A 72,089-nucleotide genomic window follows, 5' to 3' on the forward strand; every position below is an offset into this window, starting at 1 on the left:
GACAACCATGTAAACCTTTTCATAATTAGTCATATTGTAAAAGAAGAAACAGACTAAATGAAAAAGAAACCCACAAAAAAGTCATAAACAGTATATTTTAATCTATATCCAAACTCCATCAGTTTTTTTTCCTGGATATGAATAGCATTTTCCATCAATATTTTTTGGAATTGTTTTGGATCATTATATTGCTAGGAATAGCTAAGTAATTCAAAATTGATCATTGTACAATATTGCTATTACTAAGTACAATATTCTCCTTTTTGTGCTTACTTCACTTTGTGAAATGCATGTAAATCTTTACAGATTTCATTTTTTTCTGGTCAACCTGTTTATTGTTTATTAAAATGCAATAGCATTCTTTTTTTTTAGATTTTTTTTTTGCAAGGCAATGGGGTTAAGTGGCTTTGCCCAAGGCCACACAGCTAGGTAATTATTAAGTGTCTAAGGCTAGATTTGAACTCAGGTATTCCTAACTCCAGGGCTGGTGCACCACCTAGCTGCCCCAATAAAATAGCGTTCTAGTACCACTGTTTACCACTACTTATTCAGTCATTCTCTAATTGATGGGCTTGCCCTCAATTTCCAATTCTTTGTCACCAAAAAAAAAAAAAAGAAATGATATAAATATTTTTGTTCAAACATTTTTTCCTTTTTTGATCTCTTTGAAATACAGCCCTCCTAGTGGTGCTGTTGCTATATCAAATCTCAATTTAATTGTCCTTTGGGCATAGTTCCAAACTACTCTACAAAATGGATAGCTCAGTTTATCATTTCACAACCAGAATATTTGTCTAAATTTTCCCACATCCCCTCAAACATCTATCATTTCCTTTTTTCTTTTGATAGGTGAGAGATAATATCAGCTATTTTAATTTGCATTTCTGTAATCCACACTGATTTAAAATATCTTTCCATATGACAATAGATAGTTTAGATCCCTTTATCTGAAAACTTCTTGTTCATATCTTTTGAACATTTATTAATTGGGGACTGACATATTCTTATGAATTTTATTCAACGCTCTATATATTTGAGAAATGAGATCTCAGCAGAAACACTTGCTCTAAAAATTGCTTCTCAGATTTCCTTTTTCCTTCTAATCTTAGTAGAATTGGTTTTGTTTTTGGCTTTAGAAATCCTATGAAACCTATTCTCAGAATCATTTTGTTGTCTACGATCATCGTTAAAGAAAATGTTATTTCCATTAGAAGATAGTTAAATTGAAGATCCATTTTTCCCATGTAAGTTACACATCACCCTGAAAATCTGTCCATAGACCCTTTATGGGTCTGTAGATCCCAGGCTTATATCTAAATATATCTGCCTGTCTTTGAAATCCTTCCACAGTCTTACTTTCCCAAATTATTAATTTTTATTTCTCTTCTACTCCCTAACATGAAATCTTTTACAAAAAGACCATCTTGTTGTTAAGGACAAATGCTATTGCATTTTAACAAACAATAAACAGGTTGACCAGAAAAAAATGAAATCTGTAAAGATTTACATGCATTTCACAAAGTGAAGTAAGCACAAAAAAGGAGAATATTGTACTTAGTAATAGCAATATTGTACAATGATCAATTTTGAATTACTTAGCTATTCCTAGCAATATAATGATCCAAAACAATTCCAAAAAATCTTGATGGAAAATGCTATTCATTGTTAAGGACACATTTTATACTCACAAATACTTCCATGCCTTTGCCCAAGCTTTTCCCCTTTTTTATTTATTTATCCACATTCTTCTCATTTTGCAAAGCCAATTTCAAATCCTCAGGTTCTTAAAAAATAAGAACAAAAGTCTTACTCTAGTTCAGTTACTCTAGTTTAAACTGATGATATAAACTTGATGCAATTGTAATTCACTTCATCACCTCTATCTAAGTTCAAAACCTAGGGTTGAGTAGAAACTAAGTGCTGAATTCAAATCTTTCTTTTAAAGGAAAATTACTTTTTAGCTTCTTTTCTCTTACCAGTACAAAGACTAAGATCTTTTAAAGTCAATTTAGATCTAAACATTCAAATACTGAACACGGTAGCAGATACAGGCAAGGAGAAACATTGTTAAATAAAATACATTGCACTGACATGAATTGTATTGGAGTTCTATTCGTGTGCTTTATAATATTTTCATCATTCTATTAAGTAATTCTAAGTAAAGATGCAAAGATTGATGTTTTCAAATGTTTTTGAGGGCTATCAATGATCATTGTTTTAATAATTTAAATCAATCTTATTTTTAAATTCATGATTTAGTTTCATGAAAGCTGATTTTAATACAGTATTTCTGTTCCTCACTGGTTTATTCTTTTTAGCCAAAGAAGTCATGTTCTTGTGGTATTTCCAAACGTCCACTTCCTTTCCCAACACAAACTAAAAAGCAATAAAAGAGTGGATATAGACATTACACACTAAGTTGACAAATGACAGCTAAATTGGCAGACTGAAAGATGAACTGTATCCAGTTGGCAGTGATGAATTAATTTAGCTACAGAGATGGCAGGGACCACTATTTCTGGATTATTGCAATTTTTGGTGTTGGGTAGACATGCTGAGGTGAATCAGACATGCCAAAATTTTCCACAATTCTATTTTTTGTGGTGTTGAAAGTTTGGTGGAACTTTTTTTACACTTTGTAGTTCAGTTTGAGTCTGACTATATTTTAAGGGTCATTATTTTGCAAATATACATATATATATATATATATATATATATATATATATATATATATATGTATATATCCCATTCTTCAAAAAAGGAACATTCCAGAAAAGAATTCCACTTCAGGCTTAAAGGCTAAGTGATGAAACTATGGTCACTATTAAGCTTAAACTATCTATTTACTAAATAATTTGTATTAATTTCCTTAAATATTTTCAAGTTATATGCAAATTTTAAAAATTTAAATGAGTTCCAACACTCTCTCTCATTCTTCATTCTTGAGAAATAAAGGACTTTGATTTCATTTATACATGGTAGATCATATAAATTATATTATATAAGTAGGTAGATATTAGATGAATTGAACAACTATAAATCAATAGAGATAGATAAAATTTTGAAAATATACTTTAGAGTTCACTAATTTTCTCACTGGGGGCAGATAATATTTTTCATCATTTGAAATTGTCTATCATTATCTTAATCAGATTAGCTGAATGTCTTACAGTTGATCATTTTTAGAATGTTGCTATTACTATGTACAATTTTGATTTAGTTCTTTTTACTTCTCTTTGCATGAGTTCACACAATTTTTCTTAGGTTCTTCTGAAACCACCCTGATTGTCTTAACTTATAGTATATTTGTATTTCATCATGATCACATGATACAGCTTGTTAGCCATTCCCCAATTTATGGGCATCCCCCTCAATTTCCAGGTCTTTAATCTCATTTAAAAAAAAAACAAACCCTGCTACAATTATTTTGTACATATGGGCCCTTTTTCTTTATCTTTTTCTTCTTATTTCTTTGAGATAAAGAATTAATTGATTACTGCACTGTCAAAGGGAATGTACAGTTTTATATAGCCTTGTGAATGTATTTCCAATTTATCCTCCAGAATGGTTGCATGAGCAATTAGCAATTATTATTGCATTAGTGTCTCATTTCTTCAACATTCTCTCCAACATTTGTCACTTCCTTTTCTGTCAAGTTAATCAATCTGATAGATATGAAGTGATATGTCAGAGATGTTTTAATTTTAATTTCTCTAAACAGTTGTGGTTTAGAACATTTTTTTCATATGACTATGGATAGCTTTGACCTCTTCTTCTGAAAACTGCTTTTCATGGCCTCTAAATAACTGGATAATGGCTCATATTTTTTTAATAAGTTTGACTCAATTCCTTATGCAGAAATGGTACCTTTATCAGAAGAAAGTTGATGCAATTTCTCCTTTGTTCCTGTTTTTCTTCCAGTTTTGGCTACATTAATTTTATTTGCAGAGTTTTTTTATTTTCATATGACCAACATTATCTGTTTCCCATAGTATTCATTATCTCTTATTTTTTCATAAATTATTCTTTTTACTTATATATCTGATATGTACATTTTCCATGCTCCTCTATTTTACTTATGACCTCTTTATATATCATAAATAATTGATAAGTCTAAATAAAAATGTCTAAATGACTTTTCAATTTTGATCTTTTATGTTGTGATAGATTGGTCTATATCCAACTTATGCCAGATTAATTTTAAGTTTTCCCAGAAATTTTTGTCGTATGTTGAGTTCTTACTCCCAAAACTTGTCTCTTTGGGTTCACCAAATACTAGATAACTATGAACATTTACTACTACTTTTGTGAATCCAATCTATTCCAATAATACTATCTATTTCTAAGCCTGTACCAGATTGCTTTGATGATTTCTACTTTGTAATATAGTTTGAAATAAGCAAAAACTAGTCCATATTTCTTCACCTTTTTTATGACTGACCTTCATATTCTTGATCTTTTGTTCTTCAAGAACACTTTTGTAACTATTTTTTTTCTAACTATAAAATAATTCTTAGTAATTTCATTGGTATGGCACTGAATAAGTAAATTAAATTGGGTAGAATTGTCATTTTCATAATATTGGCTCAGCATGCCCATGAGCTATTAAGATTGCTCCAATTTAGGTCTGTATCTATGTGAAAGATGTTTTATAATTATGGTTATATAATCCCTAGATTTATCATTGCAGGTAGACTGTCAAGTGTTTAATGTTTTCTGTAGTTATTTTAAATGGAATTTCTTTTTCTATCTCTTCCTGATCATTTTTGTTGGTAGTGTATGGAAATGCCTATGATTTTCAAGGGTTTATTTTATATCTTTCAACTGCTAAAACTATTAATTGCTTCAATATTTATTTTGTTCTTTGATTATCTAGTATTCTCTGAATATGTCATCATATCAACTGCAGAGTGAGTTTTGTATTCACATTGCTCATTTTTGTTTTTCCAATTCTTTTTCTTATTGCTATAGCCATCACTTCTAATGTAATCTTGACTAAAGTGGTGATAAAGGACAGTCCTGTTGCACTTCTGATATTTCTAGGAAGGCTTAAAGTCTATCTTGATTGCAGACAAGGCTTGATCTTGGTTTCAGGTAGACACTTTTTCATTTATTGATTACTAATCTTTCTAGTGCTTTTAATTGGTATGAACATCATATTTTTGTCAAAGGCCTTTCTTGAATTTATTGATTTTTTCTATTTTTAGTGATTTTCCATTTTTTTCTGATAATCTTTCTAATATTGAATCATTAATGCATTTCTAGCATAATTCCCATCTAGCCATAGTGTATGATCTTTTCAATAAACTGCTGTAATCTCCTTGCTAATATTTTATTTAAAATTTTTGCACCAGTACTCATCAAAAAAAATTGGTTTATAGCATTTTTACTCTGATTTTGCTCTACCTAGTTTTGACATCAAAATCATATTCATCTCATAAAAGTATTATTAGGAAATTTTTCAAGTAGTTAACATAGTATTAGAATTAATTATTTCTTAAATGATTGTTAGAATTCACAATCAATTGTCTTAAGGAAATCTTTGAGATGACTTGTTCAATTCCCCCCCCCCCCCACCCCGCCAAGTAATGGTTATTTAAGTGTTCTGATTTCTCTTCTGTTAACCTGGACAGTTTATATTTTTGTAAGTACTCATCCATTTCACTTATCACTTTTACTAATATATATAATTGACAAAATAACTCCGAATAATAGCTTTAATTTAATTTTCATTCATGGTACATTCACCCTTTTCATTTCTGAGGCTAGGAGATTCATTTTCCTATTTATTTTTTCAAATTGTTCAATAGTTTATTTAAAATTTTTTTTAAAACCAATTCTCTAGTTTTAGTTATTAGTCCAATGATTTTCTTATTTTTAATTTTATTTATATCTCATTTCATTTTTAAGATTTCCATTTTATGTTTAATTGGAGATTTAAAAATTGTTTTATATATATATGTATATATATGTGTGTGTATGTATATGCATATTTTATTTCAGTAAGCTCTTATGAAGTGCATGTATTATTTCTACTTTTCTACATTTGTCTGTGAGATATTTGTTGAAACACATCAGGACTCCAATATAATAAAGTCTGCTGGCCACATGCGCCACACAGTGCAATTTTATATGGCTGTCTGTGGGTTTCAATTTTCTCTAGTGAAAAAATAAAATAATAATTTTAACAGAATGAGCATTAGACTTTTTAATTACATCAATAATAAATAATATCTTTGATGCTGTTTTCAGCATTATTACAGATGGAACATATCACACGGAATTTTCAACCAATCTGTGGTATGCATTCCATCTATAGGATGCAGGCTAACCAGCATGCACCTTCCTTTAACTGTTGTGTTGTCACTTTGTTGTTTTGTGTTTGCTTTCAAGTATCATGTCTTTGCCTTTCATATTGATGGCTTGTGTTCCCCCACTTTCTAAGAAAAGTACCATGACTTTTCAGAGCATTTGCTAAACTTAACTAAGGTAAGACTACAAATTAACTATTCTATTTTTAATTCTGGACTTTGAATAATTGTTTTAATGCAGCTCTAAGATAAGCTAAGGTTGGACATCCCTGTAATACATGAATACTTTTTTTTTAAGGTGTCATATTCACCTGAGGAAAAAAAAAAGTACTCCTTTCTATTCCCATTTAATTTTCTCCAGAGATCTATCATATCTACTTTTCTGAAATTTAGTTACCTTTTCTTTTTCTTTCTTTTTTATATTATAACTGGCTTTATCTACCTCTGAGAGTGGAAAGTAAAGGTCCCCCACTAGTAGAATTTTACTTCATTTTCCTCCTGTAATTAAATTAACTTTTTTGTGAGAGTTTGGATACCATGCCATTAGGTGCAAACATGTTTAATCTGATAATACTTCATTGATATTACTTGATTACAATGATATTACTTCATAGTCTCTAGGTTTTTTTTAATCAAGAAGCATTTTCCCTCCTTATCATTTTTTAATTAGGCCTATTTTTGCTTTTCCTTTAACTGATTTCATCATTGCTACTGCTGCCTTTTTTTCTTCAGCTGAAGCATAATAGATTCTGCTGCAGCTATTTATTTTACTCTTTTCTTTGTTGTTTTTTGCAAGGCAATGGGATTAAGTGACTTGCCCAAGGCCATACAGCTAGGTAATTATTAAGTATCTGAGGTCAAATTTGACCTCAGGTCCCAGAACAATACTCTATCCACTACACCACCTAGCTGCCCCAATTTCTCTCTATTTCATGTTTCTTGTAAACAATACATTTCTAGATTCTGATTTCTAATTCATTCTGCTATCTATTTTTATTTTATGGGTGAATTTTTCCTCCTCCTCCTCCTTTCCTTCTCCCTCTAACAGAAACATAGAACACTTAAAGCAAATATTTATATTGAATATATTAGATTATTTTAATATTTATATTTCTGTACCAGTAAGTCACATTAATTATTCTTTCTTATTTGGGAAAATTTTGAGAGTTCCTGAGGATTGGAGAAAATGTTTACTCTCCCAGATTCCTGGTCACATGATCTATACAGACATATACAGACATTTATACATACAAATATATGTGTATACACACACATATATATGTGTGCATATATCTGTATATATATATATATATATATATATATATATATATATATATAATCTTATGTGTATAGTTCTTTGCATTTCTCCTTTATGCTTGGTACATAGCTATTGTTTAATGAATGCTTTTTGACTTGGATCCTAAAGCAAAAATATTTCAAAAGAAGTTGATACTCCAACAGAAATCAGATCATTGAAGAATATCTAGATATCATTGGTGAATCCATAAAATACATATAAAATTTTTCTGATTCCCTTGTCTAGAAAAAGACAGTAATGGAGAATATGCTAATAATGAGAATTATACTTAAAAGTATATCATATTTACTTTTATTTTTAGAGTGTCAGGTATTAACCATTGACCAGAACACTCTTGCACAGCAGCCAAGAGCTGAATGTAATCACAGAAGGACGTTAGGTGGAATATTGAAACTATGGGAAGTGTTCATCCCTCTGTACTTCTGTCTTGGCATCCTATTATAGGGAGGATATTTAGAAGATGGAATATATCCAAAGGAAATTAACTAGACTGGTTGGTTTCCTGAGAACAAGATTTGGTTGGAGTAAATGGGGATCTGTAGACTAGACAAGAGAAATTAGAGTGACATGATAACTGAATCCAGATATTTGAAGTGTTCCCTTGTGGAAAATGCATCTATTATCTGCTGAAAATCAGAAGGAAGGATTTCCTAACTCTTATTTTTTTTTCTCAAATGAATTTCCATTTATCTCTATTAAATTTCACCTCAAAAACAATTAGTTAGCAGAAGTTTCAGGAAAGCAGATTTCATCTGCTTTGAAATAATTCCCTCATAATTAAGCTATCCAAAAATGAAATGAGTTAGTTCAGGAGGTAATAATTTTGCCTTTTTATGGATCTGATTCCTTTCCGCTCAGCAAAGGCAGGAGAAATCCTTCAAGGGAGGACTGTTATGATCTGGTCAGAGATTTGTAAAGGGGCTTTCTGGTTAGTAATAGCGTGAATATAATGGACCCTGAAATATGGTACAATTCTGTCTGATCTCTTCTCAATACTCTGCAGATTGTTGACACTGAAAAGAATGATGGGCTTAGAGTCAAGAATACCTGAGTTTAGATTTGACTTCTGACACTTTTTAGACATTTGACCCTGGGGAAATCACTTAGCTTCTATTTGCCTCATTTTCTTCATCTATTAAATGGAGATGACAATAGCACCTGTATCACAAGGGGTTGCTGTGAGGATCAAATGACTTAATATTTGTGAATGTTCTTAGCAAAGTTTCTGGCACATAGTAAGCTCTACCTAAATGTTAGCTAATCTTACTAATGGAGTAATGCTACTATGTGTAATGATATACAAAAGTGCTTATCTACAAATAGGGAAGAATTGTTTTTTCACTCTTTAAAAATAGTGAAGATTCTAGTCATGATCCATGTGCTTTGCAGTATTTCTGAGATCTTTTAGGATTAAAGTGCCCTCATATGAATCAAAACAAGGAAAACTTCTCAGTGAGCAGATCAGGTAGTTCTAAGATTTTGACCCTTAGTCCCCATGAGGATGTTTTCTGAGTTGTCAAAGCCTGAATGATTAAGTTATAAAGTAGTCTGAGTTGAGGAAATCTATTGGAATTTGGGGATGAAAAGCTGGAAGGAGAGCAGTCTTTGTGATGTTATAAATAAAAACAAAAAACTCTACTCTCTAGTGTCCAGATAATTGCAATTCAATTTATTTCATTATTTATTATTACCTCTTTGAGTACCTACCTTATGCAAAGCACAATACTTAGTGTCTTGTACCATTTAAGCCCCAGGGTGTATAAATTCAGCTTGATTTTGTTTGTCAAGAGTCTGGCTTAGGTTACTGTTTAGTTCATTTACAACTATCAATTTAGACTGTGCCTATTTTAAAGAAATTTTTACATATAAGCCACAGAAAATAATTCCTCAAAGCTAAGTAATATTACAGATTAGAAATCAGCTGTTAGTCAATGGCTTTTAACCACATTCCATTGAAAGAATTTACTATAGCCTTACAGTATTCAATTTCAGGGTTTTCCAAGAGTATTAGTAACCTAAATAAAATCTATTTTAATATATAAAATAAAATATTATTAAGTAAATTGAGCATGAGTTATCATTATAACTCTAAGCAAATATTAAGGTTTAATGTTAGTTGAAAGGATGCCAGGAGAAAGTTTAATCGTGTCTTCTGAGACTCTGATTCTTAGATTTAAGCAAATTAATTTGAATAAAATTAAATTACAATGGGTGAAACAGGGAAAGAGAGTAATTATGGGTACAATTGCTAAATAATAGAAAAGAAAACAAAAACGGGGAACAGTGAAATATGTTTCTGAAATGCATTGGAGAAAACAGAAGGAAAACTAGAAGGAATCAGAGATAAGCAGGACAATTTTGAAAACAACAAAGAATATATTACGTACTCTAAAGGAACATAGCCTTCCTCTTCCATCCAATCTTCATTTTGAGTTAAATAGAAAAGTTAAAATAATTTCATTAAATAGATGTTTTCCATGTTTTAGAATGTTTGAAACCAAACAATGCTTTTGGTATACTTTATTATTATTTTTATGGTCTGGGGGAAAGAAGCAGGAGGTAAGAAAGAAAAAGAGAAAAATGGGTAGCCATATTGGTTGATTCTTGCCCTATGTTATTGAAGAAGACCATAATGACATGATCATGATTGAGACAAATTGCAGTGTATCCTACCATGGCTGATCAGACCAATACGAGCTCAGAATGCTCTACCACAGGTTGGGCACAAATAGTCCATGTGAACATCAGGTTTGGGTACTCTAAACTTATGGATGTCATGTTTCCTTTGATCTGCTTCAATTCTGCCTTCCTCAAAGATCAAAGCACCCTCAAACTGATGAAGGCAAGCCATGCCATGCTGGGTGATCCTGTGCCAGTGTCCCCCATGCTGTAAAATAAATTCTAAAGTTCCTCAGTGAGACCTTCAGGGCATTTCTTCTGACCTCCTTGAGAGTGCTTGCCCTCTGTGAGTTCTCCATAAAATAGTTTGTTTGGTTTTTGGCAGGCATACGTCTGGCATTCTAGCAATGTGTCTAGCCCATCGTAGTTTCACACTCTGTATAATGTTGGAATGCTAGACAGTTTAGCTTGAGAAAGAACTTCCGTGTCTGGTACCTTCTCCTGCCAGGTGATCTTTTGAATCTTCCTAAGACAATTTAAATGGAAGCTATACAGTTTCCTGACATGGCACTGGTGACTGTCCAGTTTTCACAGGCATATAGCCATTAGGTCAGCACAATGTCTTTGTAGACCTTCAGTTTGGTATTCAGTCTAATATCTTCAGAGGCTACATTGAGTGCACAATCATCTGCAACCAGAAGTCCATACACCAACCCTCCCTCCAATTTGGTCTTGGTTTGTTGCTTTTTCTAGTTAAAGAATTTGCTATCAGTGTGGTAAGTGACCTTGAGGTCATTTTCATTCTCATTGAATGCATTTGATAACATGGCTAAAAACACTAAAAAGTATGGGAACAAGGACACATCCTTGTTTTACTCCACTGATGACTGGGAAATCTCAAGAACATTGCCCAGTATCCAGAAACTGGGCATGCATGGCATCATGAAACTGATGTACAATATTGATGAACTTCTCTAGCAACCAAATTTTGACATAATTTTCTGTAAACTCTCATGACTGATGGTATTAAAGGATTTGGTCAGATCTACAAATGTTGTATAGAGACCTCTTTTCTCTTCCTGGCATTTTTCCTGGAATTGTTAGGCAGCCAAACCATATTGACTATTCTTGACCCTTTCTGAAGCCACATTGGCTCTCAGGGAGGTGACCAACTTCCAGGTGAAGGAACAACCTATTGAGAAGGGCTCTGGCAAGAATCTTACCAGCAATGACTAAAAGAGAAATACTCCTGTGATTATCACAGGCCAATCTATTCCCCTTACCTTTATAGAAATGGGTGATGGAGAGATCTGTGAATTCTTAGGGGATAACCTCTTCATGCCATATATCTTTGGAAAATTTCAATCAATTTTTTAATGATTAATGGAACCCCCACCTTGTAGATCTTACCTGGAATAGAATCAGCACCAAGTGTTTTGCCACTTGAAAGGAACTTAATGATTTTCAAAGCTTCTTCTTCAGTTGGAACTGCAGCTAGGGACTGATTGACTTGAACTTGAGGTATGTGGTCAATGGTTTCTGCATTGATTGATGTTGGTCTGTTGATGTTGGACTGTTAAGAACACTATGGAAATGTTCAACACATCTCTCTAGCGTCATGTCCCTCTTCTTAATCAATGGGGATCCATCAGCACTGAATAGTTGAGATGCACAATAGGTTTTTGATCCATAGTCTTCAAGGCATTTTAAAAGAAAAAAGACAGTAATCTGTCTGCATAAAATTGAATTTCATCTGCCTCCTTGCTGAGCCAAGAGTTCTTCATCTCTCTAAGCTTCACTTGGACTTTACTTTTGATGGAATTAAATTCTACCTCCTTAGAAAGGAATGGACTATCCTTCTGGATAACCCTGTGGAGTTCTTGTTTTTCATTTAGCAGCTTCTGTATTTACCCATCATTTTCATCAAACCAGTCTTGGTGTTCTGACCCATATGGGAAAATGCAGTGTAGGTATGTTCAAGAAAGACTACTGCCTCTGGTATGAGAGCTGCTGAGCCCTCTTCAGGGCTGCTTTTCACCTTTGATGTCTACTTGAGTGACCTGTAGCATGTACAGTGGCCACAGCCCAGTAAACCATTTTTGGTAGGTGGGCTAAACTGGGTTGAGGGTGACCAAGGGAGTTTCAAACTCATCAGTAAATAGTAGAAGGTGTCTACCCCAAGCATGTGCAATATTTCACTGATGGAATAGGCAGAGAATAATAATTCGTTCCAACAGCCAAGAGCCAGCTAAGGCAGGTGCTGTTGGAGTGCTTAGAGCTTGCTTAGACATTGATAATGTCAAGGTCATCCACTGCATCTAAAACCATCATCAGCTGTCTTGACTCTGTTTTACTATACCAGATCATGATGATTTTGGAAGAGAGAGTGAGGTGGTTGATTTCGTGCAACTCTATGTCACTTTAATCCAATTTATCGGGGCGGCTAGGTGGCACAGTGGATAAAACCCTGGCCCTGGAGTCAGGAGTACCTGAGTTCAAATCCAGTCTCAGACATTTAATAATTACCTAGCTGTGTGGCCTTGGGCAAGCGACTTAACCCCAATTGCCTTGAAAAAACCTAAAAAAAAATTTAAAAAATTAAAAAAATCCAATTTATGCACACAACAAAAGACATTACTCATAACCATTCCTCAAAGTCCTGTGGTAACAGGCAAGGGATGAAGCAGCAGGTGCACATACATTGGAAGATGTAGTCACCAACTTGCAGACAGGTGGCCAAGAGTCATAGGGTCATTTCTTCACTTAAAGCAGCAGTGGAATTTGTCAGTTCTCTGAGTAACTGAGCAGCTCTTTTAAGAGTCACTCTACTCACCTCCTGATGTGAGGAAAGGTCTAGGAAAAGGTGCCCTAAAAATTGTCTGCTTACCCAATCCTGGCCTGATTAGTTCGGCAAGCAGGGAATCCCTGCATTATTTTACTGGTGTGGGTAGGTTCTCAAGACAAATAAATGGAAAACCTTTCATACCTTGATAAATTGAAAGTCTCCAGGAGCTGATGTGGTCAGTTTTTCTTCACATAATGATTCATTTCATACAATGATAAAGCATCAGAATAAGACTTCTGTGGGGAAAATGATCATAAAAGACATTTAAAAGCATGATTTTAGTCTCTTTTCTATGATATTACATTTTCATTCCAATACAAGTATATTAACAATTTTCCCAAACTCTAGTATAGGAACAATTGCAGAGATAACTTAAATGATAAAAAGTGTAGTTTATATGCTAGCAGAAGTTAATCACTACAAATCCTATATACAGAAAGAAATCACAGATTAGGTGAAATCATAAATAGAAACAAATCTCTTTATCAATCAATAAGCACATATTACATTTTTAACATATAAACAAATTAATTAATGGATGAATGCATAAACATCTATTAAGTGCATATTCTGGGGAAAGCCATGAATATAAAGATACTTTAATAAACAGTAGGGATAGGGATACAGAACAAGATGAAACAACCCCTGCTCTCAGAGAGCTTATCGCTACTAGATGAACCCATAACGATCTAAGTACATGTAGATCTAAAAGGAGTGAATGGAATAAGTATCTCTATGGTGTCTACTGTATGCCATGCAAATATTACTTTAAGGAGGGAAGGAAAGGAGAAAGGGAATAAGTATTAATATGGGACCTACTTTATTCTAAGCACTCTGCTAACCACTTTTTTAAAATAGCATCTTATTTGATATAAGAATATGCAGATTTTTTTAAAAAATGAACACAAAGTAGTTTTGTTAGGAGAAAAACTAACCAGCAACTAAGGATTACTTGATGTAGAAAGTATAGTGAGCTGAGTTTTGAAGAAATCTTGGTTTTAAAGAGGAGGAATTGATAAAAATGTGTATTATAGGCATGTGGGACAGCTAGCACCAAGGTGTGGAAATATCAATTGTAAAGAACAGTGAACAGGCTGACCAGTGACTGGATCATAGAATGTGATGATGAGAGGAACATGTAAAGAAAAAAGGTAAAGTAGACAGATGTATCTTGGTAGGTTGGTGATAAAGACCTTTAAATGTCAAACAGTTTATATCAGCTATTGGTAACCACTGGAGTTATTGAATGGGGAAGGGGTGACATGAATGGCAGCTATGTCGAAGATAAGTTGAAGTGTGGAAAGACTTGAGAGATCAAATCAGAAGCTGGTTCAATTGTCTATGAATCATTGCATGATAATGAACTGAACTGAGGTAAGCAGAGAGAAATAGAAATACAGATGTTATAGAGATAGTTAAAAGAGAGGAGATATACAGAGATATAAATTAAAAGATTTACAAGAGTATTTTCACCTGGAGAAAATGTTCATCTGTTAACTTTGTTTGTTTATTGGTGGACAATACGATATCAATATAGATGGCAAAGGAAGTAGACTTCATAAGAAGGGTGCCTTGGCAAAGATACTAGGAAAGGGATTTCTCTGGGGTAGTTGTAACTGAAAGAGAGAATGCCAAATTATGTCATTGAATTGCTAATCATGTGGGGGAGATAATGCATCTATCTAAGAAGGAAGCCTCACCCCCCCCCATCCCTAGATGTTAGCTCAACTTGCATGTGTTAATTATAACTCTATTTCTTTTGTTTTATATATGAAAAGATCACTGAGTTTGGAAGTGATGAATTATTATTTTTTATAGTTCTTCCTACTGACCTTTACATAATTAAATCAATATCCTCTTTCAGGAAAAAAAAAGTGTTACAGTGTTTCCTTCGATATATAACCATGATTGCATAGTCATCATTCACACAGACTTTCTGTATTCCAAGGTAAAAAGTGACATAAGATTTCAAAGTTAGACACAGTAAAGTTTATATAGTTAGGAGAGAAAAGAACCTTACCCTTTAATCACTTTATACTCTCTGGTTTGAATATCTCTAATTTTTTCTATACCGTTCAGATCCCATAAGACCAACTTTTCATTGCACAGAAGTGAACAAGGGCTGAAATTGCATGGTTTTGTATTACCAACCTGGGCCAGATTTAATGTCACAAATCAATTATTATGCTTTCAGCAATGGCAATGATGGATGGCATTTAGAGGGTTGGGAGGAGAGGTGGTTTGCATTTTTGAACATAGTTTATCTTCCCTTATGCTAGTTTTAGAGAACAAAATGTCAGTGATTTCCCTGGTTAGAGAATAATTTAATATCTGTTCCAAGCTCTGAAAGTTTTATTCTAGTCATTCTTTTATCTTTTCGTGCTAGATTTGCTAAGATCTTCTCTGAACAGTTATTTGATGGTTTAATATTAATTATAGCTCCATAAATATTGCTAAAGATTCATAATTCATCAAAGTGGGTAATCCTTCACTAGTATAGATTACAATCTACCTATACATTGATTTCTCGTGTGATTCATATCCATCACTTTATTTTATTAATATTTTGTTTTAAAACTATGATGATTTTATATCTTAGTAAGAATTCAGATACTTCTCTTTTCTACTTTCATCCCTTGAACCTTTCCTGTTAACAAAGAGAAGCAATTAAAACACAGTGATTATGTCTGACAGCATATACAACAGTAAATATTCATATTTCCATACCTATTTTTATCCGATGAACTAAAATAGGATTTCTCTTCCTTTTGCCTGACATTCTTCCTCCTATAATGGGAAAAGCAAAACAAAACAATAGCTAACAGATTTGCATACCTGAGCATAACATATCTTTACATCAGCCTTGCTCAAAATAATATATATATGTTTATACTTCATTATACATTCATTATACATATACAGTCCATTCACCTCTCTTTTATAAGGAAGGGAGATATTCTTTAATTTTGGTGTTTTGAAATCATGGGTGCATCGTGTTCCACAGAATTTTTGAGTCTTTTAAAGTGCTTTATTGTAGAAATCATTCACCTGGTTCTGTTCATTTTCATGCTGCATATGTTCATGCAAGTCTTTAACTTTTAAAACTTTCTCTTTGATTATCGTTTGAAGTACAATAATATTCCATTAGGTTCTTCTACCTTAATTTATCTAGCTATTCTTCAGCTGATGGGAACCCCTAATTCTCAGCTACTACATAAAAAGAGATGCTACAAAAGTGTTTTTTGTACATAGGGGGGTCTTTCAATCTTTCTATGATCTCTTTATCACTTCATCAAAGGATATGTACAGTTTAATGACTTTGGGACAATAATTTCAAACAGTCCAAGGCTCCTCCAGCAGTCCAATATTTTTGCCTATTTTGCCATTCTCCCTGCAGTATCTGTTATTTTCTTTTGACATTTGAAATCTTAAAATCATCTTTACATACCCTGTAAACAAAAAAAGTAGCTAGTGTTTGAATACTTGATTTTAAGAAAAAGTTTTCCTTCATAAATGTCTATATATCCCTATGTTAATGAAAATGCTTTTTGCAGAGTATATGTTGAGATATACTAATAATTTTATGCTTAAAATGAATGTCTTATTTTAAGAGTATTGTGCTCACTTCTGCATAAATCACTTATTTCACCATTACTGCTAATCAAGTAATCTCTCCAGGTTTCTGTTTCCTTGTTTATTAATTAAGACTAAAAATGGTTCTGAAGTCCCTTCTGCTTATAAAATATTCATCCAAAAATGACTATTCTACAATTGTCCATTAAAACAAGTTATGATTTGCTTAGTCTGAGGTTTCTTCTTGTTTCATTCATTGAATGAGAAGGAAATATAAAGCATTTGTGGAAAAGAAAATCATGGAAATTTGTATCTCATTTATGAGATGTATCTCATCTATGCCATGGGAAAAAAAATTGAACTTCAAGTCAAAAGATCTGAATTTGAATATTAGTTCTGCTTCCTATCCTTGTAGTATGAGACAAGTCAATCAGTCTCTATGCATATGTAAAGATTTAATGATAATTTACCTTTTATCATCTGGGGAAGTAACCCTTCTTGAAAAAGTGCCAACAATTCATACTAACTGCCAACCAATTGCCACATATCAGTCTTGTAGAAGCAACAATTTATCCTGAAAGAAAGAAAAAAGCCTGTGTTTTCTGGGCACATCAAATCACTGCTACATCCTGACCACCATCTGTGTTTAGATTCTGATGGAGACAGTCTAGGAACCTGAACCCAAGAAGCTTAAATATATAAATGCTTCCATTTCAGTGATCTTAGACACCATCCTTAATGAATACACAGCCTGGCAACCATGTGTTATAGGCACAGTTATTAAATACACAGAAAATAAAGTTCTTGCAAAAAAAGTTCTTGATAGAATGAAATGATTCAAATTAGAAGTGGATGTTTTTATCAGTCAAAATGCCATAAAGATTAAAGACTACCATCTTCTTTGCCACTCTTACCTAAGGACTATGGAAACTTTTCATCTGACTTGCAATGGAAACCAACTAAAAATGTTGTTCCCCTCATTGTAATGTGAGTTCTTGGAGAGCTATGATTGTCTTATTTTTGTAGTTATATCCCTAATGCTTAGCATAATGCTCGACATACAGGAAGCACTTAATAAATGTTTTATTTACCCACTAGTTGATTTACACAAAATTATGTCTGGAAGATGTTTGACCTTATCTAATCCTTACAACTCTTTGAGGTAAGTAGTTCAAGTACCTAATTTGAGGGGTTATTGTGGATAAAGTAATTAATAATTTGCAAAATGCTATATAACTATGAGCAATTATTATTAATCTACCTAATGTTTATATTTCTTTATAAATGAAGATACTAGAGCTTAGAGACAATAACTGAAGGTCATACAACCTGGAGGAGCCAGAATTCAACCCAAGTTTTCTAATCAGCAAACAGCATTGTTCTAATTGCACTACAGCTCTTTACCAAAACATAATTATGTTCCCTCTCACTTAATCCAGACAATAATATTGTGAGGTGGGTGAAACAAGTTGCTTATATATTTTTACCAATGAGGAAGTTTAAGCTCAGATCATTAATGGACTTACCACCATTCACACAATTTTGTAATTTGTGAAGAAAGCACTAAGACTATTGGTAAGATTCAGTCAATTTGCCCCTGTTTGGCTGAACCAATACCTAACTTTCTGTTGAGTTGGCTGAACTGGTTGTTAAAATTACACTTGTAATCATGGTTTTCTCTAACATGGTTCCTGGGCATCTTCCCAATGTGGAAATCACAAATTCACATTCCTCATTCTTTTTTAATTTTTTAAATTTTTTAAATTTTTTAAATTTTTTCTTTTTTTTAATTTAATATTTATTCTCATTTTGTACAACTAATGTTATTTTTACATTAGTAAAATATTCTTGTTTAAGAGTAAATGAGATACCCCCTCCCCCCCATAAATATAAGACTTGCTTCAGCAATAAAGTAAAGGGGAGAGAAAAAATTAAAATTAAAAAAAATAATAGTAATAATTGTAGGTATGCCCAGGTGGCGCAATGATCGGAGCACCAGCCCTGGAACCACAAGCACCCGAGCCCACATCCGGCCCCATAGACCCAACAATCACCCAGCTGTGTGACATGCAAGCCACCCGATCCCCACTGCCCTGCAGAGACGAAAAAAAAAAGACCCAAAATAAAATAAAATAGTAATAATAGTAGGGGTGGCTGGGTGGTGGACAGAGCATTGGCCCTTGAGCCAGGAGCACCTGGGTCCCAATCCGGTCTCAGACACCCAAGGATCACCCTGCTAAGCGGCCCCAGGCAGGTCACCCAGCCCCATTTGCCCTATACCCCCCCAAAAATAATAATATTAAAAAATGTGCTTCAGTCTTTGTTCTAACACCAATAACTCCGTTGTGTGTGGATCACATTCTTTATGATTAGTCCATGCCAAAAGTTACTTCCATATTTTTCCACAGCTCCCTCCTTTGGTATTTCTCCACTACCATGTACTATATTTTCTCTCTCCTTTCACTCTGACTCTGCTGTAGGGTAGCTGAGTGGTGCAGAAGACAGATCCCTGGCCCTGGGGCCAAGAAGCCCTGAGTCCCCATACCACCCTTTATGCCCAGAATCCACCTGACCCTGTGGTCCTGGACAGGCCATCCAATCCCAGCCCCTTGCAATAAGTAAAAAAGAAAATGTGTTATATCTGAACACTCTACCCCCATAGTCCATCTTCTCCTCCATCACTCACATCCCCCCCTTCCCCCTGTCACCCCCTCTTCTTACTCCGAATGCCTATACCCCACTGAGTATATATGCTGTTTCCTCTCCTAGCCACCTCTGATAAGAGCGAAGTTTCCCTCATTCCCCCTTGCCTTCCCCCTTCTATATCATTGCAATAGCTCATTATAATAAAGAAAATTCTTATTATATGAAATATCTTGGCCTATTCCCCCTCTCCTTTTTCTTTCTACCATTACATTTCCCTTTTTTTTTCTATTAACTCCATTTTTACACCATATTTTATCTTCGAATTCAGCTTTCTCCTGTGCTTCAACTATAAAAGCTCCCTCTACCTGCTCTGCTCTATTAGCTGAGAAGGTTCATATGAGTATTATCAGTGTCATTTTTCTATACAGGAATACCTGCAGTTCATCATCATTGAGTCCCTCATATTTTCCCCTTCTCCTCCAATCTCTATGCTTCACCTGAGTCCTGTATCTGAAGATCAAACCTTCTGTTCAGCTCTGGCCATTCCAAAAGGAACATTTGAAATTTCCCTGGTTCATTGAGAGTCTATCTTTTTCCCTGGAAGAGGACATTCAGCCTTGCTGGGTATTTCATTCTTGGCTGGATTCTAAGCTCTTTTGCCTTCCGGTATATTGTATTCCAAGCCCTACGAGCTTCCAATGTAGTTGCTGCTAAGTCCTGTGTGATCCTGACTGCAGCTCCTCAATATTTGAACTGTGTCCTTCTGGCTGCTTGTAATATTTTCTCTTTGACTTGGGAGTTCTGGAACTTGGCTATAATATTCCTAGGGGTTGTTTTTTGGGTATCTCTTTCTCTGGGGGATCGGTGGATTCTCTCCATTTCTATTTTGCCCTCTGCTCCTAGAATATCAGGGCAAATTTCCTGTAGTAATTCTTTGAAAATGATGTCAAGGCTCTTTTCCTGACTTTCAGGTATTCCAATACTCTTTAAATTATCTTTCCTAAGTCTGTTTTCCATATCAGTTGTTTTTTCAATGAGATATTTCACATTTTCTTCTAATTTTTCATTTTTTTGGTTTTGAAGTATTGATTCCTGATTTCTGGCAAATTTATCAATCTCCCTGAATTCTATTCTTTGTCTGAAGGATTTGTTCTCCTCAGAGATTTTTCTTATCTCTTTTTCCATTTGGCCCATTCTGCTTTTTAAAGCATTCTTCTCCTCCATAACTTTTTGAACTGTTTTATCCATTTGACCTAAGCTGGTTTTTAGCATGCTATTTTCTTCAGCATTTTTTTTTTGATTCCCTTGACTAGGCTCTTGACTTCATTTTCATGTTTTTTCCTGCATCTCTCTCATTTATTTTCCCAGTTTTTCTTCTAACTCCCTCATTTGATTTTCAAAGTCTTTTTTGAGCTCTGTCATAGCCTGAGCCCAATTTCTGTTTTTCTCGGAGTCTTTAGATGCAGGAGCTTGTGCTTCCTCATCTTCAGACTGAGTGTTTTGATCCTTCTTGGGCTCATTTGCAAAATATTTCTCAATTGTGTTCCTCTTTTTTCTCTCTGCTTTCTCATTTTTCCCAGCCTGTGCCTGTTTTGGGGTGCTTCCTGAGCTTTTGGGACACTCCCATAAGGGTCTCAGTGCGTGAGGCCCTGTCCTCCCTCCTGGTCTGTGAATGACCATAAGCACCCCCCTCTGCCATGGGGCTGAGGTGGGGGGGCCCTGCTGCTCTTCGGGGGGGGGTCCTAGACTGTAATCAGGATTTGAATGTGGTCAGAGCCCCAGAGTCTTGTTCCAGGGGCAGAGCTTGGCAGTCTCTCTCTCTCTTCACTCCCCTCCCTCAGATCAATGGGCTCATGCCCTGGGGGCTCCTGCTTATGGGCTCCACCTGCTTCTGTTCCTGGATCAGGGCTGCAGAAAGACCACATTGCTTGCTGTGTGCCCTGAGAGCTGGGCTCCACGTGCTCGCTCTGGCAGAGGTCCCCCACTGTTCCCCCACTTTGTGTCTGGTGCTCCCCGGGATGCAGCTCAGGAGACTCCCCCACTGCTGTGAGCTGCGGCTCCTACCGCCCTGGGGCTGCCTCCGGGAGGCTGAGGTTCTTTCGCTCTGGTGGGCCACCCCTCCGGTGGGCCGCCCCTCCGACCCCGGGGAGCAGAGCCTTTCTGTTCTTTTCCAGGTTACCTTGAGTAGGAGAACTGCCTCACTGGGTCCCTCTGTGGGTTCTGTCTCTGGAAAGTTTAGTTAGAGTCCTTGGCTTATGAATTTTATCACAGAGCCCCTAAGACTGGATCCTTTATTGTCAACATCTTGGCTCCGCTCCCCCATTCTTTTTTTAATGTTTATCTGCACAACAGCATTCTCTAAGCACCCATAGTAATGTTCCTTCCATCCATAGGTGAAAAAAAATTGAAAGAACTATGCTTATAATATTTATTTATTTCTTAAAACTCATTATGGTTTTGATGAAATACTACGTTTTAATTCCCTCATTTTTGTTACTTCAATTAACAAACATATAACATAATGGGGAAAAGTGCCAGACAACCATGGGGCAACAAGCTGTCATTTGTTTCCACTTTGTGCTATGCCCAAGATTCCCCTGAGATATTATGAGCTCATAGTAACAGTTTTAGTTTCCCTGGACAATGAACCCAAAAGGAAGCTGGGACACAATGAACCAATAGTAATATAGATTTCAAAAGTTATTGTATCATCCATTTTGGGAGTCATGGAAGTAGAAGAAATAAGAGCAAGAATAGGTAAAATGAATTTTGGTTTTACATATGTTCCAACATTTTCTGCTGTGGTCACTGGTTGCTTTTGTTCCATAAGGATACATTTACTTACTGTGAATAGGAAGTATAATCTAGTTTTGTGTGCCTCTTTTGTTGTTCTTATTTGAATAATAAATACATGAAATATTAAACTACCCTTTGGTATATCTTTTAGTATACTTAAAATGGTCATTCGGACAGAGAACTGGTTGTTAATTTAATTGAATCACACCACTGACTAAAACCAAAGACTTTCTGACTCTAGGTGAGACTCAAATGAGATAAAGTGAAAGCATGTATAAATAATGAAAAGTAATATCTAAATGTGAGACAATATTATTATCTAAGGGGCAGGAGATGGTATAAAAAGGAGAGTCTCTCAGAATTACATTTGGATCATGTATTCTAGGTGAGGAAAAGTGTTCTACCATGGGGACCATGTCCTAAGAATTGTCTTTAATTTGTTGGAAGCCCAAGGAAAATATCTTAAAGAAGAAAGTTTTTAGTAGAAAGAATGTTTTGGAAGAAAAACTCTTCCAGAAGATTAGGGTTTTGTCAGAAGGTAGGTCTTAAATGGCAGGCAGATGAAGCAGTGGATAGAGCACTGGCCTTGGATTCAGGAGGACGGGAGTTCGAATCTGACCTCAGACACTTGACTCTTACTAGCTGTGTAACCTTGGGTAAGTCACGTAAATCTGATCGTCTCATATTCAGGGTCATCTACAGTCATCCTTATTCATATTTGGCCACTGGACACAGATGGTTCTGGAGGAGAAAGTGAGGTTGTTGACTTAGCACAGCACACCCCCCCCCCCATTCAAATATAGTTCACTTGCTTACCATGGCATCACCTCTCTGATGTCATGGTCTTCTTTGAAAATGAAGGACAAAACATATGTCTTAAGTTTCTCAGCTTATCTTATTTTTATCCATATCTTTACTTAGAATTTGGTGTAAAAGAATAGTCCTAACAATTTTATCCAGTTAAGGAACATTCTTTTCTCTTTTCTTTACTTCTGCATTTCTTTTTTCTTTCAGTACCTGCTAGCAAATTAGCAGGTTCTCAGGAAGAGCAATGTAAAAGGTCTATTTCCAACTTTATGTTATCCAGTGAAAATATTCCATTGTCATTTTGCAAAGAAAATATGAAACCCTAAACATCATATACTGTTTCTAAAGAAAATCATTGTATACTGGCCTTGAAGGAATTATTTTCTTTTCCATAATTACAACCATATGATGACTTTATGATCACTTTTCTTTTTCTGTTTGTGCTGTACTCTGCTCTTGATGCCTTCTGTGCCAAATATTTAAGGCAGCTGTAATGATTATCAGTAATGAGAAACTATCTTCAAATCATTTTATAATCTGGGAAATAATCAATGTTTATGGGCAACAGCAAACCTTCTATTTACAGCTTCTTTCGATTCATCAGATCATCAGATCCTACTAGACTGTGTGTCTATGCCTTGTCTCAACTTTATAGTTGTCTCAGACTTCAGTATTTAGGCATTTAATTTATGTTTTTAGAATGAATGACTTTATTATATATTTCTCCACTGAAACAGTGAATCTCCTATTCCCTTCTTACTTGGTTCATTTAGTACTTTTTATCTCTTCCTTATTCTCATGCTTCATCATGATAAAAGTGATCCTCTATTTTCAAAAGCTGTCCAATAGAATGATAACTATCCCTTATCCCTACTAAGCTATCTTTTGAATGGGGGCCTAATGACCAAGGACCAGTCTATCCTAGGTCACAGAGGTTTAACACCAGACATCTTGGCACCAAATGTTTTAATTTGCCTTTTGGCCATAGTCACTAGGAGAGAGGAGCAGCTAGTTGGTTCAGTGGATAGAGTATCAAGGAAAATAAGGAAGATTTATTTTCCTAAGTTCAAATCAAACACTATTTAACAAGTGAATAACAATAGCAAGAAACTTACAGAGGAGTTGTCATTTTTTTCATGGCAAATCTAAGCCCAGGTTAGAGAAAACATGAATCCCAAGGATGAAATGATGTACTTATATCTTGCCTGCTTTGTTTTTCTTCACCTTCAGAAAACTCTTTTCTCAACCAACACCAATTTACTGAATAAAATGAACATGATTAATATTATCAATGAAATACTGGTTGATTGGTGATCAATTTTGACTGGCCATGAGATCAAGGACCTCGGCATCTAAATTTTGCATCTTCTGTAATGCCCTAGGACAGTGTTTTACACACAGTAGGTGTTTAATAAATATTTTTAACTTAAATTTGCATTATCATACAATAAACTGACACTGTGTTAGCTACGTGTTATTAAATTAAATAACAAAATGATTAATGAGATAATTGTAATGTATGTAGCATAGTGCCTGACACATAGTTTGTACATAATAAATGCTTATTTTCTTTCTTCCTAAAGAAAACAAGACCCATGCCAAACCGTTCAAAACCATTCTCTTTTCTTTCTCTGGTTTATAAGCAACAAGGTAACTAGTTGCCCCACTGAGTCTTGGATAGACTATTAACGGCTGTTATCATTAGGTCGGTCCTTTCTTTTTTGGGTGATGGTGTTCATCAGACAGCCAAATCCCTATGGAAAAGGATGGTATTTATTTAATTACTTCGTTTTGATGTAGTGACAAGAAACTTAAGTTGGAGAGATTTTGAAATGGCAATCTCCAGAACAGCTGCTGAATAGTTGAAGTTCTTAAAAGTGGTGACATGAAGTTTTGTGATCATTATTGGGAGATGAGGTCAGTAGTTTAAATAGTATTCATACTACCGATGGTTTCCAAAGAAAGATGAGAGAAGTGCTGATGAAAGGTTTTAAGTGCCAATCGTCTCTTACAGTTACCAGGTGCCACTTGAAAGACTGGATCACATGACAGAAGAATAACAGCACTAATGTATTTTAAGTGAACTGAAAATCTTAAACTCAGATCTCTTTGTATTAGTCTATTTTCCATTAATGCTACACCAGACCACCCCCTACCCCTTCTCAACTAAAGTGCAATATAATTCAGAAAGTAAATTGATTGTGAACCATCATTTCACAGGTATGACCTGAAGTAGAAAGGATCCTTGACTCACTCTCTGAATTTATCATTAAATACCATCTCTTTCACATAAAAAAATATGTGACTTGGGAACTTATACTCTCAGTCTCAGTTTTGGCATTTGTAAAATGATGTTAGGCTAGATGATCCCCCGGTCAGTTTTAAGTCACCATTGATTTTTTTTTACTATTTCTGTTGATTTTGACCTGAAAAATCAAGAAAACAGAAATCTTCAAACAACCAGAACCATAGAGAAATTTTAAAGGCTGTACATAAGCTCACTTTTTTTTAAAGCAGGGAAACAACATTTTTCTATAAGTCACAGAAGTAATATCAATACTAAACATTCATGCAATAAACAACATAGAAACCAAACTCTTAAAGGAAAGGTAAATATGAGGAACAGACAGTAAGATTTTACCACTGGGGGAGAGGGGGTCCTACACTATGACCAAGTAGAATTTATACCAGGAATGCAGAGCTGGTTCAACATTAGGAAAACTAATAACTTAGCTGACAAACAATTGAAAATGATTATATGATTTAGACATAAAAGTCTATATAATAACTAAAATATTTTGACTTTCAGATTTATGTGTAATAGAAAAATTTTGCCAAAATAAATAATAGACTTATGGAATATAAACTGAATTATTTTGATTACAGTTAAATAGCTTTTGTACAAACAAAACCAATGCAATTAAAATTAAAAGGGAGGTAGGGAACTCAGAAAAATAGTATACAGTAAGTTTCTCTGATAACCTTTAAATGCATGCAGTTTTCAGAAGAATAATCAGAGAAATTTATAGTCAAAGGAAAATGCCCTAAATCATTATTAAATACAAATTAAACAACTCTGAAGTGCTACCTTATACCTATCACATTGGCTAATATGAAAGAAAAGGAAAATGACAGTCGTTGGAGGGGATGTTGAAAAATTGGAACACTAATGAACACTTGGTGGAATTGTGAACTGGTTCAACAATTCTGGAGGACAATTTGGAACTATGTCCAAAGAGCTATAAAATTATATGTACCCTAGGGGCGGCTAGGTGACGCAGTGGAGTCAGGAGTACCTGGGTTCAAATCTGGTCTCAGACACTTAATAATTACCTAGCCGTGTGACCTTGGGCAAGCCCCTTAACCCCATTTGCCTTGCAAAAACCTAAAAAAAATTATATGTACCCTTCAATCTAGCAAAACTACTACTAGGTCTGTATTTTGAAGACAGAAAAAAGGAAAAGGTCCTATGAGTGCAAAAATATTTATAATTAACCACAAGGCCTTGCAAAAACAAAAAACAACAAAAGCATCAAATGACCATCGATAACAGATTTTCAATATAATATGAAATACATATATATTTGATAAACATAAATATATATTAATATATATGAAATATATATCATATCTTAATTTAACTAAGGTTTAATAACTTTAGAAGTATAAATATTATAAGCTTAGAAAAAGATCATATGATCTGTCCTCTCTATTTGAGGTCCAGTGCTAAACTGAGTAGGTCTGGTCTCAATTTGTTAAGCAATTGACATCCAGTGCTTTATAAATCAATGTGCTCAAGAAATCATTTAAAAGAGTGATGATCAACCTTAAATGGACTTGCTCATACCAACAGGGCAACAATCAGGCACAATTTTGGGATATGTGCGATGGAGAAAGCCATCTGTATCCTGATGAAGAATTGTGGAGTTTGAACATAGACCAAAGACTTTCTATGTACCTTTAATTTAATTTTTTAAAATTGTATTATTATGTAATTCTGCTGTATCTCATAATGTATGTTTCTTCCTTAAGGATATGATTTCTTTCTCATCACATTCAACTTAAATCAATGTATACTATGGGAATGCTGTAAAAGCTAACAAACTGCCTTCTGTGGTAGATAGAGGGGAGGGAAGCAAGATTGGGGCAAAATTGTAAAACTGAAAATTAATAAAAACCTTTCTAAAATTAAAAAAAATGAAAGTTTAATTATTAAATTAACTTTATGCTAATTTTAAATGATATATTTTAAAAATCAGGAACAATGTCATTATATATTGTTTTGTGACATTTCTAGATGACTAATTTCTCAGACTGCTGAATTGATATATGAGATCCTTTTTCTTGAACACCTTGGTCGCCTGATCTATCTTTATCACACTTTTTCTTGGGTAATCACATAAAAAGTGGCTTGGGTGCATCAAAACCTCATTATTTATATGATCTTAAGGCAAGGATTATAAATGCAGTTCATCAGGTATTGAGCAGTGGTTGATGAAAGTTCTTACAAAGTTGAAAAGCAAGATGGTGACTTTTTAAAAACTATATAAATGTTTTATGATCTTAAATAATTAGTCTTTTAAATGTCACTTTATGTTTATTGCCTCCATATTTCTGAAGTTATATTTCAAGTTAATATTTCAAATTTCAAATTTCACTAAGATTTTTAGGATCATACTTATGCCTCTACCCCCTCACATATCACAACATTTCTGAAATAAACCAGCACCACTAAAACTCTCTATTTATTAGATATTGAGTTATTGCAAACCATAATATCATCATCTGCATCAGCACATTGTATAGAAGACACAAATCCAATAGATTAGGACTTCAAGAGTGTTCCTATAAGGTACGGTTATTACATCAAGAACTGAGACCAGAAATTGGGAAAGGATGGTATTAAGCTGAAGAGGTCTTCTGGGGAGATGGAGAGCCATGTGGCAGAAGTATTTATGGCAGAACTCAGGTAGGAGCAGTGCCCTACAATGCCAGCTTGCCAGTTGTTGGGAATAAGCTGAATAAAATGCAAGATAATTTCTTGCTTTACTGAGTTGCCTACTTGCTGGGTATAATATAAAAGGAAATAAAGCATGACTAAATCTTTCCTGTTCCATTTAGCCACATGAAGGGCTGTTTCTCTTTCCTCTAGTCTTTCTTGGAATGGTGTCCCTGGGTTTTCCCCAAACATTTTCTCAGGGAAACCTTTATCTCCTGATTATGTGCATATGGAGAATGTTTGAAGGTTTTGCTATTATTGTGCTTTTCTTGAAAATTCTTATCAAATGATTTGTTTAAAATTAAGGTTCAAGTCTATTTATCTGTTTATTTGTTTAAGTCTCATTATCTGCTACAAACAGAGTTCACATAATTTTTCTAGTTCCAAGTTGATTTGGAATGGGGGCTTGAACTAATTGAGGTATACTTATTTCTAAAGTATTCCAAATTGAATCCAGTAATCCATGAGAACTCCAGGGTGGAGAGGAAAGTAGGTTATGTAATGTTCCCTTAAATTTGATTTATTAATACCCAGAAGCATTACTCATTTTCAAAAGCACGATTAATTTATGGCTTTCAGGGAAACCACAGCAAAAAAAAAAAAAAAAGATTTGATTAGTGATTGGGATAACCCTCAGCAAGATTGAGAGGGAGGCGATATTTGCTTCTGTGTTTCTTCTCTGCCTCCTCTTTAACACTGTATCTTCCCTCAGAGAACAGATATTTCCTTAGATACCCAAACCTCTATTCAGGTCTTCCTTTCTGGCAACCTTCTTTGCCCTGTACCAATTTTTCGGTTCACCTTCTGCACTTGAAAATTCCACTGATCTCTATCTCTATCTATATGTCACTTAAAAAAAAAAGATCTATTAAACCAAATTACACAAGGGCATTATTATTGAAAATCTTAGTGTATGACCCTTTCACAGGATTGTAATTTAACAGGAAATGATTATTTAAGCCAGAAAATTAAATCTCTAAAACAGATCTATCAAGGCCCAGAGACAAGCTGAAGGAGGACATCATTTTTACTATTGTTGGACCTTCTAGATAGTTCATATTACTGTCCTACTGTGAGACTGTCTTGGTGAGCAACAAAGACAGCAGAGAGCTTATGAATCAAGACAGATACATAGTTTAGTACCACAAATATCAAAAATGGTGGGGAAAATCACATATAATATCAATGTTTTGAAGTCCTATACAAAAACACTATGAAACCTCTATCATCTTTAGCAAGGATTAAAAAGATAATCAAAATGTACAGGACTGATGGCATCAATATCATCTAGAAGATGACAAGTTCCATAAGGAGAAGTTCCATGGATTATCCAAACTTTGCAGCTTTCCTAGTGCTGAGCATAAATGTGTCTTCTCAGTAAGTGCTTAATAAATCTTTTTTGGAACTTGAATTTGTGACATATATAGATATATTTATATATGTACATGAACACACATAGCAATATACAAGATATTGATATATAATTGCATGCAATATAAATATGCTAAACATACACGTGTGTCACATACATCTATAAATATATGTGTTTATGTACATGTATAATATATGACATAGACTAGAAAATATAAAGAATTAAACATACAACATTAAAGTAGGCTACCACTATGTGAGCATATATAGATATGCAAACTTGCTAGGTAATAGTAAAAGCTTATATTTATTTAAAAACTGTGTAGTACCTTAATATACTGCACTAATAGCTTGTAATGATCCTCTCATTTGATCCTCATGGTAATCCTGGGAAGTAAAAGCTATCATTTCCACTTTACAGATGAGAAAACAGGCAAGTAGAGGTTAAGTGACTTGGCTAGAGTCATAGAACTAGAAAGTGTCTAAGCCTGACTCTGAATTCTAGGTCTTCTGATTTCAGACCTGTAACTATAGCACCAAGATGCCCCTAAATTTGTTGTGAAACTGAGTAAATTAAAAAATAATTATCAGTGATCAATTCCATGTGTGTATATGATTAAGCCAAATGAGAGTGGTCTTTGGAATATATTAAAATTTTTAAATCATCTTGACCACAGTTCAACCAGATTGTCGGCCAATGCAAATAAGTAATGATAATGTCATGAAGAGCATTATTTTTAATAATTCCTTCTTTCAACCTTGATCGAGCTATGTAACCCTGAGGAAATTCTTTTGTCTCTGACTTTTGATTCCTTCTATGTAGAAAAGAGATTATTACAAATGTGCTGCCTACTGCATATGACTGTTGGGAAGAAAACATGTTGTTAAAGGGACTCACATGCTAACCACATTAGATTTTTTAATTTCCAATTTTCTAATAAATAGCTGAACTGGTCACTCTCCAAAACCTTTTAGGAAATCTAGATATTTAGATAGTGCAATAGAACACTAGATCTGGAGTCAGGAAGAACTGAGTTCAAATTCAGGTTCAGACACTATAATAGCTTTGTTTCCACAATTATAAAATGGAGATAATAATAACATGTTATCAGTTGAGATATTATTTGTAAAGCACTTAATATAATGTCTGACATGCAGTAGGTGTTATATAAATGCTAGCTATTATCAATATTATAGAGACTACTATGCACAATAATAAGCTCTCCAGGAATACAGAAATAAAAATATTTAAAATCTCTATCCATAAGGAACATGTATTCTATCAGGTATACAAATAAAAATATTCAAAATGAATTTAATCAGTTTTGCTATCATGCATGTTTCAAAAACATGAATTTGTACCACTGTGATTGAAATGTTAGAGAATATATTGAGTATAATACAGAATTTTCAGTCATCCTTCAATCAAACAATGATTATTTTTCTTTTGTTCATGGGAACAAAAGATACTATCTTCTTCCCAGAATTTCAATTATAGCCTATAATCAACCAATCAATAAGCAATTGTCACATTTCTAAGTCTCATGGAAGGTTGTTAAGGAGGATGGGTAGGTACCAAAGAAATATGACACTTGGTTTCACTTTCAAAGGACTTGCAATCTAATTAGGGAGGAAATATTAATGCATAGAAATTAAAGAAAAATATAAAACAATATGAATATGTGTTAAATTTTATGATAGGAACTGTTTGCATAAACTTTTTGGAGGGCAGGAGCCACATTGATTTTCATTTTTGTATTCCCATTGTCTAGCATAGTGCCTACAATAACATGACTGCTTACTGTTGGTGACTTGAATTGAAGAATGAGATAAATGTCTTAAAAATGGTGTGGTGGAACTGGAAAAAGTGGTAATTGAGATGGTCCTTGAAAGAAGGATGGAATTTAGATGGAAACAGACAAAGGTATAACCACTGGATTGTCAACCAACTGGTCTGAATATTTTAGAAGTTACTAGATAGATAATGAAGTAGGTTTGTTGAAGACTGAAAGATAGATTACTGCTCTCCTTTCAAATATCTGATTTGACCAATGGAGGAAGAAAGCAGAGACATTGTTTCAGAAACTCTCCAGTTGTTCCTTGTATCATATTCTTCATGAACTGTTTTCTATTGCCATGTGGCCAATTTCAACATTAAATGATCAGGCAGAAATAAAATAGACATGATAATTCCATCACGAGAAGATCAGATGATACCCTAAGTTATAATGAGAGTAGTTGTTATTCCTGAGTTCTCTATTTGTGAACAATCAAATGATCACAGGTAAGAGCAGAATTTAAAATAAGTAATACATAGGAATAGCTATAAAATGATATCTTATGAATATTATTTAACTCTGAATTGTTTTAACAATTTAGTCAAAATTCCTGGAAAGTGAACAACAGAAATGACATCAGCATTGACTTAATTTAATGGAAACATTAAATCAATTAAATAAAATTGCTTCCACAAAGGGATAAAAAATCCCAGAAATACCTTTAATCAATATATATTTACCTTAATTCATAAATGAAGAAGAGCTGTAAAAGACAATACCACTAAGATAGAACATAAATTCATCTAAAAAAAATCTTTAAAAAGGATGATGTATAATTAAGAATGGAATAATTTCACAAAGTAGAGTTATCAGTATACAGTACAACCAGACTAAAAAAAATTGATAAAATATCCAACTGATTACATTCAAGGATGAAAATGAAATAAAAATATCACAAACAAAAGAAAAATGGAAAAGACTTGTAAACATATTATATTTTTTTACTAAAAATAATAGAAATATCACAATGAACACTAACAATATAGGATCCATGACAATTTCAGGAAAAGTTGAAATAGCACTAAGGAAAAGAAAGATGGAAAAACAACTGGATTGTATCAAGCACACACACACACATATAGTATATATTATAGTATATATATATGTATGTATATATATATGTGTGTGTGTGTGTGTGTGTGTGTGTGTGTGTTTGTATGTATGTATGTATGTATGTGTATATGATATGTGCCAGAAGCAATAAAATTGGGAAGGTACTGAGGGACTGATTTGCAAGGAATCTTGAAGGGGAAGATATCAAGGGTTTAGAAATTTTTTATTAATCTTATTAGTTTCCCCCAAAATAACAAGTTGACCAAAACCACATAATTAACAATAGATTTCTATATTAACTCTCCTATGATGAATCCAAATTGGCATCATCTATACATGAATTGAGGGCTTTTCTGATATGTGTATTGTTAGAGAAAAAACAGGCTTTCATAAAATTTTTTCAACGATGGGCTACATTTCTGTGATCTCACATTTATCAGAAGATTTAGAAAATACAAGATATATGTGCATCTATTGTATGTTTATTACTATTCTTCCACTATCATTTATACAGTATCCCAAAGTCAGTGCCGTTTTAAATTTATAGTTAAAATGTCTAAGTACTTTAAGATTGACAATGCACTTTATAAATTATATCTTATTTGATTAGGAAAAACGTAATTTGACTTAGTAGAATAAACCATTATCAGGAATTTTTACCCATCTATCAAGATCTTTCTAGATTCCTCAAAAGACATAACAACAGAAATAATCTTATTCAATGAATTGTTGAGAACACATATCACACACAACAGAAGACACATAAAGTAGAGGGATACATTCCCTATAAAGTATTTACTATTGTGATGGAGGAGATTCTAGGTTAAGGAGTCCCAGGAGATGATGAGTTCCTCCAGATTTTGCTATTTACAGAAGACATTAATTAGGTCACATGATATTGCAGAACCTTCTGGAAGAGACATGTAATCACTGATAGTAGTCTGCCCTATCTACCCACATAGGAACAAAGAATGTGTATTGCCCAGATTTCAAAGTACATCTGAATGAACACCCTGTAGATGATATATAATAAAGTATATACAAGCATATATACACATATACAGACATACTTAGCAGTTCTTTTCGTAGTAACCAAAACTGGAAGCAAAGAGGGTGTTCTTTTATTGTGGAATTTCTAAGCAAATTTTGGTATGTGAATGTAATGGAATAATATCTATATCTGGTACGGTCAAAAAATAGGTGATGAGTTGGAAAAATAAGAGATTGTTTTGAGAAAGTTGAGAAACAGTTTTATTGATCACAAACATCCTAATATGGGTGGCTAGGTGGCACAGTGGATGGAGCACCAGTCCTGGAGTCAAGAGAACTTGAGTTTAAATCCAGCCTCAGACACTTAATAATTACCAAGCTGTGTGACCTTGGGCAAATCACTTACTCCATTGCCTTTAAAAAAATAAAAAAAGATGAAACAAATCATAATAACAAAGCGCCATTTGTTAAAAACAAGCATTTTATCATTATTGTTTTGTCACAAGACCCAGGAGACCATTGCTTATGAAGAACTAGCAATGAAAATCACCCAGTGGGTGATGGAAAGATGCATATTGAAGAACTCTGAAGAGGAATAGGAGTAAAGGGTTTACATTATCAAAACTCATATGACCTCTCACATGGAGAGAATGAATGATGATATTGCACTGAAATAGTTATATCAAAAGAAAGTTAGGAAGGTCTCTATTATATTGGGTGGAACCCCTTTGATGAACTTTGGCAGGGAAATGAATGAGAGTATCTCATGAGCTACTGAATGAAAAGCTTATATAAAGGACTATTTAGAAATCATGTTTAATTGGTGGGGCAGCTAGGTGGCACAGTGGATAGAGTACCAGCCCTGGAGTCATGAGTACCTGAGTTCAAATCCAGCCTCAGACACTTAATAATTACCTAGTTGTGTGGCCTTGAGCAAGCCACTTACCCCCAATGCCTAGCAAAAACTAAAAAAAATCCTGTTTAATAGGCATATCAGGGACAGAATTTGGATGCCTTTGATGGGGGCCATAGAAGTTTTTTTAAGTAGTTTATGACCCTTGAAAGGGATGTAAAGAAGATGAGGCTGGTTATGATACATAGAGGGAAGACTTTGTAGTAAAAAAAAATCAGTTGAAAGAATATGGTAAGAAATGAGATTTTGAGTACCTGTACAGTGATGAAATTAGAAAGTAGGAAATTTATTGGAAATACATTTAGAAAGAAATATCAATCGTACATGGTGGCTTATTGATTCCCCAAATGAACTTGAATCTTTTTCATTAGTCCATAATATATATACCATATGAATATGCATTTGACAAAAATGGCAAATATACTAAGTTCAACCACAAATCTAATTCATTTAAGGGACAATTTGTGTCTCTACACTTCTGAGTTGTTATTCTTTTTTCTCATACTAATAGCAACTCATACAAAATTTATATTCTACAAAGCTATCTCATAATAATCCTGTGAGGTACATGATCTCTATATCATACTCATTTTATAGAGAAGAGAGCTGAGAATCAAAGATTCAACAGCTTGTCCAAGGTCATTCAACTAGTACAGCTTTGATATTGGAGCTGATCACAGGAATCTTGACTGAAAATTTATTTCTCACTTCATTATGACATATTATCTTTAATTCTTTTCACTGTCTGATGTCTTCAAATTATATTCAATTCTATTTTAAAAATTCAAGCAATATAAATATGCCTAGAAATTTACCAAACTGATTTTTTGCACCTGATATACTGCTATTAGAGCTATATGCCAAAGAAATCAAAGAGAAAAAAGAAAAAAGGTACATATAAAGATTTGCATACATGCATACATATTTATAGCAGTTATTTTTATTGTATATATAATCATATATTTATAGTAGTTATTTTCATCTTAACCAAACCAGGAAACAAAGAGAGTGTACTCTGATTGGACAATTGCTAAATACATTGTTCTATTTGAATAATAAGAGAATATTATTGGGCCTTAAGAATTGCTGAAGTAGACAGTTTAAAGGGAAACTGAAAAGATCTTTAGGAGCTACTACAGAGTAAAATGATAAGACTTAGAATACTGTATCCAATGATAACTATATTGGAGAGAAAAATAACTTTTTTGAAAGACATGACAATTATGCTCATTAAATGCAAGGCTACAGACTCAAAGGGTTGAAAATGAAACAGATCTCATGCTGATAAAGAAGTTATGAACCTAAAATGAAGTGACATATTTTTGAAATTGTTGATGTGGAAATTTATTTTCCCTGTGTATGTATTTAAGTATTAACACACACACACACACACACACACACACACACACACACATAAAATATTTGTTCATGGAGGTAGGAGGTGGAATTGTAGTGGAAAGGACAGTTTAATAAAATCTTTTAATTTGAAAAAATAATAAACTTTTTAAAAAGAATTCAGCTTTGAGTTGTTATCTTAATTTTCCATTTGTTTTTTTTTAATGTGTGTGAATTTACAGATAGGTAATTCTACCACAAGGAAGTCAGATGATAGACCTCAAGGTATATAGAGGATTATCTGGGATTAGAAACTCGGATCCTTGTGGCAATCTAATTCTCTTTTGTCTCTAACCCTAAAATTACTTAACCTCCAAGAAACTGGGACAACCACAGAAGTTAATAATTAATTAATTTTTCTTTCTGCCTGCAAGAAGCTGAATTTAAGAATAATCATTATTTTCAGGGACCAAAAACTAGTGATCAAAGCAAAGAAAAAAGTGGATAAAAAGTCCATTGCTTTAGCAAGATAATTTGAAGATGTTAACATTAGAAAGCTAGATTTCTATACACAGAACACTAGAAACTTGCTTTTGCCTCTCAGTTATCTTTCTTCTCGATATTATTCCCTACCATGAAGTTGATTACTGGACTTGAATAATAATGATAGTAATAGTATAATAATTGTACAAACTATCTTCTCTTAATATATATATATATATATATATATAAAACATAAAGAAATCAATTTTTTATAAAAGACAATATCATTTTGTTAATTATTCCTGATTGAATTAAATTTCACATAATAAAAATGGAATTTGTATAGCCAAAATATTTTTAAAATAAGCAAGACTAATTTTCTATAGTTATAAGTCCCTATTTTGCATTGTTGCTTTCTAAATAAACTGAAATTCTTTTAAAAATTAAAACATGTCAAGCTTCATCTGTGTTAGCCAATGTGAATTGCTCTTGAGATGGATACAATGTAACATCATTATAAATATGTTAGTCTTGGAGTTAGAAATCAGTTGTATTCTCTTCAATAAGTTCTTTAAATTCTCTGAGATTTGATTTCTTCAACTCTAAAAGTCATGGAATATTTATCTCACAAGGTTGTTTCAGTGAAGCCTTTTCTTAAACTTAAAGTTCTATAATGTGATATAGCAAGGATTTTTCTTCATTTTCTGCTATGTATAAGGTACAGGTTATAGGTCAAAATAATATTTTCTTTAGAATAAATAAATAAGGGTCAGAGGCATGCTGGCAAAGAAGAATCAGGAAGTGACCCGAGCTCTCCCCAATTTCTCTCAGAAATAATGTGAAATCAAGGCTCTAAATGGATTCTAGAGTGACAGAATCTACAAAACGATGAAGTGAAACAATTTTCCCAACTTTAGATAACTTACAAGGACTTCAAAAAGGTCTGTCTCACTTAAGGAAAAAAAAGGGGTGCAGCCTAGCACTGTCTGGGCAAGCCATAGTAAGGTTCTTAGTCACAGCACAAATCAACAATCAAGGTCCCATATTCTTTACTCAGCAGGCTAGTATCACAGTAGGCCAGTCATGTGCTACCATGTGCTTCATCCCAGAAGGCAAACTGCAAATCCCAGAACCCCTGACATAACAGGCACAACTAGACCAAGCCACCCAAAAGAAGTGGGCAAGATGCCAGCACCAAAGGCACTGGCACAGAAAATCAGTAAAAAATGCTCCTAGTTCTCTAACATAATACACTTGGAACAGTTACTCTTGTGTCCCAAGAGAAGCACTCAACTTCAAAAGTCATGAAATAGGCTATAAAATGAGTTAAAAATAGAAAAGAGCCCTGATCATCGAAAGTCATTTTGGTGATAGGAAAGATAAAAACGCAAACTCAGGAGAGAAAAATTGCCTAAATACAGAGCTACAAAGGAAAAGATGAATTGGTCTCAAGCCCAAAAAACTTTCTTGGGAGAGTCCAAAAAGTAAATTAAAAATACTCTTATTTTAGTAAAAGTATGAAAATAAAGTACAAAGTACTAGTATTTAGTAAAAATGCTAAAAATACACCCCGGGCCGGCTAGGGGGCATTGGGGGCAGCTAGGTGGCACAGTGGATAGAGCACCAGCCCTGGAGTCATGAGTACCTGAGTTCAAATCCAGCCTCAGACACTTAATAATTACCTAGCTGTGTAGCCTTGGGGAAGCCGCTTAACCCCATTTCCTTGCAAAAACTAAAATCAATAAATAAACAAACAAACAAATAAATAAATAAAATTTTAAAAAATACTCTCAAATAAGAGAAGTGGAATAGGAAAAGAAAAGAGAATTATGCAAGAGAGTCAACAGCTTGGGAACAAGAGGACAAAAATTGACTGAAGAAAACATTTTTTAAAAAAATACAGTTGGTCAAGTGGAGAAAAATATCTCTTTTAAAAAGTAGAACTGGCTAAGTGAAAATGAGGTACAAAAACTAAAGAAGAAAATAATTGCTTAAAATTAGCATTGACAAGTGAAAGCTAATGATACCATTAATCATCAAGAATCAATCATTTTAGGGGTGGCTAGGTGGCATAGTGGATAAAGCACCGGCCTTGGAGTCAGGAGTACCTGGGTTCAAATCTGGTCTCAGACAATAATTACCTAGCTATGTGGCCTTGGGAAAGCCACTTAACCCCATTTGCCTTGCAAAAAAAAAAAAAAAAACCTAGAAAAAAGAATCAATCATTTTTCATTCAAAGGAATTAAAAAATAAGGAAAAAGTGAATTTTTCATTGAAAAAAAAGAAACTGACCTGGAAAAGAGAGATTATTTAAGATTTCCTGAACTTGGGGGGTAGCGAGGTAGCACAGTCGATAGAGCATTAGCCCTGTAGGCAGGAAGACCTGAGTTCAAATTTGTCCTCATAGACATAATACTTACCTAGGTATGTGACCTTAGGCAAATCACTTAACCCCATTTCCTTGTCAAAAAAAGCATTGAACTACCTGAAAAATATCAAGAAAAAAAGGGGGGGGGGGGTCACTGGCAGCATCTTTAAATAAATTATCAAGGAAGACTGACCTGATATCCTAGAACCAGAGTATAAAATTGTCATTGAAAAATCTCCCAATCACCTCCTGACAGAGTTCCTAAAATTAAAACTCCAAGAAACATTATATCCCAAATCCAAAATTATCAAGGAGAAAAACTACAGTCAGAAGAAACAATTCAGATATCAAGGAGCCACTGTTAAGTTTATGAAGGACTTTCAATTGGGAAATGGCTTAACAAATTGTGATATATTGTTCTATCAGAAACCAGGAGGGATGGGAATTTAGGGAAACAGGGAAGGATTTGCATGAACTGATGCTGAGTGAGATAAGCAGAACCAGCAAAACATTGCATACCCTAATAGCAACATGGAGGTGACGATTAACTATGATGGACTTGCTCATTCCATCACAACCATCAGGGACAATTTTGGGCTATCTGCAATGGGGAATACTATCTGTATCCAGAGAAAGAAATGTGGAGTTTGAACAAAGACCAAAGACTATTACCTTCAATTTCAGGAGGAAAAAAAAACTGTTATCTCATTATGTAATTTTGATATTTCTTATACTTTATTTTTCTTCCTTAAGGATATGGTTTCTCTTTCCTCACATTCAACTTAGATCAATGTATACCATGGAAACAATGTGAAAACTAACAGACTATCTTCTGTGGAGGATGGGGGAAGGGAAGCAAGAATAGGGGAAAAATTATAAAACTCAATAAGTTAAAATAAATTGTAAAGGACTTGCTTCTACTTTAAAGAATCAAAGGGCTTGGGATGATATTTGGGAAGGCAATGGACTACAACAAGCAACCAATAATATTGAACATAAACTATTTTTTTTTTAGTTTTTCCAAGGCAAATGGGGTTAAGTGGCTTGCCCAAGGCCACACATCTAGATAATTATTATGTGTCTAAGGCCGGATTTGAACTCAGGTACTCCTGACTCCAGGGCCGGTGCTCTAGCCACTGCACCACCTAGCCGCCCCAACATAAACTTTTTTTAAAGAAAGATTTTATTTATTTTAAAGTTTACAATGTTTCTTCTAATCTTGCTTCCCTCCCCCCACGGCCCCCACAGAAGGCAGCCTGATAGTCTATACAAAGGGGGACTTCCAAACTTTTCTGAACCATTACTGACCAGTTTTGAACAGAAAATTTGATTTTCAAATACAAGACTAAAGAGAAGCATGATGAGGTTAAAAAGGAAAGAAAAAACATTCTTTGATAAGGTTAAATTGCTTGCATCCCTGCATAGGAAGGTGATACTTGTAATTTCTGAGAGTTGTATTTCTATAAGTGCAGATAGAAAAAATATACATGAGAGACAATGTGGAATAGAAGCTTACATTGATCTTATGATCTAAAAAAAAATTAAGAGATGAACAAAAGGTTAAAATAGGAAAAGAAAAAGAGATGGAAGCAGTAAAGTAAATTATATCACCTGAAGAGGCTCAAACAATTATAGTAGAGAGAATGAAAAGACAGAATGAACATTGTTTTAACCTTAATTTCATAAGGTTTAATTCAAGAGGTAATAATGGATACATTCACTTGGGTGCAGAAATTTATCTTACTCTATAGGGAAGCATTAAGGCAAAAAAGGAAAGAAAAGCAGGGTTGAGGGAAAGATGATAGAAGAGATGGTAGAAAAGAGGGCAGAAGTAGGAAGGGAAAGAAGAAAGGAAAGTGAGGGGGCTACTAAAAGGGAGCGTACATTGAGGGAAGCTTTATTCAGAAGCAAAACACTGATGAAGAGTGACAGAATGAAAGGCAAGAGAAAAATATCAACAGGGTCAAAAGAGGATGAAGCGAAACACAGAGTTACTAATCACAATTGTGAATGTGAAAAGGATGTCCTCTCTTCCTTAAGATGGAAATGGATAGCAGAGTGAATTAAAAACCAGAATTCTCCTGTATTTGTTTACAAGAAACTCATTTGAAGCAGAGAGATAAGCACAGAGTAAAGATAAAAGACTGGATCAAAATAGATTATGCATCTGCTCAAGTTTTAAAAAACAAGCAAGGGGAACAATCCTCATAGTAGACAAAGCAAAACAAAACTATATCTAGTTAAAAGAAATAAGGAAGAAACTATATCTTGCTAAAAGAAATCATGGAGAACGAAGTATTATTTATGCTAAACATATATGTTTCAAGTGGTCTAGCTGCAGATACTTAGAAGACAAATTGAGTTACAGGAAGAAATTGGCAGCAAAACTATACTATTGGATAATCTCAACCTCCCCTTCTCAGAACTAGATAAAACAAACCACAAAGTAAACAGAAAGAACTTAAAGATGTTCTTAGAATCTATGAAAAGTTAGATATGCTGGATCTTTAGAGAAAATTGGATGAGATTAGAAACTAATTTTTCTCAGTGATACATGGCAGCCTCACAAAAATTGACCATGGAATATAGCACAAAATATTTCACAGTAAAATTCAGAAAGGCAGAAATATTAAAAGCATGCTTTTTCAAATCACAATACAATGAAAAATTATGTGTAATAAATGACCATAGAAAGACAGATTAAAATTACTTGAAAACTAAATGATCTAATCCTAATGTATGAATGGGTCAAATAACAAATCATAGAAACAACTTATAATTTCATCCAAGACAATGACAATAGAGGGACAAGATACCAAAATTTATGGAATGCAGCTAAGTGGTACTTAGTGAAAATTTTATATCACTAAATACTTGCATAAATAAAACAGAAAAAAAATTAATGAACCGGGCATGTAACTAAAAGCCTGGTTAATGTAAATTAAAAGAAAATCAAAAATTCATAATTAAATTCCAAATTAGGAATTCTGAAAATCAAAGGAGGGATTAATAAATTTGAAAGTAAGAAAACTATTAAACTAATAAATACAATTAAGTTGGTTTTATGAAAAATATACCAGTATCAAAAATAAAAAGGGAGAATTCATCATCAATGAAGAGGAACATACAGTCTTAATTAGGAGCTATTTTTTCCAACTATATGATTGGCCTCATCATACCATATCTAAAATCTAATTATAAAGCAATTATCATCAAAACTATTTTGACTTGCTATGAAGTAGAGTGGTGGATCCATGGGATAGGCTAGGTACACAAACACATTAGTAATAAAAAAAACAGACTAAGCTAATTTACTGTGTGATAAAACTGGAATATAGTGTGGCATAAACTGGGCATAGGTCAGTATCTGACACCCTATACAAAGATAAGGTCAAAATGGGTACATGAATTAGATCTAAAGGGTGATACCATAAACCAATGAGGAGAGTTAGAAATAGTTTACCTATCAGATCTATGGAGAAGGGCAGGATTTGGGTTAAACGAGAGACAAAACATTACAAAATGTAAAATGGACAATTTTGAATAATTTAATTTAAAAAGGGTTTGCACAAACAAAAGTAATACAACCAAGATTAAAAGGAAAGCAGAAAACTGGGGAAATTTTATTTACAGCAAATGTTTCTGATAAAGGACTCATTTCTAAAATGTGTGTGTGTGTGTGTGTGTGTGTGTGTGTGTGTGTGTGTGTGTGTATGAAGAGAGAGAGAGAGAGAGAGAGAGAGAGAGACGGAGAACTGAGTCAAATTTATAATATTTCATTCCCTAGTTGATGATAGTCAAAGGGCATCAACAAGCAATTTTCAGATGAAGAAATGAAAGCTATCTATAGTCATATGATGAAAAAGTTCTAAAGCACTATTGATTAGAGAAATTCAAATTAAAACAACTCTGAAGTACCACTTCACACCTATATGATTGACTTATATTATATAAAAGAAAAATAATAATTGTTGGAGAGGATGTGGGAAAATTGGAACTATAATGCTTTTGCTGGTGAAGGTTTGAACTGATCCAACCATTTTGGAGAGCAATTTGGAACTATGCCCAAAGCGTTATATAACCCTTTGATCCAGTAATAACACTACTTCAAAGAGATCATCAAGAAGGGAGAAATACCCATATGTACAAAAATATTTATAGTATTTCTATTTGTGTTGGCAAAGAATTGCAAATGCAGGGGATGCCTATCAATTGGAGAATAACTGAATAATTAATGTCATAGGAATGCAATGGAATACTATTGTTCTATAACAAACAATGAGCATGGAGATTTCAGGAAAAAATAAGAAAGACTGGTGCTGAAATGAGCTGGTGCTGAGTGAAATGAATATAACTAGGGGAACCTTGTACACTGCAACATTGAATGAAGATCAATTTTGAAAAACTTAGTTCTTCACAGAAATACAATGATTCAAGACAATTCCAAAAGACTCATGATAGAAAATGCCTTCCACATATCTGAGTGTAAATTAAAGCATTCTGTTTTCACTTTGTGGGGGTTTTTGGTGACTTGTCCCTTTTCTTATGATTCTTCTTTTAAACATGACTAATGTGGAAATTTTTTAATATGATTGTAAACATGTATAATCTATATCAGATTGTTTGCTGTTGGGAAGAGAAGAGGGAAGAAAAATTTAGAACTCAAAATCTTAAAGTGAATGTTGAAAACTCCCTTTAAAGGTGTTTGGAAAAAAGAAAAAAGTATTAAGTGAAGAAAAGAAAAAATAAGTCTTTTTTAGCAAATTTGATGGAAAAGTCAAGATAATTTTCATAGTCATATACACTTCACATTGTTAGTGCACAATTGATCTAGAAATAGATCAAACTATTTACCCAATTACTTAGTAAATATATTTAGACTGGAAAATAAATTAATTTGCCTTATGTATCCTCATAGTTTAATAAAGAGAGCCCCATCAAGAACAATTTTGAGTCTTCTTTCCTTATAACAGTATGCACAAGAGTCAGAAGAAACTAGAATTATCAGATTTATTTCTGCAACATAAAATTTTACTGCATATGCTTAGGAAAAACCTAGCATACATTTCAAATCCTTACATCCAATATTGAATCAGAAGTTTTCAAAAACTTGTTTGGCCAAAGTTGACAGAAAATGTAGAGAACAAATATTTATAATAACTACAAAATGTTCTCCTGTGAGAATGATTCATATCCTATATAAGCAGGGCCTTTCTTCATTCAGTTACAAAGGATATGAATCAGTCTGATTATTCGTACTGTCACTGTCTATTCTTGCAATGAGGATGAAGGCAAGGGAGGGGAAAATTAGGATATTACTACAAGTTTTCCTGGGAAGAAAGTTTCTGAAAGTACTTGATTGTTTTAAGATTTAGAAAATTACCCTATTATATTACCATTTCTCTCAACTTCAGGGGTCAGCTTAACGTGTACTAGTTGAAACCAGATGGAAATTTGGAAAAGTCAATAGGTTCATAAAACATCACAAAATTAATTTGGTAAAAGGTACCAAAAGAGCTTATTCACTAATTTCTCACTAGAGTCAGAAACTTCACTAAATTATTATGCCCACCTGTTTTATAAAATTTACTCAGTTTTGATATCCTTCAGAAGGAAAGATAAAGTTCCTAGTGGAGAAATACAATATTTACTTTTTTCCCTAATTAAAATGTTACGGAGTTTTATCTGAGTGAGAAGGAAGACAATTGCTGGGGGAGGATTACTCTAATTCTAATGAGGAAAAAAAAAAGTATTATATGAATTCTGATGAGTTCTGTGGCATGTCATAAGTCTTTTTTTTTAGGTTTTTGAAAGGCAAATGGGGTTAAGTGGCTTGCCCATGGCCACACAGCTAGGTAATTATTAAGTGTCTGAGACCAGATTTGAACCCAGGTACCCCTGACTCCAAGGCCGGTCCTTTATCCACTACGCCACCTATCCGCCCGCATGTCATGTCTTGACTTGTAAGTCATAAGGCTAACTCTTGCAGTACTAATTTTTTTCTTTTCCTTTAGTCCCAGTGTGGAATATTTTGTGGCAAATATGGTCCAAAATCTGAATTTCACAAGGGATCAATTATAATTGCAATTAATGTTAGTGTCTTCCTTACTGTTCTATAAATAAACCTAAAACAACTCAATAGCAAATGAAACTTGCAGAAAACATGTATTATTTCAATCTAACATGCTTCCACATCAAAAGGGGTAATGTTATTTGCCCTTAGTCATTTTACAAATCATAATATTATGTTTTTAACTATTTTGGCTTCATTTCTATAAATGAATACTAGAATTTAAACATTTTATCATAAGTTTTGACTTCTTACCAAAAGTTCCTTAAACCAATGAAATCATAGGTTTGGTTCCCAGCAGATGTTTTGTGTGTTCTTTAAAAAAATAAAAATTATACCTTTATACTTCATATTCAATTAATTTGAAGGTTAATGGTCATTTATTAAAGTACATACTATATCCCAGGGACTGGGGCATACAATGAAACAATAAAAGTCAAAAAGAGTCTCTGCCCTCAGTTTACTTTCTAAAGAGAGAGTATATTAGGAAATAATTGTGTATATATGTAAGAGGCATGTATATCATAGTAGTTGGAATATTAGTCTGAGAGGATTAGGCACTAGCATCTGGGTTAAGTTGGGAAAGGACTTTTTTATAAAAACTGGTATCCTAGCTATAACTTGAAGGAAGTCAACCAAACTATCAAAAGTGAATTTCAGTACATTTTTTTTCCTGATCTTTATTCATAGCCACAGATATTTATTTGAAAATATACATGGATTCTCTCTCCCCTAGCAAAACCCTTTGATGCTGTAACCAGTCTCTTTATGACATTTTTCTCTAAATTTATCAAGACTAGATTCCAGATCTTGGACTGTTCATACCAGCCCTTTCAAAGATTGTCAGTTATCTTTGAGGGACTATTTTTCCTTGTCAGAGTCTCCAATTCCACACTTTTATAAAATACTGAAGAATGACCTTTTAAGAGGATGGATTAATCATATTTGAGATTCATTTAACTTTGGAAAAAGTGAGGATGTAGGTATCAGAAATAGTTTTGGTCAAGAAGCAAGGCTTATATATGATGTGAAAGAGCTCTTCACTCAACAAAATCAGTAATAATAATAATAATAATAATAACAACAGCAACAAAAGTAAACATTTTATACAGTTTTTAAGGTTTGCAAAGCACTTCCCCAAAATGATCTCATCTGATAACTGGTTCATCATGTTGAACATAACTGGTTCATCTATGAATGCAAGAAGTTCTCAATCATTGATTTAGAACTGGGAGGGATCTTACAAAATTTTCTAATCCAATCTCCTCACTTTCTATATGAGAGAATAGAGACTTTCCCATGGTCACATATGTAGCCAGTGGCAAAACTTGTTTCTGAACTGATCTTCAACTCCAAATCTTGCGTCCTTTCCACTCTTCCAGGTTATGTGAATTCTATACCATTGTTCCCGATAATATTGATGTTTTCCCTTCATTTTCAAAGAAGATTATGACATCAGGGAAGTGATGCCATGACAAGCAAGTGAATTGGATTTGAGTGAGGGGGTGCTGTTTAAAGTCACCAGTCTCACTTTTTCCTCTGGAGCCATCTGGGTCTAGTGGTCAGATATGTATTATAATGACTACAGATAATCCTGGATATGAGGCAATCAAGGTTAAGTGTCTTGCCCAAGTTCACTCATCTAGTAAACACCTGAAGTCACATTTGAACTCGGGTCCTCTTGATTTCAGGGCCAGTATTCTACCCACTGCACCATCCACCTAAAACAGAAAGAAACCCTGATAATGTAGCTATAATGAAGCCTATACTGACAGCATCAAAACCTTTCAGTGTGTATATTTTGTATTAAAAAGTGAAAAAAATGGCAATGATCTGCAAAATTAACTCAAGAAATTTAGATGTTTGATAAACATCCAACTTTCCAACTGTATTCTTTTGAGAAAGACCAACCAAAGTCAGCCTACTTGATGATATGGAAATCATGCTACAGCCTCTGCTCCTGTTCTTTCTAGATTGGGTCCGTTGCCTAATCTGCCACTCCACTGTAGCTCTTGCCCTTGCTGCCCTAAATGGCATCATCTGACACTAATTTGCTCTTTCCTGAGGAATTCAGCATCCAGAAATCCCTGTGGTCAGTGTGATTATATATCAGATTGCAATCCTGTTCATTAAGTCCTGCTGTCCTTTAATCAGTAAACAGGATGTTGCACCCAGGAGCATGGTTTATGGCTTAAATCTATTTAAGCTGTCATAAACACATATTTTTATAGCTGAGGTTCAGTTTCCTCCATGGCCCCCACACAAAGCAATTTTGTGAGCTTCAAACAATTCACTCAGACTTATCTTATCTACATGACTACTGAATGAAAATAAAATACTTTACCAACATTTCATTTACCCCTTTAAAGCTGTCCAGTTGTTTATAGTATCCAAATGTTTATTTGCCCCCTTTTGATAGTTTCTCTAAAGCTTTTTGGAATTATTACTTTTTTAATTTTGAAGCTGATTCTGAAGATAGTTGTCATTGATGAAATGTTATAGTTAGTATTCAGAATTCCCTTAAATCTATTGGAATTACATTCATTCATTCAACAAATATCTATTGGGCCCTAACTGATTACAAGGAACTAGTCTTGATCTTCACCTAGTAAGATCTGCTCTTTTATTTCCTAAACTTGACCTCCTTGCATAACAACATCTGTTAGATTCTTTTTGCTTGAGTATATTCTCACCTTAAACTGCCTTCAATCTGCCCTGTGCTACTGTTGTCCAAGTTCATATATAATATTATTTATGACATAGGTAAATAAAATGATGATTTTGAGGATACTGTGTATGATCAGTCATTCAATGAACATTGAATAAGCACCTACTATATACCAGACACTCCTCAATGATTTCCTTGTTAGAGGAATATGCTATACAAGGAGACTCTCCCATCATAGGGACTCTCTCTTTTCTTTGCAATTTAAGTCTTAGAGATTTACCTAGATCAGTGGGAGATCAAGGGGATTGCCTGAATCCCCAGCTAATATGGTTCAGAGCTAGAACTTGAAGACAGATCCACTGGCTATATTTGCTATACTATGCTGCCTCTCTAATTAAAATAATAATAGCCAACCTTTGTAAAATCCCTAAAATGTGCCAGTCATTATTGTCTCATTTAATCATCACACAAATCTGGGAGACAAATTCTATTCTTATCCTCAGTTTACAGATAATGAATGAAGCAAATAGAATCTAAATCATTTGCCCAGGGTTCCACATCAATTAACCATCTGAGGCCAGATTAAAACTCAAATCTTCTTGACTCCAGACCCAGAGTTTCATCCACTCTAAAACCCAAATGAATGTTTGTATAAACATGGAGTGCATATCTTATTTAATGTAATAGTGTAGGAACACCATCCTTGTATTCTGGCTCCCCGAATTAGTATAAACAGATAAGGAATTTTTATCAAGAACATACAAATTGGCAGTGATTTTGTTTTCCCTGAGGGCAGTTAGGTGGCACAAAGGGTAGAGCATTGTGCCTGAAGTCATAAAGATATAGGTTCAAATCTGATCTCAGATGCTTACTAGCTATGTGACCTTGGGCACATCATTTAGCTTCTCTCATTCTTCATCTGTAAAATGAGTTGGAGAAGGAAATGGTCAATCATCCCATTATCTTTATCAAAGAAAACCACAAAAAGGGTCACAAAAAGTCAGACTCATCTGAAAACAAATAGACAACAATCTCTTATTTCCCCAGGGCTTATAGCTTTTATAAAATGCAATTTCAATTTATTTCCTTGTATAGAAAAAATATTATTAACTGGGTTGAGATTTCAGGTATTATTAAGAAGATACTAAATTTGACCCTTGCCTACCAAGATCTTTTCCTATTACTTCTTAATCTTGATCTTTTTTACATTACAACAATGGATCATATCTGCTTAAATAAATTATTAATTTTTCTTTGATGCATAATTCAGTAGAAAAATGCTTTAGACATGGAGTTCAGAGGCCAGGATTTGAATCATGGTTCTATGAGTATGGACAAGTGTCTTCATTATTATTTGCCTCATATGGTTGAAAATAAAAGTTAATATATTTGAAATGTATCACAAGCCTTAAAGTCCTTTGCAAATATAAGACATTATTGAATTATTTAATTTTTGGAATTATGCCCAAAAGGAAACAAAAATGTTCATACCCTTTGATCCATCAATACCACTACTGGGAATATACCCTGAGGAGATAATGGAAAGGGATAAAAACATCAATTATACAAAAATATTCATAGCAGCTCTGTGTTGGCAAAGAACTGGAAATTGAATGAATGTCCATCAATTGGGGAATGGCTTAATAAACTGTGGTATATGTATATGATAGAATATTATTGTTCAATTAGAAACCAGGAGGGATGGGAATTCAGGGAAGCCTGGAAGGATTTGCATGAACTGATCCTTAGTGAGATGAGCAGAACCAGAAGAACATTGTACACCCTAACAGCAACATGGAAATGATGATCAACCTTCATGGACTTGCTTATACCAACAGGGCAACAATCAGGTACAATTTTGGGATATCTATGACAGAGAATGTCATCTGTACCCTGAGAAAGAATTGAGGAGTTTGAACAAAGACTAAAAAGTATTACCTTTAATTTTTTAAAACATGCCATCTTATGTAATTCTGCTATAACTCATCCTTTGTGTTTCTTCTTTCAGGATATGATTTCTCTCTCATCACATTCAACTTAGATCAGTGCATACCATGGAAACTATGTAAAGACTAATAAATTGCCTCCTGTGGGGGGGGGGAAGGGAAGCAAGATTGGGGGGAAATTGTAAAATTCAAAATAAAATCTTTCAAAAATAAAAAAAATATATCATTATTAAATGGCATAGAACAAAACTGCCAGGAAGGTCTAAATGACCAAATTTCAAATTTTCTATTTCAAAGAATCTTACTTTTCAAGACGGGCATCAGTAACACTAGAACACAAATTATGGTGATGGTGGTGGAGAGTGCAACAATGAAGGAAAATAACATTCACTTATCAGCTTATAGTTATGATATTAAGAGATGGGATGAAACCTAGAGATCAGTTGATATAACTTTCATTTTCAGATGAACAGGAAAAATATATGCAGAGTATTTGTGAAAGTTTTTATAATTCAAGAGCTAAATGAAGAAGCATATTCTATGATGGGATGGTCAGTGTACTGAGAACTAATTGAATGATCATTCCAAAAATAGATATTTTATATAACAATGTCAAAATGATCGGAAATTTCTCCTGGAAGTTCTCAAGCATCTCTTATTGACCCTGTGCCATGCTATTTTTTAAATCAGTAATATGAAAGAAGCCATAAAAGACATTCTATTCAAATAATAAAGAAAAAATAGAGTGGAGCTAAATCTACAAGAAAATAAGACAAAAACAATATACCCCCCATATAAAACTTCATAAAATATCACCATAGAATTTACTGCTCAGCCTACTTATAAGCTTAGCCTTCCCCAAACCTACAATATCTATCAAATATGAGTAGCACAATTTATCTTGTGGATTCTACTAAGTTCCCATCTCAATTATCTTAAATAAAAAGTTTTTATTTATCTAAACATGTTGTAAATATTATCATACAAGAAAATGGATAACAATAGATCAGAGTGGATCAGGAAAAGGTAGAGTTAATATTTTATGTAGAAATAATCCAATGCTGCAATGCAAAGGGTTCAAGGTTTAGGAAGTAATTGTAAGGAACAGATCTGGGAGGCAAGGTTCAGATTTAGCAATTTGTAAATAATAGATATTTGTTGAAGAAATAAATGTGATTTCAATTTTTTAAGGCAAGAGACTTGAATTCTTTTTTTTTGCATTATCCAGACATGCTATGAAGAGGTCACATAAGCAGTCTTTCAAACTTAGGCTTTAATAAATGGGCATCTACCATATTTGAAGATTTTGTTGTTACAAAACAGAAAAAGTGTAGCTATGAATACTTTTGTATATACATATTATAGCCCAGGTTGGAAATAGCAAGTCAAAGTTTTCTTGCCAATAAAAAAGAGAGATGGGACCTATGAATAATAACTCCTGGTCTAATAGGCTGAGAAAATAGGGAGGGATAGTCATTAAAACAAACAAATAATAACTAATTTTGATGATTTTGTTGTTCAACTGTGTACATCTCTTTGTCACCTATTTTTGGCTTTTTTTCTTTAGCAAGAACCCTGTAATGATGTGCCATTTTCTTCTCCAGCTCATTTTACAGATGAAGAGCTAACATAAACAGGGTTAAGCAATTTGTTCAGATACACACAGCGAGGTGGGAGTTGAACTCAGGTCTTCCTGACTGTAGACCTAGTGTTCTATCCACTGTGCAACTTAGCTGCCCCATTTTGATGGTTACTGCTTTGTAATAAATTTTAAGGTCTATGTTTCCAACACCCTATTCATTGTTTCTCATTCTAGTGTAGATCCTTTTGTCTCTCCAAATGAATTTGATTATTATTTTCTCTAGCTTTGAATTATCCTTCTGGTAGGTTAATTAAATCATTAATTCAATTTTTGATATTATTGCAAGTTTTAATATATTGGAAAGACCTATGAATTTAAGTGTTTTTTAAAGTGATGAAATGCAATTATAATGATAAAACTTAACAAGTAAAGAAACTGCACCTTCTTTCCTCTCTTCATTACAGAAGACCAAGAGCATAGATATATTACATGTCAGACATAGTCAATGTATTGTCTTGTTTTCTTGCCTTACTTTTTTTCATTTTTCATTTTTGTTAGAAGGAAACATTTTGATGGAGAAGGAAGAAGAAGGGATATGTTTGGAAATTAATACAATGTAAAAATAGTAGTCATCAATTTGTAAAAGATGGATAATATCCATAGTGATCTGAACAAGGAAGGTTTTATTTTGTTATCCTCTGTTCAAATCAGACCACATCTGGACTACTGTGTTCATTTTTACTGCACATTTTAGGGGAAAAAACCTACATAGACGAAGTGGAGTATGACCAGAATGGTAGAATTCATGATGCACTTATCAGTTGAAGGATTTGAGGAGGACTGGAGGAAAGGAGACAGGATGTATATACTATCTGTCTTTAAGCATTTGAAGGACTAAAACATGCAAGATGGATTGATTAACCTTGTTCGTTTGGCTCCACAAAACAAAGCTAAAATATGTGGGAAGAGATAAAGTTTCAGATTAAGGCCTGATGTGAGAGAAAATTTCCGAAAAATTAGAACTAGACAAAAGTGAAATGTAATGACTCAAAAGCTAGTGGTTTGCCTCTTTTTGAAAGTCTTTAAAAGCAGACTAGAGGACCATTTATTGTGGACTCTGTCAAAGATCTTCATTAGGTATGATTTAGACTGGATGGATGCTTATGTCCCTTCCAATTCTTAAATTCCATGATTCTCTGAGTCCCAGAAATTAAAAGATTTAAAGAAGTTAAAAGTAAACTCACTGTCATGAAACCAGTGAGTTAAAGTCACAGTCATTGACTACAAATTCAGCACTCTTTCTATCATGGCTCTATTACTATTAAGTAGTGAACATATTTTTTTTATGTTACAAAAGTCTTTTTTTAAAATTTTGATATAGATCAAATTGTGCACATACAACTTAGAGATACACAAAAAGTGATGTTTTAAAATATGGGGATGCAAAAGACCTTATCTATGGTGCTTGGGTGCTTGATTTGTTGTCACAAATTATACTTTAACATTATATAGTGGAAATCAAGGTTAACAGTGTATATTACTCTAGCTTCTGGCACTCTAGCTTAGGCCTACCTAAGCAATGATTGACAGGTAATTCAGGAATGAAAGAAGGAACTGAATATCAGGAACCAGGCATCAATTATAATCAGACACTGAAGGATGTTAGTGTGAAGGTGATAACTAGGAATTTATAACAAGGATGCCAAAACTGGAAAAGGAACCAGGGATAAATGCTGAGAACATCAAAACTAGAACAAAAGGTTAAGGGTGCAGCTGAGCAAGTAAACCAGAGGGAAAAAATATGCTAAAATAATAACAGTAATATCTGACATATAAATAGTTCTTTAAGATTTGCAAAATGCTTTATTTATCATCTTATTTATTCTTATAAAAACCCCTGGAAGTAGATACTGTTATCTCTATTTTACAAACAAGGAAATTGAGACCTAGAGAAATTAAGTGACTTCTTCAGGGTCATATATCTATTGTCTAAGGCAAAATTCAAACTCAATTCTTCTGACTCCAAAGCTGGCACATAGAAAAGTCATATAGTAGTCAAGCTCAATGAATGGGCTATGCATCCAGGTAACTTAGAAGTATGGACAAGGCGGTCAGCTAGGTGGCAGGGGGCATAGAGTACCAGCCCTGGAGTCAGGAGGACCTGAGTTCAAATTTGGCCTCAGATATTTGATAATTACCTAGCTGTGTGGCCTTAGGCAAGTCACTTTACTCTATTACCTTGCAAAAATAAGTGAGATTTTAAAAGAATAAATAAAATTATGGACAAAGAAAGGAAGACAGTATGTTGCTCAACATTAAGGATTTGTGATTATTCAGTCATTTTACTGATGTGCTAGTCTTTGTGAAATTATCTGAGTCTTTCTTGACAAGATACTGGAGGGGTTTGCCATTTTCTTCTCCAGTTCATCTTAGTTGAGGAAACTGAAGTAAACAGGGTTGTGACTTGTCTAGGGTCACACATCTACCAGTTGCCCATAACCAGACTTGAAGTTAATTCTTTCTCATTCCAGAGGCACACTCTATGGTACCACCTAGCTAGCCAGGATCATTTTGCAACTTATTTTAAATGATAAGGCAATAAGCCCCTCTTGTCCTCCTTCTTGTCTATTAAAAGAACTGAAGTACTAGGATTCAGAAACTAAACATAAATATAAATGACAAGAGGTCCATATTTAATCTTTACACACACATTCACACACATACATACACACACACACACATATATACATACACACCATACTATGGTTCCTTATGCATTTTTTCCTTCAAATGAACCTTGTGATTTTATTTATATGAGAAATTTCCAGTAAGGAAATTCCCTCTGACAGGGACAGCTAGGTGGCAAAGTGAATAGAGCACTGGCCCTGGAGTCAGGAGTACCTGAGTTCAAATCCTGCCTCAGATGCTTAATAATTACCTGGCTGTGTGGCCTTGGGCAAGCCACTTAACCCCAATGCCTTGCAAAAAAAACAGGAAATACCCTCTGTCAATGTAGATCACCACTTATTCTGTAACTTATAATCACACTCGGAGAAGTTAAAGAACTTACCCAGGGGTCACATGCCATTATATGGCCAAAGTAAGTCTTAAACTCTGCTCTTCCTTACCCCAAGAGCAGGATGTCATTTATATAACATCATTTATGTAACAATCCCTCTCTCAGCTTTCCATAAAGGATACATTTCAGCATTGTATTTGATTTAAATTGTCGGCTACTTGTACAATCATATTTGTGTTATTGATTCTATCGTTGGTGGTTGACATATTAAAAATGGTTAACTTCATCTGTATTTTTTTCTGTATGATTAAATGTATACTATGTCCATGCTACTTTAAATCTTACCTTGCCTTTTAAAGAAATTTTCCATACTTTTTGTATATATATGTATATATATGTATATGTATATATGTATATATACATATATATAAATTGACTATATATGTCTATATTTTAATACACTATATATACACATTTTGTGGACATTAAGGAACAGTCAGTAATAACAACAAAAAAGTTTAGGTTTCTTTTAAAATTGGCATGTTGAACAGATGTGAGATAAATTTCCTATCCTAAGAACAAGCTGTGTACAACAACTTCTAAGTTTAAGACATCAGGAGAACCAATCAATTGGGACTATTTGAGTTTTGATCATCTGAGGAGAATATTTACCTTTTTAGTGGTTTTCATATGAACACTAAGAAGAGGATGAAACTTAAAACCGAGTAGATAAACAAGTAACATCTAATATGATCTCATGTTTGGTGGGTGATGCACTTGGCTTAACACTATGAAGGTATCCCTGGGTGTCCTAAAGAGATTGAAGAAACTTTATTAAATGCAAAAGAAAGTCTTCTAACTGACAAGTACAGGAAATGTATTGGACTTATTTGAGGTCCCTCTGTGAGTAAGAGAACTCAATACAAACTGCACTATGATTTATCTCATTCCCAATGTGGTGTTAGACTATTTGGGTAGATTTATTCACTAAAAAGTATTTCATTCAAAGGTAAATATGTTGTAATATATTGTTTCTTTCACTATGTCTTAAATAAGAAGTTAAATAATACATCTCTTGCTAAAGGGGCATATGGTAAAGAACTGATTTATTAAAGACTCCATCAGAAACCATCCCTTATACTCATTTGTCTAAATACTTGCATCCATTTTTGAGGAACTTAAAAAAAGTGAATCAATATATAAAACAGACACACAAATAATGTATGATTTATTATACCCAATTTTTTATAGAAGGGAACAAAAAAGTTTGGCCCTTCCATTTATCCCCTTTTCACCCCATTCATAAGTAAGTATTGCTGCCTTGGCAAATTTACCAGGATAAATTTGCTCCTCCTTAGAACCTACAGAAATCATAGAATGTATTTAGCACAATAGGCCTCTTGTGTTTGTGAACTTAGTGTTTTAGGAACTAATCATGGAAGCTGGTAAGAAGTAAACTCATCAATCTCTCTATTTTTGACAATGAGATTATCTAAAGTAGCTGTTATTTTGTTTTTTTGTGTTTACTGGATGGTAGATTTAGATCTAGAAGAGAACTGAGAGGTCATCTACTCCAACATCTTCTTTTTATTGTTGAGAAAACTGATACCCAAAGAAGTTAGTCACACTGTAGGAAGTAACAGAGCCAAGATTTGAAGCTGGGTCCTCTAATTCCTCATTATTCCATGTTGCTTATATAACTCTCAGTGTGTGTACTTTCTTCATCGGTTAATCATCATTTATTCACTGCCTATAGACAAGGTTGGCATTGAAGACAGTTACTGACTACAGGGAATTCAAAGGCAAAAGTAAAATTACTGCCTTCAAAGAGCTTATAATCTATACAGGATTGACAACATATAATCAAATACTTTAGTAAATGGTGATTTAAAAATAAGCACCATATGCTGTGGATCAGGCTACAAAGAAAGGCATAAAACATTTCTTGTTCTCAAGGGATTCATAAATCAATGAATGAGACTATGCAAATACCTTTGTACAAACAAGATATATATATATATATATATATATATATATATATATATATATACACATGATAAATCAGATCTAATTAATAGAGGGTGGGCATTGGTGTAACAGGGGATCAAGAAAGGGGTCTTTCAGAAGTTGGAGGTAGAGATAAGAAGGGAAAGTATTCCAGGAATGGGGAGAATTTAGTGAATACACTTGAAAACTAATTAATATTCGTGACTTAAAGGTTATTTAAGTATATCATCAAATCATTACAAAAAAATGGATAGTGTTTGCTTCTTCTTTAATATAGATATTCTATCAAAGATGTTTTCTTGTCTTAGTGCTATAACTAGCATTTTTGATATTATGTCAAAAGATGCAGTAACCTTGAACATCCTTGTTTCATTCCTGGATATACTGAAAAGGTGTCTAGTTTATCTGTTATAAATAGTAGTTGTTAGTTTAAATGAATACTAGCTATCGCTTTAAGGAACTATCTATTCCTTTGTTTTTTAGTTTTCCTTTTTAAAAACAGAAATGGATATTTACTTTGTCAAAAGGTTTTTTATGCATCTATTGATATAATTGCATATTTTTGTTGGTCATGTTATTATATGGTTGATAAAATTTATAACTTTCCTAATATGAAACACCCTGTATTCCAGTTATAAATCCAAATTTGTCATAAAGTATAATCTTTATCATATGTTACTTCAGTCTCTTTGATAATATTTTATTTAATGTTTTTGCAACTGTGTGATTAAAGATTTTGGTCTATAGTTTTATTCTTCAAAACAAATCTGATTTAAACACACACACACACACACACACACATATATATATATATATGCATGTATGTGTGCATGCATGTATCATTCTTTACCTCAATCTATCAGTTTTCTGTCATGGATTTATGTTTTATAATTATCCCTCTGGAATCAGGATTGATTGTGCACATATGCTGGTTGGTTCTTATCCTTTGTTATTGAAGAACAAAATGTCATCATTAATGTTTGAGACAAATTATAGTGTGTCCAACTGTATTGATAAGACCAATATAAGCTCTGCCACAGATTGGGGGTTACAAATAGTCCATGTGAACACCTGGAGGATGAGGTAGTCTAAACTTACAGATGTCATATTTCCTTTGAGCTGCTTCAATTCAGCCCAGCCCCCTCACTGATGAGGGTATGCCATGCCGGACAGTCCTGTGCCAGAGTCTCCCATGATGTACAATCACTTCTAAAGTTCTTCAATGAGACCTTCAGGGTTTCTTGATATTGCTTCTTCTGATCCCTTGTGAGCACTTAGCTTGGGTGAGTTCTCCATAGAAGTCTTTTTGGCAAGCGAATGTCTAGCACTCTAAAGCATCAGCCCATTGTAGTTTCACTCTCTGTAGTAATGTTTGAAGGCTAGACAGGAGAAAGGACCTCAATGTCTGGTATCTTCTTCTGCCTGGTGATCTTCAGAATCATCCTAAGACAATTTAAAAGGAAGTGATTCATTTTGTTGACATGAAACTGGTAGACTGCCCAGGTTTCACAGGCAATGAGGTCAGCACAATGGTTTTGTAGACCTTCAATCTGGTGTTCAAAGACCTCTCTTCTCTCCCATGCTTTCTTTCCAAGCCTCCCAAATATATAGATATACACATGTATATAAGCATGCATGTATCATTCTGTACCTCAATCTATCAGTTTTCTGTCAAGGAGAGCATATTTCATAATTGTCCCTCTGGAATCAGGTTTGACTGTGCATATATGTATTTGTATATCTACATGTGTGTATATTTGTATAGGGCTATGTATGTGGAGGGGGAGAGAGGGAAGGAAGAAGAGAAACAAACTGAGAGGGAGAGATGGAAAGAGGGAGAAAGAGGGGGGGAGAAGAAGAGGGAAAGGGAAAGGAAAAGGGAAAGAGAGAAAGGAAAAAGGAATCTGTTCTGACATATATTTCTTACAAAACTACACAATAAAAATCCAGAACTCATGGGAAAATGGGGTTAGGGATACAATATTCAAAACCTTTGTCAGTGACATGTTCAAAAAAGGACAAGAATTGGGGCAGCGAGGTGGTGTAGTGGATAAAGCACCGGCCCTGGAGTCAGGAGTACCTGGGTTCAAATCCGGTCTCAGACACTTAATAATTACCTAGCTGTGGCCTTGGGCAAGCCACTTAACCCCATTTGCTTTACCAAAAAAAAAGGACAAGAATTTAATGAAAGTGGTAGGACTGTTTTATGCATGTTAAATGGTTAAGAATTGCAAAACTATTGCAATAAATAGAAGTTGTTTTGGTAGTTTCAGGCTGTTGCATAGCCTGCACCATGATTCCCTGGAAAGTCATAGTGATGTGGAAGGGAAATGACTTAGAGAGACTTGGGCATGCAGAAATATTCTATAACTAATTCTTGTCAGTTAACTGAATAATTAGAAAAACGAAGGAAAAAAGCAAGCAAGCTTACAGTGAATGTCTATTATTTGACATTAACTATGCTAAGTGTTTTACAAATAATAGCTCGTGACAATAACCCCTAACTCTAGGGGAACTTGTGATTATGAGAGAGCATTTTTAGTATAACAAAAATTTCCTGTTTACTTATGCGTGAGATTTGTCAGTGAGAAAAAGAAAACTGCACCCAGGTGATCTGAACAAAAAGTAAGCATAAACATCAACTAGTTACCTCAGTTCACCACCTGCTTTGCTATTCATGGTTGCATAAAAATGCTTAACAATAACTTAAAGACTGCAAAGCTCCCCACATCCATTTCCTCAAGCAAAATTCATGTTAGTTAAGCTAAATTTCCATATTTATCATGTCTTTTGGTGCAGCTGGAATTGGGATGAAGGCAGCCCCAACCCATTCCTCCTTATTCCACTATGACCAGGGTCCCTGACCCAAGAAGTAGATCCCGAGAGGTTTTGCCTTTATGTCTACAGCCACTAGATTTTGTCAGCCTAGAAATTAAAGTAGGCTCCCCAGCACCTTTACATGGGGAGATAGCATTAGAGGTACTTTATGCATGTTCCAGATTCTATATTGAAATTTACTATAGTTTGAAAAGTCCAGAAGTCTCCTTTGTATCCCATGACTCCAGAGTTCAAGTTTGTAACCAGTGTATTATCAATGTTATGAAATACAAGAAGGGATTTTTTAAAAGGACCTTTGGGTTCCCAGAACAATGATTGTTGAGGCACTAACTAATGGCAGCAGTTGATGCAGATAATACATCTAGACATGAGTGGTAGTACCAATGTTATATATAGAACTAAGCTAAGTTTTGAGCCTAACTTATCAGAGACCAACATGATATAGAGGAAAGTATGACCTGGGATATTAAAAGGGAGACATGTTTGTAAGTTTCTTACGACTATATATTTGAAGTAAATATATTCCAATTCTATATTGAAACTTTAAAAATGTATTTAAAAATCTTAACCATTTGCATTTCAATGGAGCTCTCTCATAACAAAGTAAATATTCAAATAAAATTAAAAATACAATGAACTCATCTGGAAGTGCATATAATATTTTCTATCTCTAGTCACCTTCCATTAAATTTCTTTTCTCTACCTCACAACCCATTCCATTAAAAAATAACAAAAACTTAAAAAAATTATGCTACCATCCCTCTGCCATGAGTCTCTTTATTTATAACAGTCTTTCAAAAAGTTTCAATCAACTTTGATCTCACTCTTGTCTCACTTTCCTTAGGGGTGCTCAACAACTAATGAAAAAATTCATTTTCTGCCACTGTGTGAGTTTGAATAGTACAGAAGTCTTCTTTGCATCCCATGACTTCAGAGTTCAAGTTTGTAACCAGTGTATTATCAATGTTATGAAATACAAGATGAGATTTTTTTAAAAGGACCTTTGGATTCCCAGCACAATGATTGCTGAGGCACTGACTCATGCAGCAGTTGATCCAGATAACACATCTAGACATGAGATTGGTAGTACCAGTGTTATATAGAACTAAGCTAAGTTTTGAGCCTAACTTATCAGAGACCAACATGATATAGAGGAAAGTATAACCTAGGATATTAAAAGGAAAACATGTTTGTAAGTTTCTTATGACTATATATTTGAAGTAAATATATATGAGCATGTATTATGCATGTTTATGTATATATATATATATATATTTGTTAATGAGTATGAATAATGTTCTCTTTATAAACTTTGAGTATGATAATCCCAAAATCTAGGAGAAAAAAAGAAATAACAATCATCCATTCATTCTTCAAATTTTCCTTGACTTCTTAATCTTTTCATGTAAAATATAAAATCTTCAAAACTTTTAATATTCATGTAATTTAAAATAACTGATAACTCTTTTATTAAAGAGTGAAAAGACTATGCAGATTTGTCATTAAGAAAGCTCTTACCCAAAACCAATATAATAGTTTTTGTTGAACTTTTGACCTTTTGCAAATAATAAAAACAGGTTTCTTGGAAATGAAATCCTAACCCTCTTACTGTATTAAAATATAATTGCAAGGAAAACAACATCATTGTAATTATTATCTTTCTTTACTCCATTAAAGTAAGACTTTGAATTTGTAAATAAGAAAACTTTCAGGGTTAAATTTTTTTAAGTTTCAGAAAAATTAACTTTGAGTATAGATATGAGAGTATCTTGAAGTAATGATATTGAAAAATATTCAATTATAGTCATAGAAATGGAGAAAATAGGTCAATTACTCATAAATCTCCAAATACCCTACCATTTGAGCAATATTATGTCTCAGTCTGGTAAAAGCCTATTTTTCCCTCTATGGGCTCTATTATTTATATTTATTGAGGGATAGCAAAATGTTCTAAAGCTTCTAATCAAGAATATTGAGATCTGTTAAGAAATCCCTGCTGCTGAATATTAGTTTTATTGGTAAAAGTTTCAAATGGCTTCATAATTTTCTTATTACAGTCTTCTTTGTGATATATCATGGTCTCTAGACAATAAATACAGTAAATACTAGTTGCTTGTCTGCTCTTGATCTTGAAATAAAAGAAGAAAAAACATTTTAAGAAGCAAATGAAGTAATTCAATGTAAACTACATCAGAAAAACTCTCATTCCAGTGCCACTTACTATTCTTTTTAATCAAGGTGTTCTACCTGATCCAGTGCTAATTCCCCAGTTTTCAAACAGTTATTTTTATATTCTATTTCCCGCATTTCTCACACCCAAATGTCTTAGAATATGGAATTACTGATGAAGTTTATCTTGACTTGGTATGACCACTATACTATCCTCTCCTCTTGCATTATTGCTTTGACCACTTCCCCTTTCCTCAATAAATGTCTTCCCTCAGGTCCTTGGATTGCCCTTAATCACCAACACCTGTCAAGTCCATTCCGCACCACAATCCCCTCCTAAAGAAGTAGGGATCCAGCAGTCTAAGTAAACCTCACATTCATCCTCTCTGTTAAAAACTCATTTATGAAACTGCAGTTTATAGACCTTGTCAGCTGAGAAAATCTCCATTCATCAAACACAGTGGTATCCCCAGCTGAAATAACATGTCAAGTGGTTGTAATATATAAACTTCCTCTCACTTTTGTGAAACAAGAGCGTACTTGGGCCAATACCATCTACTTTAAAAATGTCAGACAGTGACATGATATAGTGATTGTCATGAATGGCACATTGTTTGGCAATCTGCTACTTTATTATGCAATCCATAGTACTACATGGTCATAGTATAAGATCAAACAATGCAAAGTAGAGTTTCTTCTCATTTGTTTATTTAACACTATTAGCTCAAGGCACTAGATTCATATAGATAAACACAATAAAATCAAAATGGGTAGTATAGGGTCATGATTCTGAAAAGGAAAGAGCTTAGAGATCATCTTTTAAAGAAAAGGATACAGGAAAAATATTTTGTGCTCAGCAGTTCTGCTATTCTCTCCTTAACTATCTTCTTCCATCACTGTCCCCATAATCAGATCCAAGGGAAAAAAATCTCAGAAAGGAGATATTACAGTCTTTAAGCTAATAAGAAGGTAAAAACTTAGTATTGTATTTTTATCTAGGGTAAGGGTCAGGTTGAAATCTCTCCTATTTGGTTCTAATGTTAAGAATACATTTTTTCATCTTTTTTCCCATAAAAAATCAGAACTAAGTGTGAATAGGACATGTATATTTCCTTTCATCAATCAAAGCTATTACATTAGAAACTGGGTCATGCCCTAAGCAATTTATATAAAAGGGAGAAGCTATCAAAGAATCAGGGTGAAAAGGAGATTTTGAACATCTAGAATTGTGAGATTAGAGCAAACATGGAGCAAAGGGAAGACCAAGCTATGGCAAAGAAAGGAGAAAAACATGGTCACTGACTTAATGGGCATCAGGCTTTGGCAAGTCCTAAGAAAAGTCACTTCTTTTCCCAACTTCCTCATATGATGCTTATCTGTCTTCAGATATTATAATATAATCTGCTGTTTCCTTAGCTGATTACTGCCAGTATATTGGATTTTGTTTTAATTACAAAGTAAAAAATGAATAATCTATAATTTTTCTATCAGTAAATGATCTTTATATTTATAATATGATATAGATAAACTTAGATGAAAGAGTTGGAGAGATCAAGATAGGGATAAATCTGAAGATGTCAGTAAAATGGAGATGATTTAGGGATTGAAATATGGATCATTTAGATATAGATAAATACAGGTATAACTACCAAGAGAAATAAAGATTAAAAACATAGATTTGAATATAGACAGAGATATAAATGAAATCATTAGATTAGATAAAGGTAGATATATATGTTACATTTTCACACACACACACACACACACACACATATATTTCAATGTAAGGTTAGACAGAAAGCCCAAATTCTACCTAGTAGTTAAGAATTTATCTAACTGGTAGCTTAATGTAATTGTAATTAAATTCAGAACTAATAAACTCCCTACAACCAGAGTGGAAGGTTATAAGGAGAGTTAAGGATTTATGATATTGCTCCCTATGCTTAAAGTGAGCTAATTATTATAATAAGTGTTATTGTATGATTATTTTAGGGATGTGATCTTAAGGGTGATTATTTTAATTTTTGTTTTGCATTGTTTGTTAGGAAATGGGGTTAAGTGACTTGCCCAAGGTCACACAGGCTAGACAATTATTAAGTGTCTGAGGTTGGATTTGAACTCAGGTCCTCCTGACTCCAAGGGTCAGTGCTCTATGCACTGTGCCACCGAGTTGTTCCCAAGGGTGATTATTTTAAAAGGAAGTTGGACCTTCCTATTTTAACCAAAAACTCAGGCATTTCAGTTAGTTAGTTCAGATTCTTTATGATCCCATTTCAGATTTTCTTGGCAGAGATACTGGAGTGGTTTGCCATTTTCCTCTCTTTCTCATTTTACAGATGGCTCTTAGGGTTAAGTGACTTATCCAGGGTCATACTGCTAATAAGTGTCTGGGGTCAGATTTAAAGTCAGGATGACAAATCTTCCTGACTTTAGGGCTGGTACTCTATCCACCGCACCACCTAATTGCATATTGCCTAGGCTGGGTTTTATGTGAAAACAAAATATCACAATATAATCTATAAGGAAATATTTTGTCCTCTGCTAATTCCTTTAAAAAGTACTATAGCTTTTATAAGCGCTTTTGAATAGATCCTGGTTAAAAGACAGAAAGACCCAGATAATGAGAAAGAGGTTATAATGGAATGGGAACCAAATCATAAATCAGGAAGCCTGGGGTTTATATCATACCCCAGTGACTTATTAACTGTGATTGGACAAATCACAACCTCTCTGTACCTCAATTTCTCCTAATGCAAAATGAAGGGACTGAATTCTATAGAACGCCCTTCCAACCCTAAAAAATCTATAAATAATCTATATCATTTTTATGTTATATACCCACAGTACAGACAGAAAGCATGATTTTTTTAGCCAGAGAAGTTAGTTCTTTTTCAGATAGCTTGATATACTGTAATGATCATCAAAACGGTTTTATAAATTATATTTCTGTAGTTTTCATTTATGTTTGTAGTATAGATGAATTTTTGAGTGGATGTTAAAGCATAAAATGTAGGAAAAGAATTTAGTAAATTAAGAGGCCTCATATTTTAAGATTGAAGTTAGGGTGTGATGAAAATAAAGAGGTTCTATACCTCCATGTTATGCTTTCAATGTAAATTTGTGGTCAATGTAAATGTGTGATGGCATATGCCCTCCTATGAGATGGCTGAGGCTACTGTGGGTTCCAGAAGAAGTTTACAGTATGCCCTTGCTACAAAGCCACCTGCAATGTGAATCAGAATAAAATGGAATGGTACTATTTAACAAATTACATTAAAATAAAATAAGGCAGACAATATTATATTTTAAAACCATGTCTATATGTGAGCGCAGAATTTCTATGTATAATAAGTGTCTACAATTTCTTTTAAGTTTGATTCCATTAGGCTAAAGCCTAATCTAGTGCCTGAAATAATTTTTGCATCAATATGATGAAGCCCTAGAGAGAAGGACCAATATGCTTAAGGAGGGGAGAAAACAGAAAAACCTAATTAAGAAAAACAGAGTAGTTTTAAGTTTTTATGCCAGTCAATATAAGGACTGCTTCAATTCTAGCCTGAACAAGAGTAGAAGACTCAGTAACCAAAAGGCCCAACAGAAGCAAAGATAAATACAAATTTGTTTACAGTAAACTATGTCACATCACCAAAAAATGTCCTTTGATCATTTATTCCATCATTTCACTTCCAAAAATAACCTTCAAAATGATCTCAATTTTTCCCTTTGATGTTATCAACCTTTATTTCCTAAACATACTGTTTCAGCCCAGAGGGACCATTTTAGCTAGAAATTCTCATTTATAAAGGTATGCAAATGGGGAAATTTTCCCACTCTTGCTTTTTTCTCATAGGTTTCGATCCTGTTCAAGCCCTGGTTGCTTAGGTGGAAAATTAAATGAGATTTGAGAGTAATCAATGAATAACCTTTAATGAGATACCAACTTAAGGCATACATCATTGTCTGACCTACTGCTAGGAATCTCTGAAGCCTCATTAACAGCATTAATGATTTTAAAGCAATAAGATATTGAGAAAAAGAGCAAAAGACACTGTCTGTTGCCTCTGCATTATAGGTTATATGATCACAGACACATTCCATCCAGGAGCATCAATATTTTCTAAGAGGCTCATAAAAATCCCATCCCCATTAAGCAACTTAATCCTAAAATATGAGACTTTCTTTCCTTAACTAAATCAGGTTTATCATTAATTATCTACCCAAATGTTCACATGGACTATTTGTGCCTGACCTCTGATAGAGCATTCTGGACTCATATTGGTCTGATCAGTAACAATTTAAGACTAACATAATGATGTTGTTTTGGTCCTCTCCAAGAATGAAGGATAGCAACCAACCAATAAACAAACCTTAAGAGAAGACATTTTCATCCAAAAATTGTAATTCTTTCAAAGAGTAATATTTGAAAATAGCATGTAAAGTCTGATATCAAACACATTAGAGAATTCTCCAGGCAACATGGTCAAACAGAGCAAGAGTTCTTAACTTTTTGTTTGGAGGCATAGGTGCCATTGTCAGGCACCTATGTTCCCTTTATAAGAATACTATTTTTAAGTAAATGAAGCAAATACATAGGGTCTCAAAGGAAAGCAATTATATTGACAGGTAGTTATAAAATATATATTTTTTAAAAAACAGATCTTTGACCTCTATCCTTTCCAATCCATGGATTATGCCATGGTGAGAAAACCTATATATTTATGAAGATATGAAACATTTCATATAAATAATAAACTGCTTCATCTGCTATGTATAATTGTTTATGTGAAATAGGATGAGATTGGATCTATGATTTCATTATTATAAAGAATACAAAGTGAGGAAATTCCCTCCAATAAAGCAGTCCAGTTCCTTCTAAACAGAGAACTGTGTGGGAACATTGAGAGTCAAAGTAACTTTGAAAGGGTCACCTGGCCAGTTTGCATCAGAAGCAGCCCTCAAATCCAAGCCTTCCTCCCTCCTGGACCAACTCTCTATTCATTATTCTATCCTAACTTCCCAGACACATAGAACCAATCATACATATACACTTATATGAATACCTATCTTGTGTGTACACATGAACACACAGGTACCATATGATGCATGGATTTCTATGCATACATGTTATATTAATGTGGGCATTGCTTTATGCATGCAATTATAGTCACACATACCTATGTACACACATGCATTGCATATGTGTAGCTATGTTTGTTCTGTTATGCAGTTAGATGACAAGCACACACATGATTGTAAGCATATGCATATTCATGTGGCTATGTACATGCCTGAGATGCATGTGTATTCATAGTGAAACACATGCATGTAATTTAGTTCATACAGTTGCATGTAGCTATATACCAAATGTACATAAATGTTGTATATGCATGTAGATAGAGCTATCTGTGTTTATATGCACATTTATACACATAAGGCAGTGTTGACCTGATTTGGAAAATTTGGATTCAAGGTCTGCTCCTGATAGTAACTATGTGAACCTGCATCACAGAAAACATTTAATCTCTCTGAGTCATAGTTTTCCCCATTTGTAAAATGGGAATAAATATGGCACCTACTTCTCAGGTTGTTACGAAGTTCTAATTAGATAACTGATACCTAGCACAATGAAAATCTTAAGGTGATATATAAATGTCAGTTGTCATAATTATTTAAGTTTCTGTGACACAAATCTTGTGCCAAATTTATAACTCTTGTATAAATCCTTTGAAACTTCCATAATTCAAAGTAATTCTTCATACTAACTTTGTTTGCCAAAGTGAGAAAACTTTGTGATAGAGAAGGACTTCCCTTGCAAACTGTAAACTCTTTCTTTTATAGTAACTTCTATAGAATTTAATTATATATAATCAAGCCATAGATCATAGATATAAAATGTCCAAACTCTTCATTTCACACTGAGGAATCTGAGGTCCAGATGTTTTAAGTGACCCTCCCAAGGTCAAATAGCTAGTAAAGGGGGCATCTAGGTGGAGCAGTGGATAGAACACTGGCCCCAGAGTCAGTAGGACCTGAGTTGAAATTTGATCTCAGACACTTAATAATTACCTAGCTGTGTGACCTTGGGCAATTCACTTAACCCTGTTGGCTTGCCTCTAAATAAATAAACAGACAAACAAAAAACAAATGAATGAATAAATAGATGAATGAATGAATAAATAAATAGATGAATGAATGAATGAATGAACACATAAATAAATAAATAAATAAACCAAATAGCTAGTAAATGTCAGCTTTCAAATTCAAATTCAAGTCCACTAAATCCAATTCATATTGTGCCCTGCTTTGTTTTACATATTTTAAAATACTAATATAACATAATTAAATGATAACAGAGCAATATAAACCATTTTGTTACATTTCCTCATCATGTTTACTAAAATCATTTTTTATTTAATCCTTACTATTCTAATGCTTTAATATTCAGTAAGAGTATTCTGTTGTATATCTGAGAACAAAAGTTGCCAATGATCCTCTTAAAGGATTCACTGATAAACTGTCATAGCTGCTTGTTATTAATGAAGGGTCAGATTTGATACAAGAGGAAGTGACCAGGCAGAACATTTTGAGAAACCAATCAGCAACCTTGGTGCAGATTTGCTCACCTCAGAATAACATTCTCTACTGCAAGACTCCCATTCTGGTCTATATTTTATCAGAAAGATTTTTTTTTTAAATACATGCAGCTAGGTGGTGAAGTGAATAGAGCACCAGTCCTGGAGTCAGGAAGACGTGAGTTCAAATTCATCCTCAGACACATAATATTTAGCTGTTTAACCTTGATCAAGTAACTAAACTCCATTGCCTTGCAAAAACAAAAAAAATGTACATATATATATATATATATACATATATGAATATATATGTGTGTGTATATATACACACATAGACACACATATTCATTTGTAAACCATAACCATGCTTACACTATTTGAATCATCATTAACAGAAAAAACTGCTTTGAGTAAAGGATCAAATAACATAAGATTTGTAAATACTTAGCACATTGCTTGGCATGCTTCATAAACGTTTGTCTCATTTACCTTAAAGGAAGAGATTTATTGAGAAAGGATGCAAGAAATTATTGCTATTATAGATGGACAATTTCATGAGTAATAGGAAAGTAATTTTGCTTTAATATGCACTCATATGTTAATGAAGAAACATCTTTCAGACAAGATTTGGACAGGTTGTTAGAAGAAATGATATGTGTATAAAATAAAATACAGGTCTTTTTGTCAACAATATGGAATCATGCCTCTCTTATAAGTTCAATGTTCTACAGAAGTAGAGGAAAATATTCTATTTATCATAAACTAGAAAAGTATGAGTGTGATGAAACAGTTTAAAAGACACAAAAGATAAATGACCATGTTTCTGAAGCCTTTAGAGCCTGATGGCTCTATCAAGCATGATGGGTATTTCAACTGGGTCTGGAGTAGGAAAGATTTGTCTTCCTAAGTCAAATCTGGCTTTAGACACTTACTATCTGTCTGACCATGGGCAAATCACTTTTCCCTATTTGCTTCAGTTTCCTCATCTGTAAAGTGAGCTGGAAAAAGAAATGGGAACTTCTTCATTATCTCTGCCAAGGAAACCACAAATGGGAGTCATAAAGAATGAGACATGACTGATAATTAGATGAATGACAAATATTCATCTTCCCACATATTATGTGTGTGCTTCATGCCTAAAGAAGATACAGAACCAACAAACGAAACTATCATATAAACATTTGGTATAATTTTTAAAAGGGCTACTGATTTAATAGGGGAAAGTTGAACAGCTATGATGTTTTCAGTGAATCACTGAGAGTCAGAAGGCTTTATAAAGCACCAGACCTGAAGCCAGGAAGAACTAAGTTCAAATCTGGCCTCAGACACATACTGGCTGTGATGCTGGAAATGTCCATTAAACCTGTTTACCCCAATGAACTGGAGAAAGAAATGGCAAACCATTCCAGTACCTTTGTGAAGAAAACCCCAAAAGGAATTGTGAAGATCTGGACACAATTGTAATGACTAAATTAAACCACCAGCACAACAATGGAATTGGAACTGCCAAGGGAGTCTAATAAAGGAAAATGAGCAGAAGAATTGGAGACACAGAAGGGAGCTGAAAAATAGCACTCTTCAGAATTCTGGCAATTAAAAGATGATAAAAGAATTCAGCTAGATGATCTCTGATTGGTGGAAATATAATTCAATTTATTGGCAAAGGGCATATAATTGCCATGTGAAATAAGTTTGGAAGGAGACAAAATAATATTTCAATACATGCTATGAGAGGAGTAATACATAGATTTTTTGTTTATGTATCTGTGGATATCTTAACATCTAGGGAAGAATAGAATGGAAGCATAAGGAGGGAATCAGATAATTAGTTGCTTCATCATGTTTGAGATGACTCCATTCAAATTATATCAGTAAATACTTTCATATGCTAGGTATAAGCCTTTTCATTCATAATAAAACATCCTTGTATAATTTCAAATAAAGATTGTAAAATTATTTTAAATATTATTTATTTTAACATTAATTCATAAAAGTTTTATATTCCAAGTTTTCTCTATTCCCTGTCACCCTTTGTAAAGGCAAGAAATTTGATATCAAGTTTGCATGTGAGATCATATGAAACATTTTCACATATGTATTTCATGTTGTAAAATTAAACAGCAAAAGAATTAAAGCAAAAATAATATGCTTCAATCTGCAATCAGACACTAATAGTCCTTCACTAGAGATAAATAAGCATTTTCATCAAAAGTCCTTAGGAATTTTCTTGGATCATTTTATTAATCAAAATAACTAAGACATTCACTTTGTGTATATATTTTTAGTATTGATACTTTACTTCATTGTCTATCAAATCTTTGAGCAAAATATGGTTTCCATGCCCTTTTCTTTCATTTCAATATACATTTGATTTTGCTTTGTCTGCAATCCTAATTGCTACATATGCTCTGTCCCCAATTTTTTTAATCTCAGACTCTTATTTTTGACTCTGTACATGTCTCTTTGTTTCAAGAATGTGTCTTGTAAAGAACAAATTGTTGAATTCTGGTTTCTAATCTATTTCCCTATCCACTTCCATTTTATGTGTAAATGCATTTTTTTCACATTTATATTTATTATTAACTATGTATTTCCTTTCAGCCTCTCTCCTCTCTCTCTCTCTCTCTCTCTCTCTCTCTCTCTCTCTCTCTCTCTCTCTTTCTCCCCTCTCTGCTGTCTGTTCTCAAAACAATATTTTAGCTTCTCATCCCTGCCTCCCTTAATCTGCTCTTCCATCCATGACTCCTGCCCCAATACTTGTATCCTCTTCCTCTCCTACTTCCCTGTTGAGTGAGAAATTTTTATACCCCATTTTGTTTTATGTCCTCATTCAACCCAATTTTAATGAGAATAAGGTTCAAGAATTGCCTGACACTGCCCTCCATTATTTTCTCCTCCACTCTTAAAGTTCTTCCTCCTATGTGAAATAATTTCTTTCTCTCCATTTCCCCTTATCCCCTTATCCCCATTTCTCACCCCTTGATTTTTTTGAGATCATTCCATCATAGAAAATTCTCATCAATTCACAATCATGCTTTCTGTCTATATATACTATGTACACTGCTTCTTAACTACTCTAAAAATATGTCACTTCTTAACTACTCTAACAATGCTAAAATTCTTGGGAGTTACAAATATTATTTTCTCATATATGAATTCAATACTACTGAATTCATTATGGTTTCTTTTTCATATTTCCTTTTTATGCTTTCCTTGAGTCTTTTCAGCCCTGGTCTTTTCATCAGGAATGCTTAAAATATTTTATGTCATTAAGTGTATATTTTTCCCCTAAAGAATTACATTTAAGTTTTCTGAGCAGGTTATTCTTACTGTGATCCTAACTCCTTTGCCTTCCTGAATGTCATATTCCAAACTTTCCAGTCGTTTAATGTGGAAGCTGCTAAATCTTGTGTGTTCCTCACTTTGGCTTCATGATATTTGAGTTGTTTCTTTCTGATTGCTTACAATATTTTCTCCTTGACCTGGGCCCTCTAGAATTTAGCAATAATGCCTGGTAGTTTTAAGGGGAATTTCTAGAAAGGTCATCTTAGTTGCTCCCTGTATGTTGCCATGTTGGTTTTCCCTTTTGTTTGTAAAAATCTTAAAGCTAAGTATAGCCCTTGATTCACAAGAGGTTATAGAAGCAAGGTCCTTCCATGTCATAAGTCATATATCATGGGTTGGTCATTAACCAGTCCCCTGGTAGTTTAGATTCAAAAGTTGAACAAAATGAGAAACTTATATTCTACCTAACAGTTAACAAAAAGTGGTTTCTTTAGCCTTATCAGGGAAAAGATACTCAGATCAGAGAAGGAAATCCAGAAAAAAAGGCTAGAAAGTTTATTCCAGGTGTAGGTGATGACCAGTACAAATTCAGGGAAATGAAATGAGTATTCTGTGTACACAAGGAGAGTAATACAAAATAATTAAATGGCTTAATTAGGTGACCAGGAAATTGAATAGGGAAAAGATGGTCAAGTAAGTTATTTGCATACAATTGCCTCCTTCCCCTTCCAAATTTAAGACGTTCAGTTGACTGATTTTTTTTTTCATTTTTTTCACTAGTCTGAGAGAAGGTCCTGAAATCTGTGTCAAATTGGATGCAAATTTTGTTTCAATGATTTTCAAAGGAGTAAAAGAAACAAAAGAACAAACACTTCTAAAAATAAGAGCTAATTTTTACTTTTCAGGTTTGAGGGCACTGTCAGAATGTCCTGTTCCATGTATAAAGCTGAGAAATAAAAATGAAATTTTTTGTGATGAACTTCTGGCTTGAGGTGAGGCCTTTCAAATTGTTTCTGAAACAAAACCATCTCAGCAGACTATAGTGAGAATGTTTTGCAGAGTTGGGGGGAGATGCTGCTGTCTGAATTTCTGCTTCTCAAAGGGAGGGGACAGTTCATGGAAATATATTATATTCATTCAAAGGGGGAAAAATAAAAGAAAACAGAAAAAGTACCAGAGAAATAATCTAATGAAATAGTGTATTCAAGAGAGTTTCAAGTTCAAATGATTATCATTTGCTTCTTGGCTAATTCTGAAGAAGAACAAAATTATCTTTTCTTTTGGAAAGGATGAAATTCAGGGATGTATTTTGCCTGTAAATGCTTTAAAGCAGATTGCATTCAGTATGATGTTACTTCAAGCTACAAGATCTGGACACCACAGTATTTTAGAGTCTGGTTGTCCCCAACTTCATCCCAAAATATCTTCTTTAATCTAAACTAACAACTAAGAGTTCCCCAGTAAGATCAAGGATTGTAGTGAGGAACAACTGACAGTCAGAGAGAAAAAACAGTGTGATATTATTAATGTTTCCTTAAGAACATGGGAGTAGGGGCGACTAGGTGGCGTAGTGTATAAAGTAGTGGCTTTGGAGTCAGGAGTACCTGGGTTCTAATCCAGTCTCAGACATTTGATAATTACCTAGCTGTGTGGCCTTGGGCAAGCCAT

At 33.8% G+C, this 72,089-nt stretch overlaps 1 long non-coding RNA gene across 1 annotated transcript; it reads right to left on the bottom strand.

Moving 5' to 3' along the window:
• Positions 1-13,006: 13,006 nt before the first annotated feature.
• On the bottom strand, positions 13,007-21,522 carry LOC141516139 (uncharacterized). The gene is made up of 4 exons (XR_012476616.1): positions 21,492-21,522; positions 17,137-17,240; positions 15,821-15,880; positions 13,007-13,329 (listed from the first exon to the last, which is right to left on the bottom strand). It is a non-coding gene; the product is annotated as an uncharacterized LOC141516139 (long non-coding RNA).
• Between the last annotated feature and the right edge of the window lie 50,567 nt (positions 21,523-72,089).

Source organism: Macrotis lagotis, chromosome 3 (genome assembly GCF_037893015.1).
Source record: "Macrotis lagotis isolate mMagLag1 chromosome 3, bilby.v1.9.chrom.fasta, whole genome shotgun sequence".
NCBI lineage: Eukaryota > Metazoa > Chordata > Mammalia > Peramelemorphia > Peramelidae > Macrotis > Macrotis lagotis.